Genomic DNA, 72,089 nt, shown 5'->3' with positions numbered 1-72,089 from the left:
AACCCGGGATTATTTTACAAGAACACTAGAGATGAAACTTTGGCTTCAGAGGTGTGGATTGGATACCATGCATGTCTTGAGAAGTTGGTCCCTAATTCAGCGACGATAGATCAAATAGGGGAGGAGTTTGGTAGGTACTCACAAGCAGAGGGCCTATTTGGTTTACAAGCGGTCATTAGAGCCAGAGACATAAGGTCGCCAGGTAACTAACTTTAATATAGATATCCTTATAACTTTAAATTAATTTATTTGATTTATACTTATTAACTTTTACAATATTTTTCTATAGTTGAATGGTGGAAGCAATTTGGACATCAAACTCCAAACTTGCAAAAGTTTGCCATCAAAGTACTAAGCCTAACTTGTAGTGCATCTGGATGCGAGAGAAATTGGAGCGTATTTGAGCATGTAAGAAGTAGATTTATTATATTAATATATTTTATATTGTATTATTATTAGTATCGATTAATTAATCTAAACAACTTATGCGCAGATTCACTCCAAGAAAAGGAATAGGCTTGAGCTATCGCGTCTCAATGATCTAGTGTATATTAAATACAATAGAACATTGAGGCGACGTTATGAAGCTCGCGATACCATTGATCCAATTTTGTTGGACAACATTGACGAGGCAAATGAATGGTTAACTGGAGCCCCCCAAAATCATGAAGATGAACAAGTGTATGAAGGAGATGATCTTGATTGGGGTACTGTTTCTATGGCGGTTGGAGTTGAGGAGAATATCTATGGTCTTAGAGGGAGTTCTTCAAGTTACAAGGGAAAAGGAGTAGCAAGTTCAAGCCGGTCCCTAATTGATGAAAACTCCGAGGATGAAGAAGATGATAGCCAATATAATGCTAACATTCATGAAGTTGTAGAATTTGAAAATCTTGAAGAAGAATAGACGTTGCTTGTTTTAGACTATTAGACTTTAGTTTATGAATCTACTATGAGTCTATGACTATCTATTGAGTCTTTAATTTTTGAATGATATATTTATTAATATATTATTGTTATTGAGTTTTTAGTTATATGTATATAATATTTTATGTTTTTGTATAAATTGTCGCTTCACATCAAAAAGGCGAGCGCTTCGCTGCGCGCCTCTCGCCTCAGTGAAGCGGGCCCTCGTCGCTACTTGTCGCCGCACGCTATCCAAAACACTGAGGCAATCAGTAACTTTTCCAGCTTGACGAACATTTGCATCGCAGTTAAAATGGATAATTCCAAACAAAAATAATAAGTTAAAGAATCATGACCTTAAAACCAGGGGAAAAGAAATGATCGTACCTCCAACTTCGCACTTTCAGCCTTCAGAAAGTCAATTGATTTCTGTAACTCTTTGACTTTTGCATCGGCCCTAGAAAGCAAGGCCTGCTCCCATTAATTAAAATGAGAAATCCATCATTAATGTCCAATAGTTTCTAACAAAATAACCTGCTACTGGTAATTTTCGAAAGAACCCAAGATAATCCAACCAAACAATATACCTAAGAACAATGATTTCCAGCATTACACAAGCCTTATCAAACATCTCACACTTGATATAAAAGGATAAGCAATTTGTCCTCTTTCATCACTGGTTCCTAAGCATATAATGCACCTAGATCCTAAATGTATATCAAATATACTCCTGTCAAATGGAAAACAACATTTAGGTAGTTACCTCTTCACTCACAAATAGCCGCATTGCACTGTAGTACAGAAAACGTCTTGGCCCTGGATGCAGTAAAGATCAGTCAGGCACACATAGAGATGAAGGACCACATAGTTGGCTCACACGTATGTGTCTTTACGTACAATCATGAAGGCTACATTACATTGCCCTCCCTTCTAGTTTTTCATAATAACTTTGATCTTTAACCTCCCTCTTAGTCTGCTAATAACATGTTTTTCCAGTAACTGCATTTACCTTGCCTCTGAATAGCTTCCACACAGAAGGCTAAGTATTAACAAGAAGATAGGTTGACAATATCTTGCCGATTTACCCGCACTAGAAAATGTGACAACTAAATAAAGGACAGACGACAGCAATGCAACACCATCTTTTGTCAAAGCTTTCCTTATTTTTTGACATGGTTAATGAATTTGTGACAATAAATAGCAATTATCAATAAAAGATTGGATACATCGACAACTTTGACACATCAAAGCACGAAGCTATAACAAAAGGGCAGACTTTCGTACCACAAAACCCGATGCTGCAGCATGTCATCGTAAACAGAGCAAGATGTCTCTCTAGTTTTAACAAAGTATAATGGAGGTTAATTAAATTATGCAAGTGATATGTTGTATGCCTGCCTATATTACTCAAGTAAGAAAAGTCCAATCCAAGCAAGCTGACAACAGACTACTGAAATTCTAGCTTGGCCAAAACTGTCCAATGAGCCAATTGCATTAGGAGTTGTCCAACAGTCAAATACCCTTTGAGTCCTTTATCACATGGGGCCCAAAGGCAGTAGGTATTAAACAGAGAACACTTTGACAACTCAAACTGCATATGCCCATCCCTGAAATATGATTCAGCACCTAAAGAATTGAATGGACTTACTTTTCAGACCCAGGACTCCAACACCAAGAACAGCTCCAGTAGTTGTTAGGGGGTGTGAAGCAGCAAGGAGAAGACCCTCTGCAGCATATTCTCCATTGATCAAAGCTAAGGCTATGAAGAGAAATTAAAACACAACACATCAATTGGACCAATGGTAACAACTAACCTCTGATCTTCCCAAAAACCAGGTCCTCATATACACTATATTCAGACTTTAGATCTTGCAAGGAATCCTGCAACCAAATGCCTCAAATTTAAGTTATTTTGCAATGAACAAAAGAATTACACATAACTATTACTTAAAAAGAAACCATCTTATTTGATGATAGAACAATCAAGGGGTTCTCCTAAAAGGAATAGGTCTCAGAAAAACAGAACAGGGTTGCATCATAAGCCATTTGCTCCAATTTATGTAATACAGGCCAAGCGGTGGGAAAAGATCTGAAAGAGGGGAAACAAAAGCAAAGATGATATGAATAATATAATCTTCTCATAAAGTGCAGCATCCCGTCCGACATTCAAAGCAGATGCGGCTTAATTCCTTCCAAGATCCAAAAGACCATAGAGAGCATAATAGAAGTCACAACACCTTAACAAACTCAATAATTAGTAAAAAATGCAAATATGTATTTTCAGTTTAGTTTCCTGGATAAACCCATTATTTTTCCTTAAACGAAATTTTTATTAGTAAATCCAAGTCAGTGCCAAAAGTAACTCCAAGCTGTTTATATGACTTGACCTAGTCATCCAAAATTATCTATCAAGTTGCCACTATCTACACAGTAACAAAACACATTTTTCTCTCTTTACACCTAAAATGTAAGTAAAATAAAAAGAATATTTGTAGCGATTTCTACATCACTCACACTATTTTAAACAATCTTCTATTTCTTTGATTACATATGCACCAAAGGGGACATAGTGGTGATGGTAAGATTTGCTAGTTTAATTCATCGGGTCTTAATTCATTCAACAATAGATGCACTTCTATTGCTGTCCAATATTCTTGAAATTAGATCAACGTAAGGATGTTATGTTAAGGTGTACAAATGTTTTCCTTGTGGAACATAATTTCCAGTTTTTGTTACTTTGAATTGTGAAAGAAATTTTCTCCAACAAAACATTTCCACCAAAAAGGAGCAAATGCTCACTTTTTCGGATAAGCAAATGACTTCGCACTCTTACTGACATAAGTCATTTTCCTTTACAAATATCATACATCTTATCCATATCACTTGCTTCAAATAAAACTTAGAGATTGTTGTAGTGAGAGGAGATACAGGAGATCTCAGGTTCAAATCGAAGAGGTGGCAATAAAACACTAGGTAATTTCTTCTCATTCGTTGAAGCCTTGGTGGGAGTTACCCGATACCTATATTGGTGGGAGGTAGTAGGTATCTAGTGGAATTAGTCGAGGTGCGCAAAAGTGTTTTTACAACAACAAAAAAAAAAAAAAAAAAAAAAATTAGAGATTGTTGTCAGCATCAAATACTATCCTACCTTGTACAATTATCATATATCACCAACTTTTATATTCGATCAAACCATGGAAAACTTCCCAAGGTAAAACATTTTTCACGGAAAACATCAAGCATTCAAACTGGATTATGCAGCAACGAAAGGAATTGTGCTTGTAATTGAGTCGATATGGAACTATGGGATCAAACAGCTAATTTAGAAGCAACGACACAAACAAACACTTGCATTAGGAAGTCGTGTAATTTATAATGCAACGCGGGTGAGGCATAAATCAAACATCTAGAGCGATATCAAATGGAGCTTACAAGTGTTTGATTGAAGTGTGCAGAGGAGGTAGTTAAAATACGATCGAGACGAGATTTCGTCACAACGATTGCATTCTCTAAGGTGCTTTCTACTGTCTTCTGTGCAAGCTGCGCCTGTTGCACTGCGTTGTCGATCCATGGGACGAACTCTCCCAGTCCCTGTCCCACGGTATGTGACTTTTCTTCATGCTTAACTCTATCTGCTGGTAACGACGTCGACGGCGAGTCTGCATTTGCTTCAGATGATTCGGCGATTGCCACCATTGATTTGTCGAGCGATTTAGCGTTTCGTGAAAATTGGGACTTTTGGAGCGAAGGCAAGAGACCCGAAATTTTTGCAAGGATCCAGCTTGGTTATTCCACGAGGAAAGTAAATTGCCAGATTGATCCCCCTAATTTCACTTTGGCTGAAATTTGTCCTCATTAAACCTATTGTTCTTATTCGGTCCCTAATATTTCACCCTTTTTGTCTTTTTCTGTAATGAATTTTCCATCTTTGGTTTAAGGAGTCCTCTGTTCTATTGCCTGCAAATCATAAGATGAAACTAGTGTTACATGGTTCTTACTGCCATATGTTGACAAATACATTGACTTTGCCCACCGCGCCAATAAGAATTTGTTCCGATCAAACTGCATTTACACAATTTCTAACATGATTTAATGTCCTATATTTCTTGTTGAGGAAGGCGTGAGAGGGTGAGATTCTAGTCTGCTAACTTGTTTGATATTTTCAAATAATCATTAAAAGTTTTTCTTCTTATATGCAGGATTTTGGTGCATTATGTCATATTAGATGTCAAAACAAACTTCTTATGCTTATTCTTTTTAATTCCTTAATCTTTAAAGAGGATGCCTGAGGAATGGGGGTGGAGTACGATGATCTCGTTGTATAAGAACAAATGTGATATCTAAAATTGTAACAACTATAGTGGTATCAAGTTGTTTAGTCATACTATGAGAGTTTGGGAGAGGGTGGTGAAAGCGAGGGTTAGGAGGACTGTGTCTATTTTCGAGAATCAGTCCGGTTTCATGTCGGGACGTTCGATTACGGGAGCCATCCATCTTGTTAGGAGGTTGGTGGAACAGTACAGGGATATGAAAAAAGATTTGCATGTGGTATTTATTGACCTAGAGAAAGCGTACAACAAGGTTCCTAGGGAGCTCCTTTGGAGATACTTGGAGGCCAAAGGTGTTCATGTACCGTATATTATAGTGATTAAGGACATGTATGATGGAGCTATGACTCGGGCGATGGCAGTGGGAGGAGACTCTAAACATTTTCCGGTTGGGATGTGGTTACACCAAGGATCTGCGCTCATCTCATTCTTATTTGCTTTGGCGATGGATGCACTGACGCGTCATAGTGAAGGGGATGCGCCATAGTGTATGTTATTCGCTGACGATATAGTACTGATTGATAAGATGCGAGGTAGTGTTAACGAGATGTTGGAGGTTTGGAGACAAACCTTAAAGTCTAAAAGTTTCAAGTTGATCAGGACGAAGATAGAGTACTTAGAGTGCAAGTTCAACGGCATGACGAGGGGAGAGGATATAAACGTGAGGCTTGACTCACAAGTCATTCCCAAAAGAGGGAACATGGAGATTGACGAGGATGTCACACACCTTATAGGGGGCAGGTGAATGAAATTGAGGTTAGCATCCGGCGTCATATGTGATAAGAATATGCTACCAAAACTTAAAGGTCAGTTCTACAAGGCGGTGGTTAGACCGACTATGTTGTATGGGGCAGAATGCTGACCAGTCAAGAACTCCCATATCCAGAAGATGAACGTTGTTGAGATGAAGATGTTGCGATGGATGTGCGGGCACACTAGGTTATATAGGATTAGGAATGAGGATATTCGAGAGAAGGTGGGTGTGGCCCCAGTGGATGATAAGATGCGAGAAGCGATGCTTAAATGGTTTGGGCATGTGAGAAGAAAAATCTTAGATGCCCCAGTGAGGAGGTATGAACGGTTGGCTCTCGCGGGTACGAGAAGAAGTAGAGGGCATCCTAAGAAGTATGGTGGTTGAGGATTAAGGTTGAAGGGTAATAGGTCGTAGTGTGTTTCTCTGGTCCGTTCCGGTTTATTAGGGCTAATCTACTAGTACCTTGTCATTGTTCTTAGAGTGCTAGTATTAGGGTTATTTTCGTATTATCTTTTTCGATTTTCTAGTATTTTGTCGTTGTTACTGCTTGTTATTATTGCTATTGCTTTTACGTTCTTGCATCTATTTTGTCCGGTTCATACATTGTTGGTATCATTTTTTTGCTATTTGACTACCCCGTTGACCTTCTTTTATAGATAGAATCTTCAATGAGTGGAAACAAGCAACCTTACTAAGAAATGTGCTTGTTGAGTAAGGCTGGCATTTGAGCCCAAGCCCCCTTGCGGTGGCAAAAGGATTAGACGTTCCCTAATGCTACGATTCCCTGCGGTCCAAACTCGGCTGTCTCAGTAGTGACCGACTTTATTTTATTAGCTGTATGATTAGTGGCATTTTAAATTCTCCCACGGTGATATAATATATTTTCAAAAAAATGATGCGAGAACCCGCGGTGAAAAAATAAAGAGATCCTTCTATATCGAAATCTCAGTTGAAAAAATAATAGGAAAATTCCTGGATCACTCGTGGAAAAGAACCAAAACAGAATGGTTGTTGTTGATATTTGCTTGTTTCTATCCTTCCTCTCCAGCCGAAGGTATTTCGAGAATAAAATTTCTACCTTCCTAGTGTAGGGGGTAAAATTTACGTACACATTACCCTCCCCATACCCTAGAGGATTTCATTAGGTTTGTTGTTGTTGTAATCTTTAAAGGACATAATCATGTAACTTTGAAACAGTTGATGGTTATCCATTGGCAAAAATATGTGTTAATCTAGCCCTAACTTGTCCCATAAAGTGGACCCCGTTTCAATGCTCGAGTTAATATGGTTATTTTATAAGAGTAAACGAAGTGATACAAATTGTAAGTAGTTAGGTAGAAAATAATAATAAATGAATAAGTGAGACGCGAAGTTTTGACTTAATTACATCACGAAGAAAAGTGCTTGAATTCATTGTTAAAAACACCCTAAACGACCAATTTAAGGTAACTCCTACAGTGCATGGTGAGGTAAACTCTCATGCAGACTTACAATTATAAAGAGACAAGGCCTAATAGTCTTATAGCTGCTGAGTATTTAATAACACGTAATAACTACCGGAGCCAAGACAAGTTTGGGGTAAGGTTTCACTTCCACTATGAATATGTAGTAATTTGTTATATTGTAAGTCATTACACTCATACCATAATCAAATTTGTTCGTTCATACGATATTCGTTCCAATATACGTTTTGTGTTTATCTGATTTAGTTGGATGGAAAGTCAATATTTACATGAGTTATTATGTTTAATTATGAGATAAACCAATTTTAATTTTACCTTAGCATGTTCGATTTGATATAATTGATTAAGGTCATTAATTTTGCACGTGCTTAAATGTTCGACCCGTGTGGGTTATCAGATTCATTAATATTGTAGATACCATATGATTTTTTTTTATTTTCTGTTGCCTTCAAGTTACATGCAAATATAGTATTTAACTTTTAATTTACTTATCTTTTATCCCTTGTGTTAATCCCTTATTCTAACTCACTTATATAATTACTACTAGTAAACTTACCCGCGCTTTGCGCGGGGTTTAAAAAACATTAATAAAATTAAAAAAATTATCAAGTTAACAATAAATGTAGATATTATTCCTCTTTTTATGAGAAATAAAATCGCCAATAAATAAAATATATTTAGTTTAATTCATAAATTCAGTTCAATTGTAGCAAATAATCTATGTGATGTATAGTTATTTATATATTACCAATGAAGATTATTTAAGTTTTATTTAATTAAGAAAATCCAAGACTAATAAAAATAAAAACTAAAATTAAAATAAAAGTTGCATGGATTCTTAAAACTACTAACTACAGAAATAAAATAAATTAAATTATTGTTAGTTGTATATTGAGAATCTGAAAATTTTTATGAGAAAAAATACATACTTTCGGACAAAGGATTATTAGGAAGACCCCCTCCTCTTACCTTGCAACATAAATGTTAAAACTTTTATTCTGTTAGTTAAAGCATAACTTTTATGGGATACATTTAGTTGAGTAACTGCAATATTAAATTAGAGATAATGACATACTTTAAAGAATAAAATTCACCAAGCATTCACAGGACCATTCAATTTTTTTAATAAAAAAACTTTCAATAACACTTAAGAAGATAAGAACCAAAATTAATTGTGTATAAATCCTAACATTAGAATAATGAGTATTGTTTGACAGTTAATTATGAACTTCAATAAGTTTTCAATCATCTATAGTATAACTCGAAAATCAAAAATACTTTATTCGTAAAGTTATTAACTCGTTGTTTAGTGATTTTTAAACTACTAAAAGTATAACATGTGATTTTCTTAATTAATTAGACTGTCACAACTCAATTTTACCTATAGGTCGTGATGGTGCCCAACACTACAGCTAGGCAAGCCAAGAAATAAATTAAACATATACCAATTATTTTCAGAATAATTTTCTAAGTAATTTTATTATTTTTCTAAAAATATTAAAGAAATTTGAAAAGATACTGATTAACTTAAATCCAAGAAAATAATACAAATTTTAAATTCTACCAATGTGTGTGCAAAGACCTGGTGTTACAAGTGTATGAGCATTTAGTAGATTATACAAAACTCTAAATACTGTCTGAAATAAAAATAGACAAAATAAAATGCAAGAATAGGCACTGGTAGCTGCAGAACGGCTCAGAAAGATAGCTCACCACTATGCCTCTGGATAACGTGGATGTGCGATGATAGGTCTTCTACTGGTGTCTGCCTCATATCCTGCACAAAAAGTGCAGCAAGTGTAGTATGAGTACATAAACAACGTGTACCCAGTAAGTATCAAACCTAATATCGAAGTGGTCGAGACGATATGATCGACTTTGACACTCACTAAGGGTCAACAATATTAAATAGAATAAAACAAAATTTATTTAACTCAACACGATTCACAAAGTCAACAATAATTTTATTTAATTAGCAGAAATAATTAAATTCCCTCAAATGCAATAATTCTCAATATATTAATTAAATTCCTTCAATTCTAATAAATTTTCAATTTATCAATTAGCTTTACATGCTGCAATAAACTATCCAAGTATCGTATAATTATTATTATTAGGCACGATTTCTGCCGAGGTCGTACGACCCGATCCAGAGTGTCGTGTACACTGCCGAGGGACGTGCATCGCGATCCATAGATGCATCTATCCTGCTGAGGCGTTCGGTCTGCTCCACAAGAAATGAGTACATTTTCTTATGTACCTCCGGAAGGAGAGTACATTTATTATAAGATAAATTCGCGAGGAAGAATAATTTCTCTTAACAATTAATTAATTTAAACAGAAAATCAAGCATATGAGATTTCCATCCTTTAATATTTTTATCTAACAATTCACAATATATATATATATATATCAAATAATATATCTAACAATTCATAATATATTCATATATATCAATTAATATTAATTAAACAAAGAATGCAATTTACACAAGTAATTCATGCTTTGAGTCCTAAACTACCCGGACTTTAGCATTAATAGTAGCTACGCACTGACTCTCATCACCTCGTGCGTACGTAGCCCCCATAATTAGCAATAATTATTACTTTAATTACCTATAGGATAATTTTCCTCTCACAAGATTAGACAAGAGACTTACCTCAATTTGCTCCAATTTAATCCACTAGAAAACCTTTTTCCTCGGTTAAACAACTCTCATTAGCTTGAATCTAGCCATAATAATTCGATACAATCACTAAAAATTATAGGAATCAATTCCATAAGAAAATACTACATCTTTTAATAAAAATCTAAAATTAATTAAAAAAAGTGTCTGTGGGATCCACATCTCGGAATCCGACAAAAGTTATGAAATCTGATAAATCATTCAATTACAAGTCCAACCATACCAGTTTCACTCAAACCCGACTCCGAATCGATACCGAAATCTCAAAAATTCGTTTCTATGAGATTTCTAAAAATTTCCCAAATTTCAATATCAAAACACTAATTAAATGGTGAAAACAATGATATATTCGTGTATATTGACCAAATCCGAGTTAGAATCACTTACCCCCAATGTCTTTTTCCTTGAAAATCTATCAAAAATCGCCTATGCTCAAGCTCCAATTTGTTAGAAATGGCGAATGGGACGAATGCCATCTTTTATAATTCTGCCCATGCAACTCTCGATCATGACCTCGATCCTCGGCCTCGATCGTGGTTCGATCATGGCCTCCATCGTGGTTTCGATCATGGCCTCGATCCCCGGCCTTGATCGTGGCTTCGATCATGGCCCTCGAGCCTTTGCCTTCGATCATGACCCTCGAGCCCTGCCTTCGATCATGACCCTTGATCATGGCCTCGATCTTGGGTCTCGATCCTGGGCCTCGATCTTGGGTTCGATCATAACCCAAAATTTCCAGCAGAAGAGAAAAATTGCAGCAGTTGTTTTAAGTCCAACTTTTGATCTGTTAACCATCCGAAACTCACCCGAGGCCCTCGGGCCCTCAACCAAATATACCAACAAGTCCTAAAACATCATACGAACTTATTTAAAATCTCAAATCACATAAAACGATGCTAGAACCACGAATCATGCTCCAATTTAAGCTTAATAAAACTTAAAATTTCCAACTTCTACATTCGATGTCGAAACCTATCAAATCAAGTCCGATTGACCTCAAATTTTGCACACAAGTCATAAATGACATAACGGAGCTATAAAAAAATTTAGAACTGAATTTCGACTCCGATATCAAAAAGTTAACTCCCCGATCAAACTTCCAATCTTAAATTCATATCTTAGCCATTTCAAGCCTAATTTAACTACGGGCTTTCAAATAAAATTCTGAACACGCTTCTAAGTCCAAAATTACCATACTGAACTGTTGGGATCGTCAAAATTCTATTTCGAGGTCATTTTCTCAAAATATTGACCGAAGTCAAACTTGGCCTTTTAAAGCCAACTTAAGGAACTAAGTGTTCCCATTTCAATCCAAACACTTTCAAATCACGAACCAACCATCCCCGTAAGTCATAAATTATTAAAAGCACGTATGAAAAATTTTATTTTAGGGAACGGAGTTTTAAAAGTCAAAATGATCGGTTGGGTCATTACATAGACTAACATTATATGTTAACTTAAAGTTTAGTACAAATTGTTAATGTCATATATTAATCCGTAGTGAGTTGAACGTTTGAATGTTTTTGGCACAAACTTCATAATACAAGTAAAGCTTTACGATGATGGTGGTGTAATTATCTTTGTTCCTCAAGAAATGTCACAACACCACACTTTTTTTGTGAGGCCATTCTTCTTCTGATCTCATCCTTATTTGCTTTGGTTTCTTCCTTTTTCTTTTGAACACCAAAAGTAAATAAATTTTTGAGTATTATAAAAACACAGAAAGAAACTGAGAATTTTGAAAAAGAGTATTAGAGTAAACATATTATAAATTTACGAAACCCGTTTGAAGGAAATTTAAGGAGTTATGAGTGTTAGAAGATAAACAACTCTAGACAGGGAAAAACAGTTCAAAAAAAAGTTCATTGAAGAAAAGAAATAGAGGCAAAAATAATTAAGAACATATAGAAAAATGATAAATCTATATATAAGAGAAAAAGAAAAACACATTAGAATCTCACTTCGACATAGGAGAAAATCACGACTCAAAGTTATTGTAATTGCATAGTATAAATATATACAACAAAAAAACATATATCAAAATCTCTATGTATATTTGGATAAAATCACTACTTCAACTTATACAACATAAACCTAAAGATGACAAAATCAAAGACCATTAATGAGAATTGTGAAATAGGCTTTACTTCAATCTTCGCCTCATTATTTGACACTTCCTCTGAAACATTCTTCTTAAGATTCACATCTGTATGGAATATCTCCATGCATTTACCTTAAACAAACAACAAATAATATAGTTTAAACCATACCTTAGTATATTTTTTCTTTTTCACCCTACAACATTTGACATAGAGATAGCTCAAACCATTATAAGCAGAATATAAAGTTAGTATCAATGTTCAAAACATAGAATTCCTTATATAGGTGAATATGGAGGATATATAATAAATTGTCATAAACATACGCATTAAAGATTTAGAGGTTATGAATATGAAAGGCATGTGAGTTATTCAAATTATCAAAAATATAGGTTATGAAGATAAAGAGGTGTGAGTTGTGAAGATAGAATTTTTAATATAAAAAAAATAAAAAAAATGATGAAAACCCAAAAAAAGGAGAAAAAAGATAAATATATTTCTTGGCTTAAGAGAGGTGCCACCTCACTTTTCTATCGTCCACTTATATATATATATATATATATATATATATATATATATATATATATATACGAGTGATGTTTACTCTATGATATCCTTACCGCAAAACTTCATTTGGCATATTTAAAAGTTCACTTTAACTTATAACATTTTCCTTACCACGATCCTTCGCGTGTATATTATTTGAGAATATTTAAAAATTTACTTTAATTTATAACCTACGTGTTATTAAGTGAAAAAAATTTAATTGTAAATTCTCATATGTGTTTTCCTCATTGATAACGCCCAACTCTAGTTCTAAATAGGATAAGCGGTTGCTCCAAATATAATCCGGTCTAAAAGCTCGGAGTCGAATCCCACAGAGAACTAAGGTTTAGCTATAATGTTCACTATCACCAAGAAGACAAATTTGAACAATTCCTAAATTATAAATATTAAGATTATTATATCTAATTAACTAGCAAATTAAAGTAGTAGATTAACAACTAAAGATATTAAGGGTTGGAGAAAAGATTAAGGAGGTCTAGAGTTATGATTTTCCCAATTATCATAATCCTTTCCTCTACGTCTTCTATAATTTCGCCTAAGTATTCTCTACCGATCGTAAGTACTTTGGGTGTTGTATCTCTCTCTCGAGCAACTACTACAATTTACTAGACGTATTCTCTCGAACTACGCTAGCTAATACACTAATTCACCGCTCACTACGATCGCACCAAGGTTTCGTTATCTATAATCTCGCCTCTAAACCCTCCGTATTGATCTCTCAAATACGTTAGGAGTGGTGTTGTTTAACAACTACCTGTCACGACCCAAAATCCCGCCACAGGCGTCGTGATGACACTTTGTCTCTAAGACTAGGTAAGCCGATTTTATAACAATTCAAGCCATTTTTTTTATATATAAACCAACATCGGAAATAATTATAAATATAATAACCTCCCAAGACTGGTAATACTGAGTCATGAACTCTAACTGAATACATGAAATGATCTTAAGGATCAAATACTCAATATTGTTTGATTAATAATTAATAGTACAATAAAATGAAAAGACTTCAAGGGATTGCGACGACCAAGCAGCTCTACCTTGAATCCTTGCGATCACACTTTAACTCTGTCCGAGTCCGATATCTCCAATACCTGGCTCTGCAAAAATATGTGTAGAAGTGTAATATGAGTACACCACGGTCGGTACCCAGTAAGTATCAATACTAACCTCAGTGGAGTAGTGACGAGGTACAGTCGAGACACTCACTAGTGTAATAACCTGTGCAATATAATATACAAAAATAATAAAAAATAAATAATAATGATGGCAACAATAATCAACCAGTGATATACACAACAGGGCGACAAAAACACCATAAATATTGCGCAACAAATAATGAATACAAGTACAATCAGTTAATCAAGTCCTTCCAATATAAATCTTTCGCCTATATATTTTTTAAATAGAAATCTTCATGATATAATACTTTCAAATAAATCTCTTTCAAATATAATTCCTTCAAATAAATATTTTTCAAATAAATCTCTTTTCGAATAAAAGTCACCCTCTGACACAACATTTCAAAATCATAAAATACGGATCTCGGCCCACTTTCATATTTCTACGGTACCTCATGCCAATTTCTCTATCAAAACCGCACGGATAACTCACGTGCCAAATATCATCATCATTTAACCACGGCACATCGTGCCCACATTTCATATCACAACTGCACGGACAATTGACGTGCCAATATCATCATTATTTACTCACGGCACTCCGTGCCCACATTTCATATCACAACTGCACGAACAGTTCACGTGCCAATATCATCATTATTTACTCACGGCACCCCGTGCCCACATTTCATATCACAATTGCACAGATAGCTCACGTGCCAATATCATCATCATTTACTCACGACACCTCATGCCCACATTTCATTTCATAATCTGCCTGGAAATAACCACAGGCTCCCAATTTCAACATAGATCAGACTATTATCAATTTACCGACAACAAGATAAACTACACAAGGTATAAAAATAAACACAAGGAAAATCACAACATCACATGAAAATTATCAACGCAATAACCCCACATTATCACATATCATCCCTGACAATAGCCACATTTATCTCTCTTATAGCCACCCTTATCACTCATATAATAGCCTCCCTTATCCCTCCGCCCTGACAATATCAATAGCCACATTTATCGCTATTATAGCCACCCTTATCGCTCCGCCCAAACAATATCCCAACACACGTAACAACAGTGAAATGCCACCCTTATACCCACATAATATCAACAGTGAAATGCCACTCTTATATCCTCAAAATAATAACTCAAATAACACTCAATTTATACGGAATATTATCACGACAACATAACAAAATCAATTCATATCACAATTTGCCCAATGGCCACAACCAATTTTAGAGATATAACAGAATTAATTAATTTCACAACAAATAGCCCAAGGCCCCACACAATGTGTATAACACCTTAAAATAACAACGGAGATGAAAAATACTTAGTATAGGGCAACACCTTCATTAATCCAAATTCTTGATAATTATATAACGCCTCAGTTTAAACTTATTTCATTAATTATTTGCAGATGAAAAATCCATAATATAATTATTTCCAGGAAATATCAAATCACCAAACTCACGGAATTTACATAAATATTCAAGTAAAAATCACATCAAATTGTCATATAAAAACAAATTCAACAAACAAAGATTGAGGCATGGCAAATAGATGATTTAATAAATGCCAACAATTATCCAATTTACTACACAATAATGCATAAGACTTTAACCCAATAAAATTTGCACATATAAGCCAAAGTACGTACTCGTCACCTCGCGCACACAACTTTTCACATTTCACAAATGGCACATAAGATTCGATGCCTAAGGGGTAATTCCCCCACTCAAGGTTAGGCAAGACACTTACTTTTTTGAAGTTAGGCCGATATTTCAAAATTACCATTTTGCTTGAATTGACCTCCGGACAGCTCAAATATATCCAAATTAATTTAATTCAATCAATACTAATTATAGGAATTAATTCCATATAAAAATACTAATTTTCCAAAAAAATTCAAATTTTAACTCAAAAATCGCTCATGGGGCCCATATCTCAGAATTCGACGAAACTCACAAAATTCGATAATCCATTCAATTATGAGTCCGCCCATACCAATTTTATCAAATTCCGATAACAACTCGGCCTCCAAATCTAAATTTTTCGTTTTTGAAAGATTTTGCAAAAATCCCAATTTCTTCCATTTAAATCTGAATTAAATGATGAATATAACCATGGATTTATGAAATATAATAACTTTTAGATATAGGTCACTTACCCAAGTTGAAGTCTTGAAGAAATCCTCAAAATCGCCCAAGAACCGTGCTCCAAAAATTCAAAACGAAATGAAGGAAATGATCATTTTTTATCCTTAAGTTTTTGCCCAAAAAATACTATTTTGGTTGCTAAAAGTCCAATCCCGTCACTAAAAGAGTCAAATCTGGTCGCTAAAGGTGTGCACCAGAACTATTTACACCAACAGTTTTGTTTTCACTAAAAATGCTCTAACTCCATCATACGAATTCAGAATTCGACGATTCTTATTTCTATGAGTCACAAATAATAATACAAACCTACTCGTTTAATCGAAACCCAATTCGGAGCTCATTTGCTCAATGCGATACCAATTTTGCTCGTTAAATAATTAGCTCATGTTTCGCGCTAAAACCCAACCGTGACTTGATGGAATTGGACCAAACTTTCCAGACCACTCCTATAATTTATTATCAAAATCCTGAAAGTCTCGGAATCAAATTTTGATCTCTAAAACTAAAAATGGACCTTTGGATCATTACATGTTTATGCTGAAAACATCAAACTCTTCCAAAACTCTTCCCCAACAGTCTGTAGTGTATCAACCATAATTTTTTGTACTTAACTCCAATTGCTAAACGGTTTAAATTTCTACAAACTAGATACAAAGGGCTACAGCTTTCATGTTATACTCGTTGCCCATCTCGTTATAGATTGTGAGCTATAAGCTCTCAAAATCCGCCCTGTGCAGCGAAAATTTCTGGCGATGCACACTGATGTAGCCAAAATCTGCAGTACCAGCTTTAGTCAATCAATCATAACTTATTGTATAAATGTCCGAATGATAAATGGTTTATTATTATGAAAACTAGAATTAAAGGGCTACAACTTTCATGTTTTGATAGTTTCCAGATTCCTTATAGATTTCGAGATATAAAATTCCAAAATTAGCTTTACGCATCAGAAATTTCGCACATTGCTGTAAAAATAAATCAGCAGTTAAAATTGATCCGAAATCACTCCGAAACTCACCCGATCCCCTCGGGACCTCAACCTAATACACCAACAAGTCCTAAAATATTATACAAATATAGTTAAAACCTCAAATCATATAAAACAACGCCAAAACAACGAATCATACCACAATTCAAGCTTAAGAAACTTAAGAATTTCCAACTTCTACATTCGATACCGAAACCTATCAATTCAATTTCGATTGACCTCAAATTTTGCATACAAGTCATAAATGATATAACGGATCTATAAAATTTTCAGAACTGGATTCCGAATTCGATATCCAAAAGTCAACTCCCTGGTCAAACTTCCCAAAAAATCAACTTTCGTCATTTCAAGCAAAATTCACTACGAACTTCCAAAAAAAAATTCGGACATGCTCCTAAGTCCAAAATTACCATACGGAGTTATTGGAATCATCAAAACTTTATTTCTGAGTCGTTTACACATAATTCACCATCTGGTCAATTATTTCAACTTAAGCTTCCAAAACAAGAATTGTTCTTTCAATTAAATCCCGAATCATCCGAGAACCAAACTTGACCACCCTCGCAAGTCATAATACACATTTCAAAGCTGTTCGAGACCTTAAGCCACCGAACGGAACATAAATTCTTAAAATGATAAATCGGGTCGGTACACTACCTAAATGCGTATTCTCTCTCGAGCATTATACACACTAAATAGGCACAGTTTATTGGGAGCTCTTCAATCAACAACAACGAAAATATAGTTGAATAAGTAGAGAAAAATCAAAGGCAAATCTATATTAAACGTAGTAGAAAATCTTCCTCTAATAAGTTTCATCAAACCCTAGATTGTAAAGTTTAGCTACTCATAAATATATCAACAATCGTCATGATGTTCAAAGACATTAAACTACAAAGTAAGGAGATAAACAGAGGGAAAACTCGTTTGATTCTCACTGCACAGTGCTCTGTAGCCTTTTTCTTCTTCCAAAATAGTGTCCCACCTTTTCTTAACTCGTTTGGGGAGTATTTATATGTTTTGGCCGAAATCTCTCAGTCCAAATCCGGGTTGAAGTCCTTTAACCCGCGACTTTTAATTACTGATCTATAGACCTCGCGAGGCCAGGCTTATAGCGCGGCCAGCCTAGCTACAGAGCTGGCTACGCCAGGCCTGTAGCGCGATCAAGCTGGCTATAGAGCTAGCTTTAATTGGTTTGTAGCACGGATTGGGTACTTGATGCTTTTGTGCTCTTTTCTTGTATTCTTTGTCCTCTTCTTGTGTAACTTTCATTCGACTCTTTCTTCCGATGCTCCTACACATAAAATAACACAATTTAGCTCAAATGTCACATAATTAATCACTAAACCAACAAAATATATGGCGAGTAATGTACTAAAAGTATAGCATTTTGACCGCATCACCATCCCACACTTAAACATTGCTCGTCCTCGAGTCAACCACCAATTCACATTAACCTAGAGCACTTTATTTTCTTTTAGCACATCCGAAGCACATCATACATATGACTACGGTTGATAACAACAATTAAACTTTAGCATATGCCTTTAACACACACTTCCCTTTACTTTATGTCATACTTTACAAATTTATTCAATACAAAGCAACATGTTTATAACAATCCTAGCCTCACGAGGCGACTCAGTATCACAATGTATTAATGGCTTAAACACTTAACATCATAGAGAAATCTAATAACGTCACTATCCCTCATAAAATCATGTGCCCTCGCAACAAGAACAAAAGAGTAAGTCGAATCCACACATCAAATGTTAAAATATATTTTAAGGACTCACATAAATCAAAGAAATTCCTCACTCTCACAAAGAAATCACATGCATGCACAAAGTACCACATGCTTGCCCATTATGTAAACCTTTACTAATGTGGGTTTGCTCGATCTAAAATCAATTATGACTTTTTATGATTGTAATGTGGGCTAAAGGACGGGTAGGTTAAATTTAGGAATAGTGACTAATCCTCACAAGCACTTTAACATATCACAAAATTAACTTTAAGCGCATTTTACTTCGACCCAATTGCAATTTTACAAACAAGATCACCCCCCAAAAAATCCTATCTTTCTTTAAGCACTACTTTACTTTTATACCCCGTTAGCAAGAACAAGACAATAATTTATTCATCTATATTTTTCCTTCTTTTATTCTCTTCTTTTTCTACTATTATTTTTTCCTTTTCAGTTTTCGCTAGTGGTGTATTATTTTACAAAATAAGTACACCCTTCTTTCTTTCATTGGTTCCACTCAAAAGCCATCACACACTTAGTCCTTACTTATTATAGCGCTCATTTCACAGTTAAAGTGCTTTAAGAGGTAAAATGATCAAAATAATGTCAATTAAGAACAAAAGGGTATATGCTCGTAATGTGGGTGCCAAATAAAAATCTATAGGCTCAAAAGGGTTTACTAGGGATAGATTTTATTTGTGATAAGCATTAAGCTCAAAAAGATCAAAGAATGCCTAAAATTATTTTTCAAATCAAGCAAAGCCTAGGATTTCGCTTCAACTCACATGCCGGACAAATTCTAGACTCAGTCACAATGACATGAACTACACATGAAGATCTCACAATACATGGCACATGATTAATTAAGGGCGGTTTCATTCCAACTCTCAAACAATTGCAGGTATTCACAGAGCCACTGAATATTAAGCATCAAGCACAAAGTGATACAAGTCAAGAAAATGAGTTCTAGGCGTCAATAAACATGTTATCTATTCAACAAGGTATCATAAGCATTTTCAAGCCGTAGGGAAGGTACTACGCATGCTAGAGCCTAAATATACTACTATCAAACTAGTCAAAGGCGCCTAGCAAATCTCATTTTTGCTCATCCTTTTATCCCCTAAATCTTACTCTACTCTAAAGATAAAAAAAATAAAAAATACTACCCGGTTAAACTACATCCCATAAAAAAGAATCGAGGCACAAAGAAAAATCACGAGGGATTATTACTACCTAAATAATAAAAAGACATTTTTTTTTAATTTTTCAGTTTTTCAATTTTTTTTTTTTGGTGCTTTTGGTCAGACTTTAAACCCCTCAAAAAAACTGCTTAGAAGATCCATCTGGGGAAAAGTTCAATATTTTTTATTTTTCTAAAAAAACATTATTCAGTTAAACAATTCAGTTAAACTAACACAGCTAAAATAGTATAGAAAATCACCCACACAATCCCCTCACTCCACACTTAAAATTGCCCACTGTCCCCAATGCACATCATACTAATAAGAGGGTAAAAGAAACTCTTTGGTAGACCAAAGGCCGAAGCACTAGCAGCTCATGGGGGACTCATGCCTGGTCCTTCGTGCAGCTACCCCACACTTAGTTTCAACCATCTGGTTTGATGATGCATCCTCCCAATAGCATACTCCTAGAAAATAAAAAAAGAGCGACATTGCAAAACCATTACAATTAAAATAAATAATAAATAAAAAAATTAGTAAAGTTGGGTTGCCTCGCAAACGCTTGATTTAACGTCGCGGCACGACGTGAATCACTTTCTGCCTCTACTTCGAACTTATAAATTGGACTTCGAGTTTTGATTATGCTCTATGATCATGCTCTTGGGGCGATACAAATTGTTGCAAGCCAAAAATTAAATGATTCTTTATGCACTTTTTGGCTTTCAACCAATGAGTGTCACTTTGCCTGGACGACCTTGAAATTTTCATAATATAGGTCTCATCTACCTCTTCCTTTGACTCTTGCATTGGCTCATACAAATCAATTTCCATTTCACCATCTGGACATAATGTAGAGAAGCATTTGGAATGAGGTCCAACGCGCTCAAATACATGAACTTCAAGATTTTTAACCTGCTCAACACCAATCACACTAGAGTCAACTAAATTTGTATCTTCAACGTCACTGGTTGTCTCTAGTATTACTTCTTCAACATCAGCATTCTCAAATTCTAGTTGGTTAGATTGTTGGTGTTCTACTCTGACCTCCTCCATTCGAACCTCAATTTCGGTATCTAATTCATGCTCTTCTTGGCTACTATCCACAATATTGGCTTGTTGAGCATTAAATGCTTCAACTAGTTGACTCAGTTGTGCCTCCAGTTTGCGAATAATAGCATATTGCCTTTGTATTTGCAGTTGTTTTCTCGTTATTTTATTCCACATGGGACCTTAGCATATCCTTGATTTCTTTCAGATCATCATCCCTGGGTTCTTTGTTCCTATTAACTTCACAAGAAAAAAAAAGAACCATCAAAGTAAGGGGTTTGGGGAAGATGAGAAATATAAGCACAACCATGAAAGTGACCATATTGACCGCCACACATATCACACACATTCCACACATAAGATTGAGTTGGTGCACATAACTCATTCTCGAAAATATTTTGATAATTTTGCCATGGGTGATTTCCTCCATATTAAGCATTAGGAAGATCAGTAGTAGAATTACCAACATCAAAACTCTCACAATTCCAAGATGCCATGCCTCTCAAATCAAAAATATTTTTTTTTTAAAAATCAAATACTGAAAAATAAAATAAAAGTTCAAACTTGAAACCTAGCAATATGTACACATATAACTACACCGTTAGTTTCCCGGCAACGGCACCAAAATTTGATCACGCCCAACTCTAGTCCTAAATAGGATAAGCGGTCGCTACAAATATAATCCGGTCTAAAAGTACGGAGTCGAATCCCACAGAGAGCTAAGGTTTAGCTACAACTACTCACTATCACTAAGAACACAAGTTTGAACAATTCCTAAATTATAAATATTAAGATTATTATATCTAATTAACTAACAAATTAAAGTAGTAGATTAACAACTAAAGATATTAAGGGTTGGAGAAAAGATTAAGGAAGTATATAGTTATGATTTTTTCAATTGTCAGAATCTTTCCCGCTACGTCTTATATAATTTCGCCTAAGTATTATATACCGATCGTGAGTACTTTGGGCGTTGTAGCTTTCTCTCGAGCAACTACTACAATTTACTAGACGTATTCTCTCGAACTACGCTAGCTGGCACAAATTCACCGCTCACTACGATCGCACCAAGGTATCGTTATCTCTAATCCCGCCTTTAAACCCTCCGTATCGATCTCTTAAATATGTTATGAGTGGTGTTGTTCAATAACTACCTAAATATGTACTCTCTCGAGCAATATACACAATAAATATGCACAGTTAATTGAAACTCTTCAATCAACAACAACGAAAATATAGTTGAACATGTAGAAAAAAATCAAAGGCAAATCTATATTAAACGTAGTAGAAAATCATCTTCCAATAGGTTCCATCAAACCCTAGATTATAAAGTTTAGCTGCTCATAAATATATCAACAATTATCATGATGTTCAAAGATATTAAACTACAAAGTAAGGAGATAAGCGGAGGAAAAACTCGTTTGATTCTCGCTCCATAGTGCTCCGTAGCCTTTTTCTTCTTTCAAAATAGTGTCCCGCCCTTTCTCAACTCGTTTGGGGAGTATTTATATGTTAGGTCCGAAATCCCTCAGTCCAAATCCGGGTTGGAGTCTTTTAACCCGTGACTTTTAATTATTGGGCTATAGACCTCGCGAGGCCAGGCTTGTAGCGCGGTCAAGTTGGCTATAGAGCTGGCTTTACTTGGCCTATAGCACGATTTGAGTACTTGATGCTTCTGTGCTCTTTTCTTGTATTTTTGTCCTCTTTTTGTGCAACTTTCATTTGACTCTTTTTTTCGATGCTCGTACATATTAAACAACATAATTTAGCTCAAATATTGCACAATTAATTACTAAACCAATAAAATATAGGGCGATCAATGTACTAAAAGTATATCATTTTGGCCGAACATCACTCATAAATTATGGATTGCTTTGGACTACTTAACATACGAAAATAAGCATATAAGTAGCCCAAATTCTGACATCACTTTTAAGTTTTTTTTGTTAAAGACAATTTTAACAAGAATATAAAAATTAAATATTAATATTCTCTTTCGGGTAAGCAGTAATATTTTTACTCCTTATTACAAAGTAATGCAGTTGTATAACTAACACTGTGATCACGATCCAAACAATTGCAAAATTCCCTTCTCATGGGAAAATATAGAATAACTGGGGCTGCACGCAAGAAATTTAAAGGAATATATATATTTTTTCTTTCTTCTCACTCTTTTTTAGTGAACTTGAATAGAAAAAAAGGTTGGTACATTTTTGTGACTTTCTCTTCCTCTTACATTTTCACAAATACGACAAAAATAAGGTCATAATTCCCGAAAAGATTTATACCTATTTATTTTCGCTTACCTTTTATAGAACCAAATTTACTTGTATTTCTAGTTGGAGTTAAATTTTTTCATTTTTTCGGTTTAAATGTAAGGGTTACATTATTATTATTATGAAAAAAGAAAAAGAAAATAATCAAGGGCAACTTGGGTAAAACCAGTGCAGATTACGATAACTCGCTGCTAAACGCACACTAGCCGAGCACCGAATCACTTTACCCCACATATAAAAACCCTTCCCTGATAGTCCAATTTCTCTCACCCTTCATATTTTCTCTCTCTTCGATCGTTCAATCAAATCCCTCGCTCTCTCAAACTCCCCATTTCGCTCTCTGCTCTCACTACTCGTTGAAAAACCCTAGGCATTAACTGTTGCTGATCCCTTCGCGATGATTCCTTTCACCTCCACTGCTTCTTCACAGATTCGGTTTCTGCTCAATAGCCTGAACGCTTCCAACTCTGACACTGTTTTCCATGAGCTCCGTCAGGTACTATAAACCATAGCATTCAGTGAATGTGTGGTTATTTTACTTTTTGATAAGGAGTGAATGTGTGGTTATATATGCATTTAAAGTCGATTATTGCTTGTTTCTTTCTCCGATTGGATTTTTTTGTGTAACTCATGTAGCCCCTCCCACTGTAACTTTTTAGAAATATGTTTGCATTGGTGTACTGGGGAATAATTGGTATTAATAACTGGAAACTGGAAAAGAACGATTTTCAAGGTTATGTAGTTGGGCTAAATGGCACTTCTTGAGTAACGGCTCATCTGAATACACCCAAATTGGATATTTTATTATTAGATAAATTACTTAATTGGATTATTATATGTATAATACCCGTTTGTGTGTCATTATACATGCATTTACAGTCGGATTCTTGGTTAATTATTTCGCAGATTGGATTTTTGTTTCCTCTTTGTAGCGTCTGTTGTTGCATTGTAACTTTTGTATACATATTTTGCATTGATGTAGTGGGTGAACTGTGAGCATTGAAAGGATCATCTTTGAGCTGATGTAGTTTGATTACTTATAAAAAATGGTGATGTAGTTTTGAATTTGTTCTAATAAGACTTATAGAAAGAAATATTTTTTTTTGATAAGGGAGGTGATATTGTTTTGATAAATTGCACTTCTTGAGTAGTGGGTTCTCGAATATCCAAAATCGGAATTTCCATTTGTTTTTGTAAATTCTGCAGAAAGGACCTCACTCCGTTCAAAAAGGGGAGCCACTTTGTCTTTGTTTGTTATGACTAGAAACTCGTTATGGTTATGCGTCTATATAGAAAAGATGCGGGGTGTGGGGGCTTCACGCGTTTTTTTTTATGAATATAATCGATCAAAATTCCATTGATTGTAGCTAGTGATTGCCCAGGTCAGTGTGTGATCACCGAGGGTAAGTCCAGGAGCTGGTTTGGGGAATCACGGGGCTTTATTTATTCGGGGTGGGGTGGGGGACTTGATTATGATATTGAATAATTGATAGAATTGAAATTTCATAGAAGGATGACCGAGTCCACAAAATCTTTTCATACCCGCACATGTGGCTGAATATATAAGGAAGGTCACACAACCTGAATACTTAGATTTACTTAAGTGGACAATATGTATAATCCACAATATAGAAACCCATCTGTGTGTAGTCATACATGCATTTATAGTCAATTTCACAGTTGTTTCTTTCACATATTGTTTCCTTTTTGTAACTTCTGTTGTGTACTGTTATAGATATGTTTGCACTGAGATAGTGGTCGAATAATTGGCTATTACAAACAATGGTCTTAAGGATATGTAGTTGCCTAGAATTTCAATTCTTGAGCAATGGGTTTTGCTTTAAATATCCAAAATTGGAATTTTCATCTGTGAATACTGTTAGTAAATACTTAATTGGACTATATGTATTTTTATATATCAGGTGCAAGAGAACCATAGAAAACACTATCTCTAGCTGCACTAAATTGTCACTCTTGAGCAATGTGGTTTTGCTTTTAATACCCAAATTTGGATTTTTCAGTTGTGAAAATTGTTACTAAAATTTATGTAATTGGACTATATAGCGTAGCCGGTTTGTCCCTTTTTGTAAGTTGGGTTAGAGAGAACTGTCAGTGATTTCCATTCTGTGGTTGCGCTAAACTGCCCTTCTTGAGTAATGTATGTTTGACCAAATATTCAAAATTTGACATTTTTTATTGTACTATATGTATTTACTTTATCAAAATATTCGTACTATAAGTACCTCTATATAGAGATTTCATATATTTTTATGCATCTGGTGCCAGAGAATCGTGGTGATCAGAAAGCATGAACTTTGGTCATTGGGTAAAAGGATTTCTAAGTTTTGGGTATTTTAGCGTAGTTTCCATGCGGAAGCAGATGCATTTGAGCACCATGAGTTTTTCCCTGTTTAAACCTTGAATCAATGGGGATAATATGTGTCTGTGACATCATTTTGGTTTGGGTAATTAGAATGAGGATTTGTATTATAAGAGAAAAGGAAATAAGGATTCGAAATGCCTTGCCTATCATAAAAGGGGATTCAAACTTTTTCTAGCATAACTAATTTTTGGATTTCTTTTCCTTTATTAAGTGATATTATTCATGAGGATATTGGCTTTTATGAATACAAGATTCGATTTCCTATTTTGCTTTTACCATTTCATCTTTTTGATTGGTGAAGTAGGAGATTAATTTGTTTCCTGTTCTTATATATGGCATATCTGCACTGTGCTTCTTCCCTTTTGGGTAATAAGAGTGGGATAAGAAGTATAAGCTAACTATTAAATTAGGACAGTTGGCTGTGAATGCCTTCTATTACCTTTTTTTGGTAAAAGATAAGGGTGCTAAGAGTGGAATATGCTCAGGTTTATGTTTCCCCTTTTTATAAGATACTTAAATGTTCCGTTGTGCAATTTCCAATCATCAATGTGCTAGATATTTGAACATCCATCTCCTTTTAGAGCTCGAATATTTTTGTTGGTTTTTCGTTCTCTATGTTCTTAACTTATCCTGCCATATTTGGGTAACAGGAATTTTTTTTTTTTTGGGGGGGGGGGGGGTTGCAACATAGGCAATCATATAATAATCGGTAAAGGGAAATTAACTATTAAATGGGAAAGGGCCTTGGTGGCAAAATTGTCTTTTGTGGATGTACCGATGACAAATTGCCGTTTTTGGACGTACGAATCAAAAAAATTGTCTTTCCTGGATGAGGTTTCATTGTTTCACTAGCTATATACCATGCATCAAGTTATAGTATCATTGTTGCGTAAATTGTGAGAGTCAGTTCTTTGTTCTCAAAGTAAGCTTGAGGCATACTTATGCTCTGAAGTTAGATGTAATACAGGCTAGGTGTTTCATCCGTTTAAGTGACATTTTGAATCAGGAACCAAGATTCAGAGGTGCACACTTGCATTTTTTTCCAATTGGAAGGAGGGTATTTTTTCTCCCAGTAAACTCTTCTTTTGCTATTAAATCACTTACATATCTTCAAAAAAAGCTACATCTATTCGAACACTTTTTTTGCACAATACATTTAAAAACTTCTTTCCCGAAGTGGTTCAAAGAACTCATAGAGTAACTGTGTATTGCTTTCTTTCCAGAATGTCCATTAAGTGCATGCATGGCTGCTTTGGTTTTTCTGGATTACATTGCGCCAATAGTAGCACTAGTGTTGGTAAAAGCGAAAAGTGCAAAAAAGGGATAATGTTCGTGGATCTTGAAGTGGAAAGCATGAGTGAAGCGCACAATTTTGTGAAAAATTTATACTTCTTAAAAAACAATTTATGAATTTTTTTGAATACTAAACTTATATAGTGCTGTAGTTATATTCAAATTGCAATTTAAACGACATCGAACATACAATAATGCCGATATTAATTCAACTTCTCGAAGTTGAGATTTAATGAACTACTGCTTCTCATTGGAATCTCTTTGCGCTTTATTATTTGAAGCTCACGCTTCTCTAAAGTGTTAAAGCGAAGAAGCAGTAAGTTTTAATAACATTGAGTACATCGTAGTAATTAATTGAATAAGACATAATCCAAACATTTAGGAGCTGCTGCATAATACGGAACTGGCAATTGACACACACCTCTCGTTTTCTAAGGTAACAGCAATTTGCCAACTCTTTTACCTGTTATTTTATACTAGTTAGCTTCCCAAGTGCACCATAATTTCCACATACATAGGTGCAATTGTTTTTCAATTGCGTCACTGGTAAAATGCAAGTTCTCCTGAAATATGCCGTCAATATTTCTGTATGAATTCTCTTTTTTTTTTTGATAATATAAACTTGAACATGAAGGTGTCTTCTTTTCTCGTCAGAACAATTAATATTGCTTTAAATAGCTTTACCTTTTTGTTCTTTCCTTTTAAAGATAAGAATAACCACCTTTTTTTTTTGAAATCTACGTACTGCTTGATATAGTTAGAAGCAGAGTTGCTTTTCAAAAAGAACTATTTCTACTTTGGCACTGGATGTCTTCTCACTATTTTTGAAGATTATGTGATTTCTTTCACATAATCTCTTAAGGAATTAGACTGTGCCATTTATCTTTCATTCCCAATTTCTTTGAGATGCAAATTTTCATCTTCGGTGTCACTCTTTTTAATTAATGCTTTTTACTCAGAAGTTCTTCATCTCTCTTCTTGATGCTGTTGTAGTCAATAAGCAGTTGAGGTCATCTGAAGTTAGTAATCTAGCAACCGAGATTCCATCTTGGGTTCTCCTCACCTTATATGGCATGCTACTAAGACTACCTAGGTTCCGTATGTTACTCTAGAGCATAGAAGGTTGGGCAGGAGAAGTAGATTTGCTTGAGAGAACAAGATTTCCAAGTATATATGATCTTTTATTGTATGTTTCCCAATTATCATTGAACTTGTGCGCCTAGACGTAAGCTCTAAATGATGTTTAAATATACATGCCGAATTTCTGTTGGCCCAATTTTTGTTGTTACTTTGGAGTGTTTGTTTCGGTATTCTACTATTTATAATAGTGGAAGTGCTGTCCTTTTCTTCTCCATGTTCCTTCGTCTTTGTTGGGGAAGTATGTTCTCGACCTTTAACTGGTATCTTCTTTTCGTTAATCATATGAAAAGCATGATAATTTTGACTGGTATTGCAATTTCATCTCAAAATGATGCTTTATAGTTAACTTATAAATCTGGAATACATAATTGGGAAGCCAACATGCATTAGGCTCCTACTTGTGTTTTTAAATTTGTAGGAGTCAAATTCTTATTGTCACCATTTTAAAAAATGGCTTAAGTTCATCTTCTGTAATTTTGTTTAATCTATTTAACCCCCTCAATTGCCCATAGAGTGCTGTTTTAGAAGTCATTGCTTTCCAATTTAGGGATGTTATTATTTCATTTTTACTGTGAGAGGATAGTTTTTGGTGTACATATTACAACTGGTGCAATCAAGCTTTGAGTCTTATTTTATCCAAGGGTGGCACAAATGAGGGCTGGTCAAACATAAAGCAGCACTTTGGTCCTCTATACTGGCAGCAATTTGGTGGGTCATATGGAGGGAAAGGAACCTGAGAATTTTTGATGACAAGGAGTACATAGTTAGCCTTAAGCAGAAATGTCTCTCTGTGCTCCTTTTTTGGTGTAACATGGCTAGAATCAATGTTAATGACGTAGACGCCATGATAGATTTTATTAGTAATCTGCATAGTTTGTAATTGGGTTGTTCTTACCAACCAACACTCTCTTTATCTGTTTTTTCTGATAATACTATTCTCCCATTACTTATAAAAAATGTTTGAGCCTTAGTTATCAAGTCCTATTAGACCTCCACATGTCCTGACCTTTGGTGTGACGATGATGATTGAATGTACTAATGTGGACAAGATATCCTTAAAATCATATGGAAGAAAGTTATATAAAGAACCTATAATCTCACTGAATCAATGTGGACTTAGCTAAGAACAGAATACAATGGAGGCAAAGGATCCATATAGGAGATACTAATTCATTGAACTAAGGTTTAGTTATTGTCGTTAGGCTTACATTACGCTTGGTGTTTGTCAAAGGCTCGATTAGGCGTGAAGCTAGGTGCAGAACTGGTTGAGTGATTTGTCTCGTTTAAGCAGGCAGGCACCAAGGCGCTAAAGTGTGCACCTAATTGCCATGGATTATTTACTAAGATAATAGAATCACCCAGTGTTTTTTGCCTCCGGTGGTAGCGAGGGACGACTTACCCTCGATCTTGTTATTATTGTTAACTTGTCTTTTGAGCCCCTCCCAATTGTTAAGACGATTCTGCACGCTTTTAATGCTTCTAAAACTCCTTGCTAAAACTTGAATTTACTGCTCAGAATTGCAAAAACTCTGCTAGATTTGAGTTGAATAAAAAGCAATAAGTATCTTTAGGATATAAGTAGGCATCAATATTGCAACCAGATACTGTTCTGATATTTTGCAACATGATGGTTATCAACATTTGTCCCAGGTGAAGATTTTAAAATAACGCTGCTATCCTTTTTCTTTTTTGACATTTGTCCGAGCAGTATCTGGCATATGGAGTTGAAGGGAGCATATTGCTGCTTCAGACGTGCGTTGATCATCTGAATGTTTATGGAAAAGATTTGAAGAACACACAGCTGGATCCTGTATTTGCTTCCATTTTCAGATGCATCTTGGACAAGCCAAGTTTCAGCACTGCATTTTCTGAATCCCTAAAGGATACTGCAATTAGTGAGGAGTTTTTGGTGAATCTCTCTAATGCTTTACAGTTGACAATATCTGAAAAAATTGGAGTTGGCCTTGCATTGTCAGACTCGGAAAATGTTGATGTCAGGAATTGTGGTAAGCCCATCTTCCTCCTATGAATGCCATTAATAGTACTTGGGTCCTTCTGATTTAATCTTTCATATGGTGGAAAGAAAGGGGGTAAAAAAATACGTGTTAACTTGCTCTATTTCCTTTATCCCAAGATGTGTTTTTGTTGCTTGTATTTTGCAGGAACCAACTATTGCATGGGTCAGATTGCAGAATTATGTTCCACCAATTCTTCTGTAGATGATGTCATGCCAATTCAGAGTGTTCTTTTGTATCTGGATCAATCTGAAGGCCTCTCTAAGCATGTAGACTTGTTTATGCATATGCTATCGCTCATCCAGTCAAAAGAAGAAGTCCAGTTCATTTTAACTCCTTTGCTTTCTGATGAACTTCGTGAAGCTAATTTTTTGAGGTATTATTATTTAAATTTGGTTGTGATTGTTTTATCTCTTTTGTCTAGAAACTTGTGCATTGACATAAGCATGATGTGACCCTGTCTTTTCTTGTGGCAGGAACTTAGATTTCTTAAATGATGGTGGTGAAGATGATTTTGATGCTCTTGTGGCAGAAATGGAGAAGGAAATGAGCATAGCGGACATAATGAAGGAATTGGGTTATGGATGCACTGTTAATGTCTTGCAATGCAAAGAAATGTTATCTTTATTTTTGCCGTTGACTGAAGTGACCGTTGCTAGGATACTTGGTATGATTGTACGTACCCACTCAGGCATCGAGGATAACCAGAATGTGTTCTCAACGTTCCGTGCTGCTCTTGGTAGCAGCACTGTATCTGATCCATCTCCATTGAATTCTTGGAATGCTGACGTCCTTATTGATGCAATAAAGCAACTTGTGAGTTCCATCACCTTAAATATTTATCAGTTAGTATTTTTGATGGTGCATTTATAGCTTGATGATAAGTAACCGTTTTACCACTTCTTTGCGTGCAGGCTCCTGGACTTAACTGGGTAACTGTAATGGAAAACCTAGATCATGAGGGTTTCTATGTTCCCGATGGAACAGCCTTTTCCTTTTTGATGTCCATTTACAAACATGCCTGTCAGGTACCTCTCCTTTTCCCTCTATACAATATGCATCTACGAGGCTACCCACTTTTCCCTTTTCTTTTGATGTCTTGAAACAAAGGGAAATGGAAGAAGGAAAAGATTTGGAGGAAACATTTTTTGTCTTGAAACAGAGGGATTTGTGCATGTGTGGTAAAATGGGAGGTGCAATTTAATTTAGTTACTTATCCACTTCTCCGTTTATAAGTAGGATCATTTGTTGGCAGTTCCTTTTGAATTACTGTTTATTTCATTCCCTCTAGTTCTTGTATAGTATGCTTCTTTCAGTGGGACCAATTTATAATGGTATCATCATCCACAAAAATTTGAAATTTACTCCTCCACATATTTTTTCTGTATTTCTGCCGGAACTGTAGGATCCTTTTCCTCTTGGAGCTGTTTGCGGTTCTATCTGGAAGAATGCTGAGGGTCAGCTTTCCTTACTCAAGTATGCTGTCTCGGTGCCTCCTGAAGTATTTACCTTCGCGCATTGTGGGAGGCAACTGGTAGGATGCTTTTAACATTTAGCTTATCTACATCCTCATATCGTGTATGATTGGTCTGAACAGCCACTGTGTTGGTGCAGACTTATGTTGATGCGGTGAATGACCATAAGATCCAAATTGGACATGCAAATCATGCGTGGTTGTGTCTTGACCTTCTCGAAGTTCTTTGCCAGCTGGCTGAGAGAGGTTATGCAAGCTCTGTTCGATCCATTCTGGAGCACCCTTTGAAGCACTGTCCAGAAGTCTTGCTTCTTGGGATGGCCCATATCAATGTACTGGGCATGGACACTGATTGTGAATCTTTCCTTTTTCATATTTTTATTCATCTTTATTAATCAGTGCCTTTGGATAATTGGCAGACTCTGTATAATCTCCTCCAGCATGAAGTTTCCGCCGCTGTTTTCCCTGTTATGCTAAAAAATACTGCTGCTAGTGGTATGATTCTTCATTTGTGGCATGTTAATCCTAGCATCTTGTTGCGAGGTCTTGTTGATGCATTGAATGTTGACCTGGAGAACACCTACAAAGTCTTGGATACATGTCAAGAGCAAAAGGTTGGATTATTGATTATTTTCCAAATTTAAGTATTTAACTGTTACGCACATATTTGATACCATTAGTATGTTATTGGAAATGATCCATTGTTGTATTCAGTCTTGAACATCATCAGAGTTTGTAACCAGTCATCGTTGGATAGGAAAGACTTCTAATATGTTAATGTTCGGGTGTTATATGCATCATTGGTATAGCTAGCTTGCTTAATATGGTAAAAATGATTTTCTTGCATAGTTATTTGTTGCAGTCAGACTCAGTGTTAATTGCTTAAGAGATGAAGCAATGCGAAGCATGTTGTTATCGGTTAGTGGATGAAGCCATGCACTTCACAGACCATAGACACAAATTGATTCCAATGAGAAGCGGTCAATTCCTTTGAATCTCAATTTAAAAGATGATAAAGTAAAAGAAAAAAAGAAGGGGAAAATGACTTTGGGCTATTTAAATATTAACTCTATCTGCACCTATGCTTCAATGTTCTCTTTGTTGTCCGTATCTTTGTCTTCTAGATTTTGTAATGCGTATCTTTGTCTTCTAGATTTTGTGTCTTCTAGATTTTGTAATGCCTTTTCTAGAACCACCTGTATATTTTTTACTTTTGATTTACTCTTTTTTTTCCTTTTCAAAGAAATGACTTTCTTTTTCTTCCATTATGCATGTTCTCTTATTCCTGCTACTCCTAATTTCGTTTTTATCTCTTCTACTCTATTAGTACACTTACTAAAATAATTTAATCTGAAATCTGCTGCAAATGATCCCTTTTTATGGTTGTTAAATTGAAAATGAAAAATTTGTTTTATGTTTGAAGTTTTCATTTGATGGTCTTGTTAAAATTATATTCTAATGGTTTTACTATAAGGAGTTGGATTAATGATGTCATTGTTGTATATTCATTTCCAACCAAGAGGTTGTGAGTTCGAGTCACCCCAAGAGCAAGGTGGGGAGTTCTTGGAGGGAAGGATGCCGGGGGTCTATTGGAAACAGCCTCTCTAGCTCATGGTAGGGGTAAGGTCTGCGTACACACTACCCTCCCAGACCCCACTAGTGGGATTATACTGGGTTGTTGTTGTTGTTGTGCGCTTCATTTTGACAAAGCGTCGCTCTTCACTTTAAGCCCATGGGCGCTTTTTTGCACTTTTCGCTTTAAAAAACCCTGCTTGCAGTTTAATTCTTCTAGATGATTCTAGTATGCTAGGCCCTTAACACACACACACACACACACACACCCCAAAAAAAAAGAACTTATATGGCTGGCGTAATGGTTGAATGATATTTGTAGGTTCATTGTTCAAAGAAATTGAAGTATGTTTTTGTTTCATGGTTGATTCTTCTAGTTCTGTTCTGGATTAGCTTGTTTCTGGAATGGGCATCATTAAGATCTTCTGTTCTTTTACATATTCAAGGCCTTTCTTTGACTATACCCGGTCATTGATTGAAGTATAAATTGATTTCCTCATGTACAATTTCCCATTGTTGCATATCACGCCCTTCCTCATTCTTCCAGTATGTGGACTCATGATTTTTTGTGTGTTGCAGATTCTATCATCAGTACTGGATATGATTCCTTATGCTTTCGGCATCAGACTTGCTGCCCTTGCTTCCCGCAAAGAACTCATGGATTTGGAGAAATGGTTGAGCAATAACTTAAGCACATTTAAAGATATCTTCTATGAGGTGTGTTTTATCCATAATCTATAAATTTGAAAGGTTGTTCTACATTTTCCGTTCTTAACATCCCTCTGCCTTGTCTGTCTTTATGTTGGAGAAAATTTCACTCTGCCGTGTCATTTGTTAAAAGCATTATGCTTAGCTCTATATGCTATTTTCAGGAATGCCTTAAGTTCTTGAGGGAGGTACATCTCGCTGCTCAAGATGTTGCTTCCAACCGCTTTGATCCTCCCAATGCCCTTTGGACTATTTATTCAGAAACTTCTTCAACCTTTTTAAAGGTCCACTTTTAAGATTGATTAGTTTTAGATGACATGCACTTTAAATTTCATTTTTGCTCATCTAGGATCTTTATTTTCAGGTACTTAAGTCTCATTCTGGCCTAGTTTCTTCACGCCACTTATCGGAGGAGCTGGACAAGTTGCACATAACATACATGGATGCTAATTCAAGGCTTAAGAGTGTTGGTGGTGCTGATTCATCCACTTCTGATGGTTCTGATGATATTGAAGCGGAAGCAAACATATACTTCCATCAAATGTTCTCTGGTCAGCTGACTAATGATGCAACAGTTCAAATGCTTGCTCGTTTCAAAGAATCGACTGAAAAGAGGTCAATTTTACAAGAATCCATTTAAATGATTTGTTTAAATGCCATGCACAAGGAAAGCAAGTCATTTTTGCTTTTCTTTTTCACTTCTTTGGTTCTTACAAAATTATGGTTGCTTCTCCTTTGGCATTGCTCTCTTTATGCTCTTAAAAGCCATGTAGCTGTTACTTAATATTCGTTGTTCTTCTCATTTTGTGTGGTTTTCTTCTTTTCTATTTCTGTAATGCGTTGGTCTGAGGGGTGAGGTCGTGCCAAACATGTGGTAATTATTTAAGAATTCGGATTAAACAGAGTAACTTAATGTATAATGAAAGCTCATTGCATGTGATCGTTGTCGGGTGAAGTGGGAAGTCCTATATTTCTTCCACTTTTCTTTATAGGCTTGGTTTGATATGCTCAAAATACCTGGGGGTTTCCGTCCTAAATGCAAATTCTTATCTTAAACATAGATATTTGCAGAAGAGAAGTTTGATTGGTTATATCAATTAGTTGCGAATTTTCTTTAGTTAGTCCCACTGCAGTGTTCTAGCCTATATTCATGTTTCGTTAGTATTTTGCCATGTTATTAGATGTTGAAGTGATATTTGAAATTTGCAGGGAGCAAGCAATTTTCGAGTGCATGATTGCTAATCTGTTTGAAGAATACAAATTTTTCTCCAAGTACCCAGAAAGGCAGCTCAAAATAGCTGCTGTTCTATTTGGTGAGTTTCTCAGAGATTAATCTTTCAACTGCTTATCTTCTCCAATTTTCAGTTACATTTTCATAAATTTTGCTCGACTTTGAGGTGTTTTTCTCTAATTCTAAGTGTGCTGGTCACATAGATAGAATTTGCATTTTTCTGACAAATCTTTTTCAGTTATTTAATTAAATCTGGACAGTTAACATTCCTCTACAACTTCTTAAACATGTTAGTTTCCCTTATGTCCTTTGAGGGGCTATCTTTGCATTCTAGATTGCACCGAGTGTCCTTATCCTTCACTTTTCAAGTATTTGACATATGAAGGTGTTAGGCATTTGTAGCCAATGGTTTTTTTGCAGCTAATAGCAATAAGATGATATTTTAATAGCATATGCAGGAGAAGGAATTAAAAAAATTGGACTATTTAACTGTAGGAATTTGATCGCCATAGTCAATTTCTCATATTAACTAACTTGGTCATAGTCAAAGGTTGAGTGGACCTGGGAATTGTTTATCAATAGAGGTAAACATATGTCAGTGTCTGGTTTCATGCTCATCAGAGTGCAGAACTGTTGGGTTTGACTTGGTTCTCTATAAATTATTATACACAAGAGAATAGGAGCACTGGTTAAGGTCACCTTAAATCTATAGCAATTCTTTTTTGGTAACTTAATTAGACTGTACTCTTTTAAGTCATAAGATGACCGGACATCATATATTGAAACAAAGAGCTGATAGTATCCCAAATGAAACATTGCAAACATATATTAAAATGGAGGCAATTATCATGTTAACTTGATAGAGTAGCTTTAACTTTGACTTCACAATGTGGTTTCTCTGATATCAAAGAAATTCTCATTCTAGATTATTTATAAATGAGCAAAATTATTGAATCATTTTAACTTAACACAGTAACTTTGACATTGAATAAAAACATGATTTATTGGCAATCAAGCCAAGGGTCCTTGTAATAATTTCTCTATAAAAGAACTGCATGATTTTGTTCTTTTTTATCTGCCATTGAAAAATTATGATTTTAGATGGTGGCCTCAATCAAACTGCTTTTTAGTATTGGATTGATGAATAAATGGAATTAGTATTACAAGGTGGCCCGAGCAACAGCTTCAGAAATTTAGTTTAACATTCACAAAGGATGAGATACATATTACTGGTAAACACGTTTGGTAATGGTGGGACTGTTCGCTAGTTTAGCTGTACTACTAATAAGCTGGCCCAATTTCTTTCAGCTAACTACCTTCATTATAGGTCTCTCCATAATGTCTGAAGTCCCAAATTTTCCCTGAATTTCCCACTTTTAATTTCAATGAACATGGCTTAAATTGTCTTTTCTATACTGTCCTACTCTAGTGCTTACTTTCCTTATTTCTTTTAATTGTGTGCAAAAATAATTTTAAAACATTAATTAACTTTAAAGTTCAATAAGTTTATATCTGAAACCTCTTGTTTAAATTTTCTTTCCCCTTTTCCAATATTTGCTTCTTAGTTGAGTTATAATTCTTGCTGCGGTGTGAATTTGCTTTTGCAGGGTCACTTATTAAGAATCAGCTGGTAACTCATCTTGCACTTGGTATTGCCTTGCGAGCTGTCTTGGATGCGTTGCGCAAGCCTGCTGATTCAAAGGTTTATTTTCAGTGATTACACTTTTCTTAAATGTTATATCTGGTTTCATATTTACTAAAAAGCTTCTCTTCATGCAGATGTTTGTTTTTGGGATTATGGCACTTGAACAGTTTGTTGACCGTCTGATTGAATGGCCACAATACTGCAACCATATCTTGCAAATTTCTCATCTGCGGGCAACTCATTCGGAGCTTGTTGCGTTCATTGAACGGGCGCTTGCTAGGATATCACTGGCACATTCTGAATCAGAGGTAGGCCACAGTCCCGCTGCTGATCAATTCCATGGTCCTATCACATCTTCCCCAATGAATGCTGAGGTAAGTTATTCTTCTGGTCTGATTATTATTCTTCATTTAAAAAAGTTTTTATAAAGGATATTTTGCTGAATATTTCTTTGGGATTCCCGCTTGAGTATTTAATGTGGCGTCTATAAAGAATATCTCGTGCTTGGATAAGTTTTTGTTGCTTTGGTTTTATGGGAGTTGTTTCACACAGAGTACTTTTATGACCTTTGGTTAATCAAATAATTGATGACGTGCAACTTTTTTTTTTCCTTCAGGGTTCAGCATTTCCGGTGGTTGGACAGGGTAGCTTGCAGCAAAGTATGCAGGGATCCTCTTCAAACCAGCTTCCTCAGAGGCAGCAAAGTTCCTTAGATGAGAGGAAACCCTCTGCTGTTCTCTCCAGCTACTTGAAGCCGGCTTTATCATCTGCAGTGCAACCTGCCGCTGTTCCTTCAAGTGATACGGCTGGCATTCAGAAGGTATACAATGAGCTTGTGTCTGGCGTCTTTGGCCATATTATGATCAGGTTATGAGTGTCTTTTTTCTTGCTGAATTGTAGCCACAGGGTTCAGTCGGTGCTTCAGCAGTACTCACTTCTTCTCCTGGCTTTCTTCGTCCATCTCGGGCCATTACCTCAGCAAGTAATAAACTGTCTAATCCTTGATTCATTTTTGAGCTTTCTTCCCTGCTAATGTTGTAGACAGAGGTGCTGATGGATGTGACATGGATTTGTTACAGGATTTGGTTCTGCGTTGAATATTGAAACGCTTGTTGCTGCTGCAGAGAGAAGAGAAACACCCATAGAGGTACTCTTGTTTGTCATCTGTTTGGTGACACTGCATGTTAGTGTCAATTCCTTCATCAACATGTTTTAGATAGGTTAATGTGCATGTTATTGCGTCTAAATATATGTTGCTCTATTGTGAGCATATCCCTATTAAATGGCTGTCAGTTGTCTATCTGTTTTACTGATATCATTTTCCTTAGTTTGCTTTTCCTCTCTACTTTCACTTAGTCTTCTTGGCTATGGTCTTTTTGTTTTCTACTTTGCTCAAGACGCACAAAATCCTGATGTATTTTTCTCCTTGGTAATTTCAACGGAATTAATGAGTTTTTCCTTGCAACACATCATGATGTTTGGTAGTAGTGTCTAGATATTGGCGAACCTTTTGGATGACAGATGGCATGGTTAAGTTGGTGAAGGGACTAATAAGTCCTTTTAATATCATCCGTCAATTTTTAAGGGAGGTCTCATTATTTTCGCAGGCTCCTCCATCAGAAATTCAGGATAAGATATCATTTATAATTAATAACTTATCTGCGGCAAATATTGAAGCTAAAGCGAAAGAGTTTACTGGAATTTTGGAAGAGCAGTACTACCCGTGGTTTGCTCAGTATATGGTGATGAAAAGGTGAGTTTACGCTATAATTCTTGTGTTTAGTGTACCGTGGTTTTCTCTGTTATGGTGATGAAAAGGTTAGTGTACGATATATTTCTTCTGTTTAATGTATTTATTTTATGGTAAAAAAAGATCATTATAGTGGGCTGATTTTATTTGTAACTTCGAATTTGCACATTCTTTTTCCCTTCCGCCCTAACTTTGGTGCTTCTTTTATGCTATTGCTGATTCACTGACAGAGCAAGCATTGAGCCAAATTTTCATGACTTGTACCTGAAGTTCCTAGATAAAGTAACTTCAAAAGCTTTGTACAAGGAGATTGTGCAAGCAACCTACGAGAATTGCAAGGTTCATATAACTACAGCTCATTACTCGAGACAGTGCTGGTAAAGTATTATTCATTTGCTTCATATCTGGTTTGGTTTTCTTTCAGGTTCTTTTAGGGTCAGAATTGATAAAATCGAGTTCAGAAGAGCGTTCGTTGCTGAAAAACCTTGGAAGCTGGCTAGGGAAAATTACAATTGGAAGGAATCAAGTCTTGAGGGCGCGGGAGATCGATCCAAAGTCTTTGATTATAGAGGTTGTTGCTTCTTAGTGAATATCGTTCTCTTCCAGGTGTTCAGGTTGTTGAATTGGTGTATCTTAATCTCATGATTATTTGTTTATTTATTTTCTCTCTTGCGCAGGCGTATGAAAAAGGTTTGATGATTGCAGTTATTCCTTTTACTTCGAAGGTTGGTCCTACTTAACTTTTTTTTTCTTCTCTCCCCACCTCGCTTTCCCTTTTTTTTTTTTTTGGTTTTTGATGACATTCAATTTGTGTTGTGAGCTGCAGGTTCTGGAACCATGCCAAAGCAGTCTAGCATACCAACCGCCTAACCCTTGGACCATGGGTATTCTTGGGTTACTTGCTGAGATTTACGCAATGCCAAATCTTAAAATGAATCTCAAATTTGACATTGAGGTTTGTGTTTACAATTAATGTTTTAGTTGTGGTTTGTGATCTTTCTTAACTGTTTCTTAACCTATTTATTCTTCTTTTAGGTCCTGTTCAAAAATCTTGGTGTGGATCTAAAAGAGGTAGTTCCAACTTCTCTTCTCAAGGACAGGGTGAGAGAAGTGGAAGGAAATCCTGACTTCTCAAACAAGGATGTTGGATCTTCCCAACCACCTATCGTGGGTGATGTCAAATCTGGCATTATATCTTCACTAAACCAGGTTGAACTACCACTTGAGGTTCCCAGTCCTTCTCATCCTAGTGGCCCTTCGCGTATTTTAACTCAGGTTTGGGTTTTTTCTGGTTTTGTTGTGTCAATGGCTTTTATGTATGTTACTTTAATGAACTAATAACGGGGTGGATTCAGTATGCTGCTCCTCTTCATATTCCATCTGCTCCAATGACGGAGGATGAGAAGCTAGCAGCGCTTGGGCTGTCTGATCAACTTCCTTCTGCTCAAGGTCTTTTACAAGGGCAATCACCTTTTTCTGTTGGTCAGGTTTGTTGGCAGTGATAGTGTTACGATTTGACAAGTTTTTTTTTGGTAATGGTTCTTGGATAACTTTTTCTAACTTATAATTGTTCTCTTGTAGCTTCCTGCGCCTGCATCTAATATTGAGCAGCAATTTGTTGTCAATCCTAAGCTTCATGCTCTGGGCCTGCAGTTGCATTTTCAGAGGTTCGAAGCCCTAAATAGCAGTTGTTGGCTTGTTGCCCTCCAAAGGGTTTGGGTTCATTATTTGCCCATTGTATTGTAACCCTCTATAATGTGATTCCTTTCTGCAGCGTACTTCCCATTGCTATGGATAGAGCTATCAAAGAGATTGTGTCCAGCATTGTGCAGCGCAGTGTTTCTATAGCAACTCAGACAACAAAGGAACTTGTTTTAAAGGTTTTTCTTCTGACGCATCCCCTGCATAATTTTGACACCCCCTTGAAAAAAGAAAGAAATGAAAAGAAAAGGTAAATTGTTTTCGCACCTGATTAAGAACACATATGGCAGGACTATGCCATGGAATCGGATGAGACCCGCATATGTAATGCTGCACATTTGATGGTTGCCAGTTTGTCAGGAAGTCTCGCTCATGTGACATGCAAGGTAGAGGAATACATTTTTACCATTCGTAGTGTGATTAAGACATCTGATCTTTCTGACGTTATCTTGATGCTCTGGAATTTCCTAATCTTTTCTGACTTTGTTATTGGGTGAATTCTTTTGGTTTCAGGAACCTTTACGTGGTTCAATATCGGGCCAGCTTCGTACTTTACTTCAGGGATTGGGTATTGCAAGTGAGCTCCTTGAACAAGCTGTTCAGCTTGTTACTAATGACAATCTCGATCTTGGCTGTGCAATGATCGAACAAGCAGCAACGGATAAGGTATATTTCTGAATCCGACTTGTGTTCTAGGAGTTTGATTCATGATGTCATGCAGGACTCTGCATTCCATGTGTTGTTATAAGCCTAGAGGTAGGTAATCTTTGTTGTGTCATTTCTAACATTCAAAAAGTTCGTATCCTTTTGCAATTTGGTTCATGTCATTGGACTTCAGTTGCTTTTGTGGATCCAGTGTCTCACACATTGGGCTAGTAGAAGATGTCAGTTACTGATTGTTCCTTTCATTTGCAAAACATGGGGTATAGCCGATATAGGTTGGAGATGTTTTAAATCATCTGGTGTTTTGGCCTTAATTGCAAGATTACTCAAGATGCTGAATGTTTACGTTCAAATAATAGGAAGTGCTTTCAAATTAATTTGTTTTACACTGGCCCTTCCACGGTGTGGGATAATACTGGGTATGTTGTTGTTGTTGTTGTTCTACACTGGCTCTTAACATGCCACAACCCTCCTCTTTATCTGGACTTGAGACTGACAATGTGCACAAGCTCACGCAGGTGGAGCTGTCATAGTTGTTTCATAGTTGTCATAGTTGTCATATAAAAATACTGTGAAGAGCAGATTTAAATGCTTGGCAGTAGTCTCTGAACTTTAATCCAACATAATGCTAGTACATTCAAATTTATTAGCTTTGCATACACTTGAGAATTATATACATTCTCAAACATGTGTCCAAAATATTACATGCTAAACTGGTTGATCTCTGGTTTGCTTTGCCACTTGCTTTTCACTTGTTTTCAAGCAGTTCGAGATATAATTGTAATCATTCTGATGCTTTTGATTTAATATGTTATTCACTCACGTGTTCAATGTTTTGATGTTTTGGTTGTTAATATTGACACCATTGATAAACGTAAAGTATCAACACCATGTGATATATGATTTTGATTGAAAGCTAGCATTTTTCTGTGTCATGGGAACTTAATGCAACTTGCTATTGTCTATCGTATTCTTCTAAACATTCGAAAAGGTCCTTTTTTGATATTAACTGTAATGCTAATCTTGATTACGAATCTAGATTTGACTGGACTTCTGGTTATAAGCTCATGCAAGTAGCTATGCAGTTTTTGAAAAACTGCTGCCAGTCTAATCTGTACTACCCATGTATTTACGTTGCTAGTAGTGTACTGGTGGATATAGTATGAAAATCTGATTGTGCTTTTGCTGGGTCTAAGTTGATTAATCCACTCTTAACCATTTTCCATGTCTTGTTTCTGTCTGGGACAATGCATTCGCAGGCTGTACAGACTATTGATGGAGAAATAGCTCAACAGCTGGCCATAAGAAGGAAGCACAGAGACGGTGTTGGTCCCACATTTTTTGATGCAAGCCTTTATACACAAGGACATATGGGTGGTTTACCAGAAGCTCTTCGCCCTAAACCTGGCCGCTTATCCCATTCTCAGCAACGGGTTTATGAGGTACTTGCTTTCTGTTTCTTCCTCTGTAAGAGTTGACTGATTAACGTGGAAGCACAAATTTTGAATCACTTTCGACTTTGTCGCTCACAGGATTTTGTCCGCTTACCTTTGCAAAATCAATCAAGCCAAAGCCCAAGCGCCGTTCCTGCTGGTCCTTCAACTTCTTCTGGTAGCGGTGGCGTCTCCAGGGCGTATATGGCTGGAACTGGACAAATGAACCCCAACCTTTACTCGTCTGGCCTTGTAAATGCAGGAGTTAGTGCTGTTCCGCAGCCATTGGAAATATCAGATGAGATAGATACTTCATCTCAGCTTAATAGGTTTTCCCCCTTTGCACATTAATGGGCTCTAACTACTTGTCTTTTAGGTATTCTTCCACAACTGATAGTGATTTGGATTTCTTGTTTCTTTCCTCCTGTCATATTTCAGTGCATCTTCTCCCCATCTTGGGATGGGTGATAGTGCGGCTTCTAACAATTTTGAAACCGAGGCTATTGCTGAACCATTCACATCGGTGTCAGCTCCTGAATTGCATCCACTGGAACCTTCAAACATTGCAAAGGTTGGTTAAAAGAAGTGAATTTTTCAAAAACATGATGAGAAAAATTGGACTTTTCCTTTGTACGCCATGGGCCGTTCTTTTTCTTGCGTATTGGAATGAAAAGCGTCGAAAGTGAGTGGAATGGCTATTGAGGAGATTCATATAGCCGACCCCATTAGATTGGGACTAGTGGTTGTTTTGTATAGGCATTTTGGCCGTGAAACAACTTATGTGATCAACAATTTTAATCATCTCTTACAGGAGCCGGGAGCTTCTTTACAGCCATCGAATGCAACAGCTGCCTCTGAACGTGTTGGAAATAGTATCTCGGAACCGTTGCTGACAACTGGTGATGCTTTGGATAAGTACCAGATTATTTCTGAAAAGGTTTGAGTATTCTTCCTTCTTTCTGCTAATCTGTTTCATGAATATAGAGTTTAAACACGCTGCTTTGATGCCTGAGGTGTGTTTGTTTCCCTACAAATTCCTGAAAACTATCATCGGGATATATGTATTGTCTTTGGATTTATGCAGATAGCTTGGTTGTGCATAATGCTATTTATGTATTTTTCTATTAATCCTTGTAAACCTGCCTAGAGATACCGAAGTTCAATAGTTTAGTGACTTTACTCCATCTCGATTTTGTCAAGATGAACCGACATCTTACATGACTCCAGTGGACAATAGGAGCTCCTTACGGATACTTGCTGTCGATAACGCACGTGTATCTGACTTTCACACTATGCCAGCTAACATAGTTTGAAAGTAAACCATATTTACATGCAAGCGTTTTCTGTCCAAGCGTCATGCTGTTCAGAGTCATGATTGTGGATACATATGAAAGAAAATAGTTTGCGTATCTGTGCTTTCTGGTAGCTCGTTAGGGATTGAGGAATTAGGGTTTGCATGAATCTAAGTGGCATTTTGTGCATGTACCAAGATGGGAAATGGCTCCTGTGACTGACGGCAAGTTGTGTTTGAAGATTGTGATTACTTCTCAAAGATGGATAATTAATGTTTCTCGACAAGGATCTATACCTGTAAAGCTGCTCGTCTCTCTCTTTGGGAATTAGGAAGAAGAAAGAGGCAGTGGGAGCCAACATAACAGTAAATTTCAGATGGATAAAATTTTTCATACGTTTTATGACAGTTGTAGTACATATGTATTACCGTGAAGCTGGTACTAGGAGGGTTCTGGTTTATACAAAAATATGTATAAAACAGGGTAAGCCTGAAGAGAGTACTTTATCAAAAGTGTCTACTTCATACCAGAGTTTCTTTGTCATGGTTTATAGTTGCTCTCTTATATTCTCTCTTGTCACTTTAGGTTCATTCAGTACTTGATGTCATTCCATCTGATTTGTTTGTTTGCAGATATCTTCTCCCTTTTTATTTCTTGCTAGTGTACTGTAGCTAATATTATCGCATTTGGTACTTGTGCAGCTGGAAAGCCTGGTGAGTGAAGAAGCTAAGGAGGCAGAAATTCAGGTATCCCTCTCAGGCATTGTTTTGTGAAGAAAACTAGAATGCTGTTACATTGGTGATTTTGGCACTTATTATCTTTCCGTGTGGTCTGTTTGTTAGAAGTATTATCGGCAAAAACTTGTTTCAATAGATCTGTGTGGGAAAATTCCCTTATGTTTACTTGTTTCTTTGCAGGCGCTTATTGCTGAAGTTCCGGTAATCATCCTCAAATGTATTAGTAGAGATGAGGCTGCCTTGGCAGTGGCCCAGAAGGTAAATCTTCAGAATTGTATGGAAAGAATTTCTGGATCTTGAAGATTTCATATCTAAAGTTCAAAACATTCTTTTCTGCAGGCTTTCAAGGGATTGTATGAAAATGCATCAAATAGTGCACATATTGGTGCTCATCTTGCAATTCTGGCTTCAATCCGTGATGTTAGCAAGCTTTTTGTTAAGGAGCTAACTAGCTGGGTACAGAATAGATCCAACCTTCTTTATTATATTTATTTATTTATTTATTGTAGTCTCCTCGGTATGTTTGGTCTGTTAACTGGTACTAGAACGCATTTACTCCTGTTTGTATGCAACTTGAATATTTGCACTCTTTTGCTATCTTGTTTCTCCATCTGCTGTGCTGTGTTTTCTCAATATAACAATGCCATCTAATAGCCTGTTTGGCCAAGCTTTTTTTTGGGCCAAAAGCACTTTTGGCCAAAAATTAAGGTGTTTGGCCAAGCTTTTAGAAGGAAAAAAGTGTTTTTGAGGAGAAGCAGAAGCAGTTTTTGAGAAGCAGAAAAATGAAGCTTCTCTCCAAAAGCACTTTTGAGAAAAATACACTTAGAAGCAGTTTTCAAAAGCTTGGCTAAACACTAATTATTGCTCAAAAGTGTTTTTCAAATTTATTAGCCAAACACAAACCGATTCTCACCAAAAGTACTTTTTTGAAAAGCACTTTTGAAAAAAGTACTTCTCAAAATAAGCAGATTTTAGAAGCTTGGCCGAACAAGCTATAATATTGGTGTCCGAATCTACTGGTAGTTTAAAACTGTAGTTGTTTTAGGATATGCTTTTTATTCCTTTTAGAAGTTGTAATATGAAGATTCCAAGAAGAATTCTTGCATTTATGTGTGTATTTTTACATCACCTGCGAATAGGTATCTTATACGGTGAGTCCTCCTAAGACTAAATAAGGAAAGACAATCAATTATAATGAAGGAAAGTATCCTAGAATCAATCTACTCCTACAACTAAGCTAGGAAATCTCTAATCAATCAACACTCCCCCTCAAGTTGGTGCAAAAATGTCGCATATGCCCGGTTGTTGAGACCTTTCGTAAACACATCAGCTTGCTGCTTTTTCGATGACACATGGAACAAACTTAAGACGTCACTTGTAACTTCTTCTTTGATGAAGTGTCAATCAATCTCTACGTGCTTTGTTCGGTTATGCTGGGCTGGATTATGAGCTATACGGATTCCAGCCTTGTTATCACAAAACAAGGAAAGTTTCCAGACAATCTCAGTTCCTCTAGTAGCTTTTGTAACCACAAAAGTTCACAAACACCCTACACCATAACTCTATATTCTCCTCCGTACGTGATCTAGCAACTACAATTTGGTTCTTGCTTCTACAAGTAACCAAGTTTCCTCATAGGATTGTACAATAATCGGAGGTAGATCTTCTGTCATCTAGAGATCCAGCCTTATTCGTGTCTGATAAGTCTTCTATTTGGAGGTGACCGTGTTTTCAGGTACCGTAAAATGTGAAAGACAACCTGCATATGAGGACTAGTGTCAGAGGGATAAATGAGTCCTCCAACCAAACTCTGAACGCTCCAACTCCGCTTTGTAACTTGTGATTGCTTTCAATGGGCGATTCTGCTGGCCTGCAACCTGTTATACCAACTTCTTTCAATAGATCCAAAAAATACTTCCTTTGAGAAATAGAGACTTCTACTTTTGATCTAACAACCTCAATTCCCAAGAAGTACTACAATTTTCCTAGATCCTTGATCTCAAATTCCTCTGCCAACAACTTCTTCTATCGAGCCATCTCCTTTTTATCATCTCCTGTCATTACTATGTCATCAACATAAACTATAAGAAGAGTGAGTTTACCGGTTTGATGTCTTATGAAGAGGGTGTGATCAACATTGCTTTGTTGATAACTGAAGGAGATTATTACTTTGCAGTATCTGTTAGACCAAGCTCGGGGGGATTTCTTCCGTCCGTACAAGGCTTTCTTTCGTCTGTATACCTTTCCTTGACTTTGTGCAGTATCAGATCTGAGAGTAATCTCCATAAACACCTCTTCTTCCAAGTCTCTAGGAAGAAATGCATTCTTCACATCAAACCGTTGTAAGTCTCAATCAAGACTAGCTGCACAAGACAAAAGAATTCTAGTAGTGTTATTCTTAGCAACTGGGCGAATGTATTTTGATAATCCACTCCATAAGTCTGATTGAATCCTTTAGCCACCAATGTTGCTTTGAATCTTTCAATCGAGCCATCAACTTTGTGCTTCACAGTGAAGACCCATTTGCAGCCAACCAACTTTTTGTAGGGTGCTGAAGTGACAAGTTACCAAGTTTTATGTTTTGACAAGGCCTTCGTTTCTTCAATCATAACTTGTTTCCATTTAGCATCTGCAAAAGCTTCCTTCCAATTCTGGGGAATAGACAGAGAAAAAATAGACCAGACAAAAGCTCCATAGGAGGGAGACAAAGAATCATATGAGACAAAATTAGATAAAGGGTGTTTGATGGTGCAAGATTTGACTCCTTTTCTGTGAGCAATAGGTAAATCTAACTCATTAGGAAATGTAGATAACTCGCTAGTAGAAGAAGGTTCAGCTTCAGTGGATTGCATGATGGCTTCTTTATTTCTTGTTGAGTAAGTTTTCAAATCAGGCCTATCCAAACGCCCAATAGTCTCACCCTGAATTCTTTCTCCTGGATGATAGCATTTGTACCTTTTTTTGTTGGAGAATACCCAATAAAGACACATTTTAGAGCTCTAGGATCAAGTTTCCCGGAGTTTTTAGCGTGAAGGGTTTTTGGTGAAGATATGACACTGGACCTAACTCAACCCAATAGCTAGCTCATGGAGGGAAGATTGTCCAAGTCCATATAGGGAGACCACCGGCCTATTCCCCAACCAATGTGGGACTCTAACACCCCATCGCACGCCCAGACCACCAACTGGAGCATGGACAATATAACACGGGGGCCCAAACGAGAACGGAGCGGGAGGAAAATATTCTAGAATCAGTCTACTCCTACAATTAAGCTTGAAAATCTCTAATCAATCAACATAATATAGTAGAATGGGTTCACCGTAAAAAGAAAAGTATGTTAGAATGGGTTTTGGATAATGATCCATTTTAACCATGCAATTTTTTTTTGGGGGGCCAGCAAGAGTAGGGGGTTTTTTAACTCTAATTGTGGTATTTTTGTGGGGTGGAAGTAGGAAGTGTCAAGTCTAATTGTTTTTTGTGTGGCTTATTGCTACAAAAAGCAATTAGTCTAATTGTTTTTTTTAATTGTTTTTTTGTGGCTTATTGCTCTGGTGCCAATTTTTTTTATTTTTTTTATTTTTTGTGTGTGGGGCTTATTGCTGCTGCTATGGGCTGTGGACAAAGAAGTTTGGCCCTTTTAGTTTATCATGCTCTATTACATGTCTGAAAGTGCAATACAAATATATGATAAAATATGAAGGTATGCATGGCACATCAAAATATCTAATTCTTACCCTATGAAATTGTTAGAAATTGGAGTGCCATGGACAGTGTGATGTCAACAATGGCTAGGCAGGTTAATTTAATTTCTAGAAAGTAAGAGGTCTCTAAAGTATATCGAATGTTGGACGCAGCTCTTTAAAAGTGAATTTTAATTAATACATCATATGTGAACACTTTTCTTCGAAATGGACTATAAATTTATGAGATCAATGCTTACTAAAATATCATGTTCCACAGTTCGAAGAATCAGTATGGGTCTTCTTCCTCAACTGGTCATGTCATAGTGTTAATGTTGGCGAGGGTGTTATCTTTTAGTTTAAACTCATGCAGGTTGCTGGCCCTTTCATTAATGGAACGGGCAGTGAAAATTAGTTGATTGGAAACTGACTTTTGTTGATCATCAGTGACTCCAAATTTATCTTTTGGCAGGTTATTTACTCTGACGAGGAGCGGAAGTTCAACAAAGACATTACGGTTGGTTTGATACGGAGTGAACTGCTAAACCTTGCCGAGTATAATGTGCACATGGCTAAATTACTTGATGCTGGCAGAAACAGTATGTACCTCCTCTTTCAACTGATGTATAATTGAGTGTATACAACATTAATGTTTTTGTTTGACATGCAGAATCTGCTACTGAATTTGCTATTTCTCTAATTCAAACGCTGGTGATAAGTGATTCTAGAGTAATATCAGAGCTACAAAACCTTGTTGAAGCGCTGGCTAAGGTACAGTTCCTTTATCTTTTCCTTTCCTCTTATCTTTTTTAGACTCCCTTTTTTTTTTTCCTGCTCTGACAGAATCAGGTCACTTGCCTTTACTTTATCATGGTGCAGATTGCAGCAAGACCAGGGTCTCCTGAGTCTCTACAACAACTAGTGGAGATCGCTAAGAACCCTGCTGCTGCTAATGCTGCTGCGCTGTCTAGTGTTACTTTTGGGAAGGAGGATAGCAACAAACAATCTAGAGACAAAAAGGTTTCTCAAAATTTCCCTTTTTACAATATTGAGTTGTGTGTACTGTGTACCACTTCATCATGTCTTTAATACATTCCCGGATGTGCGAGTCAAGATTCTTTTTCGTTCACCAAGTCCACGAAGTTTTTGATGGATGGTAGTGAGACTCAAAGCAACAACCTGTGCATGCACATAAAGTTTTTCATGATGGTTAGCCATTATCCACCTAGTTTCGAAATGTGCACCAGTTGGCTCTCGGAGATTTCTCGGTTATCCAAGAAATAAAATGATAGATAGTAACGAAACCCAAACCAACATGTGCATGCCATGTGCTATATGTTGAATTGTGTGTACCATTTCGTTTAAAGAACACTTATTTACATAATTATGTCTTTAACTTGTAAAATTGCTTCTGTCTATCTAGTTTGAGATCTTACTAAACTTTAATCTGCAAATAAAAAGTAGCTGTCCAGAAGAGATTTGTAAACAACCCCATCAATAAAACGGTATTTTGGGTTACCTTTACCTGCAGAACACATTCTCATGGTGTTTAAGGCTTTTTATCTTCTTCAATCTTGAGAAATGTTTGTATAAAGTACTAGTATGTACTACCCCTTATCCCCGTCATACTTTCCTTTTTTGTCTGTCTCATAAAGAATGTCATACTTCCTTATTTAGAAACAATTTAACCTTTATGAGATGATTTATAGAGACACAAATTCAAAAGTCTTACTTTCTTTCTTAAATTTTGTGCCTAGTCAAACACCACCACATTAATTGGGCTGGAGGGAATTGTTTTAAATAGATTATAGGGGTAGTAAATATTAGGACTTAGCATAGCAGAACTGTTGAATGTGGTTAGGTAAATGATTATAGAAAATGTGCAACCAACAGTTGAACTCAATATTAGATCTGGATGATTTGTGTTTTGTAGACTATAACTGAAAAATAAAACAGGCATGTCCTTCTCTGCCTCCCATACGTTTTGATTTCACGTCAATACTTGAACAGATTGCTGGGCCTGCTACTGGTACCAGAGAAGATTATGGTGTTTCTGAATCTGTTGAACCAGATCCTGCAGGCTTTCGAGAGCAGGTATTTCCTTCTATGTAATGTGTTTGCAGCTTTATCCAATTGGTTAAGAATGATGTATAGTTTTAATTGGAATGAAGAAATTGTTAGTAGGTCCCAGCCACCTTAATTTCTTGTTCGATGCTGTTTTTATTTATTAATAGCTATCCCTATTTTTGGAGATGAAATGTTGCTTTAATGGTATCTTTTGCAATATGCTTCTTTTGTGCAAGTACAACTATTGTAAAGGATTAGCTGGAGTTGGTGCTTGATTTCACTTGTCTTGCAACAACAACAACAACCCAATATAATCCCACTAGTGGGATCTGGGGAGGGTAGTGTGTACGCAGACCTTACCCCTACCCTGGGGTAGAGAGGCTGTTTCCAATAGACCCTCGGCTCCCTCCCTCCAAGAACTCCCCATCTTGCTCTTGGGGTGACTCGAACTCACAACCTCTTGGTTGGAAGTGGAGGGTGCTTACCACTAGAGCAACCCACTCTTGTCTTGCCTGCTTCATATTTACCTATACTACTTGCTCCTTCTCAAAGTTATGGTTGTAGTTTGATTCTTCAGAGAGTTCAAGAGTTGATCTGGTAGTATTAGTTTGACCAGGCAGAGAAGTCAATATGAGAATTGTTTTATAACTTTAGAACGTCCTAAAGTTGCAGTACGGCATTAAGTTTAGGTTGGAGTATTACTTAATAGAATGATGTGACAGGAGAAGGATTGCCTTAGAGGGGTTCTTTTTATGTGTGGATGAAAGTGGAGGCCCCTAGGACTTTTAGTCGTGTACTATCACTAAAATAATGAATATTCATGAAAGAGATTTCCTTTTAGAGAGATTACCATCATTTTTGGGAAGGTTGGTGCCTTAGTTTAGTGGAGGGATCCCAGGAACATAGTTTCAACAAAGAAAGAAGAGGAAAGCCGAAGGCAACATATCGTAATTGATAAGATGTTGAATAATTACAACATTTTATCTAGTTCTGTTTATGAGAAATCTAATCCTAAACAAATGCTGGTACACTTCTAGTTTTATGCTGTTCTCTACTCTCTGTGACATGAACAGAAACATCAAGGAGCACAGTCTGTCTGTAGGAGCATAATGACCTGCTTGGTTTTGCAACATATAGCAAATCTTTTATATCTTGTGTCTTGTGCGAGCCCCCCCAACCCCCCTCCCCCCGGGGGGGGGGGGAGCATGTACAATATCATGACAAAGAGCTAGTTTTTATCTTGGCATTTTATCATCTCTTCCTGCCTGGCTCTTTCTTAAGTTGCTGTCGGTGTTATTGACATTTGTAGGTCTCTATGCTGTTTGCTGAATGGTACCGTATTTGTGAAATTCCGGGAGCGAATGATGCAACTCATGCTCATTATATCCTGCAATTGCACCAGAGTGGCCTATTAAAAGGCGATGAAACTTCAGATCGTTTTTTCCGCAGACTCACGGTGATTTTTACCTATTCCATTAGTCAAGCACTATTGTTTAAGTGTTTAAGCTTTTATTGCAAGCTAATTACATGATTATCCAGGAACTTTCCGTTTCGCATTGCCTTTCGTCTGAGGTTATTAGTTCCACCCCTCAATCTCACCAAGCACAACCTCTATCGTTCCTTGCAATTGATATCTATGCCAAATTAGTGTTCTCAATTTTGAAGGTTGGTATTTTTACCCGTAGAACTTTCTTATGTCATCCAGTAGATTAGGACAGGAGTTGTTTCCTGACTGCTATCTGTCTCTTTTCTAGTTTTATCCTGTGGATCAGGGATCTAGTAAATTATTGCTGCTGCCAAAGGTATGGAAATTATCTAAAATTTCCTCTAGGTTACTGTTGCTTCTTGGTTTCTCGACTTACATCACTTTGCTTTATTTGACAGGTTCTTGCTGTCACTGTCAAATTCATCCAGAAAGACTCTGAGGAAAAAAAGATGACATTTAATGCTAGACCATATTTTAGGCTTTTCATCAATTGGCTATTGGATCTCTGTTCCCTGGACCCTGTTTTTGACGGTGCAAACTTTCAGGTAAATTCCTATTTTCCTTGTATATATTCATGCCTAGATCTTCAGTTACAGAACTGATTTCCACTGGGTCCTTTCAGGTTTTAACAGCTTTGGCCAATGCCTTCCATGCTCTTCAGCCCCTCAAAGTTCCAGGATTCAGGTAACGATACCTCCTGTGTGGTAGAGTAACTTTCCTACTCAAAAGTAGATTATTCTTGAAGGAAAAGCTATGGATTCTGTAAAAGAAGGTTTTGGTTGTCTGCTGCTTTTTCCTGATGAACTTATCTTCCTTGCTGGATTTTATTGTTGCATACTCAAGATAGATAAGTGTATTATACTGTATTAAACATCTTCTCCAGAGGATAGGTATCTAATTTCGTTTGAGTGGATATTTTTCAAATGTTAGGGTTGATTTTTTTCAGACATAAATTGTTGCATTAAGGAAAATACAGTGTGTGTTCTAGAAGGATTAATTGATCTTCTGATGTGCTGTTTACTAGAAGGTACGATAGTGTGCTTGTATGGGTGACTAACTTAATCAGTTGCTTTCAGCTTTGCATGGCTTGAACTTGTAAGTCACCGAAGTTTTATGCCGAAACTTCTTGCTGGAAATGCTCAGAAGGGGTGGCCTTATTTTCAGCGGTTGTTGGTGGACCTCTTCCAGTTTATGGAGCCCTTTCTTAGGAATGCTGAGCTAGGAGAACCGGTTGGTTTGAAAAAATCTTATGTTATGCTTTTTAATCTTTTCTGTTGCGCGTTGTTGTTTAAACCCCAGATATCAATTCATGTTCTTGTTTTCATGTGTTAGGTCCAGTTTCTGTATAAAGGGACTCTCAGGGTTTTGTTGGTTCTCCTTCATGATTTTCCAGAGTTTCTGTGTGACTACCATTTCAGCTTCTGTGATGTTATCCCTCCAAGCTGCATACAAATGCGAAATATAATTTTAAGTGCATTTCCTCGCAACATGAGGCTTCCTGATCCATCAACTCCCAACTTAAAGGTCATTAGTCTTGTGAATCTTATTCAAAATTTATTTTACCGGATTCAATTTTGTAATGAACTCTTTTTTGGTTGTCTAGATTGATCTACTTGCAGAGATTAGTCAATCCCCTCGCATTCTTTCTGAAGTTGATGCAGCTCTTAAAGCAAAGCAGATCAAGGGTGATGTAGATGAATATCTGAAGGTAATCCTAACATAGTCAAATAATTGTTCTTCATCGTACATGGCATTTGTGACATATGGGTGAGAGGAGTAGGAGAATGAATGATATTATTATACATATTGCTTTCCTGTCTGCTCATCTTATATTATACTGTCCTGATTGATTGCAGACAAGGCAACAAGGATCTCCATTCGTGAGTGAATTGAAGCAGAAGTTGCTGCTCTCTCCAAGTGAAGCCGCCAAGGCTGGGACACGCTACAATGTACCCCTTATCAACTCCCTTGTACTCTATGTTGGAATGCAGGTAAAGTCATGATTCAATTGCTTTCTTGCCTTGTCCTTACCCTTTATGGTACTCAATAAATATTCTCCCCTGGAGGAATTTGTGTGCTAGAGAAGTCAAACTGGGTGCTGTCTCATTACATTTAATGCAGGCTTCTGTGATTTGCCTACCAACTTTTTGTTAAGCTTTTCTTCTTTTGTAGCAGCATGGCATGTTTTGCTTTTGTGCATTTCCATTACCCTATACTTATTACCTTTGGTGTGTCGCTGTAGGCTATCCAGCAGCTGCAGGCAAAAACTCCTCATGCACAGTCGATGCCCAGTAGTGTTCCATTTGCAGTATTCTTGGTTGGTGCTGCTCTGGATATTTTCCAGACTTTAATAATGGACTTGGACACGGAGGGGCGTTACTTGTTTTTGAATGCAGTCGCTAATCAATTGCGCTACCCAAACAATCACACGCATTATTTCTCCTTTATTCTGCTCTACCTATTTGCGGAATCAAATCAGGTGCTCTAGTACTTGTCATTTACTGTTCCAATTTATATTTGTGGTTTTCACTTGTTGATCTTTTTTGCTTTATGATGATGTGCATCGTTATTAGGTGGTGGTCTGTATTTATTTATACACGTGCACAAAATACAAACACGCACTCCCCCACCCCCACCCCCACACAATATTTACAGGGCAAGGTTTGGAGTTAGAGGTATTTATGCATGCTAATTTACATGTTTGAGAACTGCATAAAAACTAACATAAGCCACAATAGTTATTTAATCAAAATATTGAAAATATTGTTTGAAAAATCGTGGTCAAAGAAAAACCTATTTGATTCCCCAAATGGTAAAAATGTCACAAAATGTGACAGAGATAGCGTATGTGTGCATTATATTTATGCGTGTACTTACGTGCGCGCGCGCGCACACACACAATGTATATAGCTGCAAGAGCAAAACCGGCGCAAAAAGCTGAAAGCCTCCGTTGTTTAAGTTCTCCCAGATCCCCAAACATTAAAGAGATCCCTCCCCCTTTTCCAAAAAAGGACGAAAGCTTTGTTATTCTGTTTATGCTTTTCTTCACTGGCTGCATTATTGCACTCCAGGAGAATGTGTCTCATGGGTGTTTGATTTGGTTGTATTCCTTGTCTATGGACCTCGTCCATATTTTTTGTAACTGAGTAATTAATTTTTTGCAATGCTAAATGAGTATAACTATAATAGTATTTTCTTAAAACGCGGAAAATATTACCATAATAATTTTGTTTCTCCTATCGGAATGTTTTTTAAATTCACAGGCCAATGATGGCCTGATGAGGATATTAAATTCAACTGTTGGTCCAATTTGTAGATTCTTCATTTTTGGTTCGAGGTCTTGATCTGTTAAAATTTCCTTACTAGGTTAGTATATTGGAAATTAGGTTATAGTGTATATTGGAAACGGAGAAGATGTTTGTTTTCTAAGAGTTTATGATATGGCCTGGCTATTAGCAGATTGAGACTGCTATATGCACAGTGTAAAGACTGCTTAGAAATTTGATATGTTTAGTTATATTTTGGATCGTTCTTAGTCATGAATTTACTGAAAATGGAGCAGGAGATGATCCAAGAGCAGATAACCAGAGTCCTATTAGAACGCCTGATTGTGAATCGACCTCATCCGTGGGGTCTCCTGATCACGTTCATTGAGCTTATAAAGGTAATTTGTGTTTTATTTATGCTCTTGCAACCTTCATTCCTTTTAGTGTCTTCTCAACACAGTATTTCTTCTTGTTCAACAGAATCCTAGGTACAACTTTTGGAGTCGACCATTTACAAGATGTGCTCCAGAGATAGAGAAACTGTTTGAGTCTGTCTCAAGATCATGTGGTGGCCCTAAACCTGTGGATGAGAGCGTGGTGTCAGGTGGAATACCTGATATCCATTAGATGAATTTTTCTTGTCTATGTATCCTGGGAGTATTATCCATTTGTAATTTGCTGCATCTCTTCTCTTGACCTGAGTGTCGGCGTAAATAATTTTAGTGCTATTGTAGCGAATTAACTTGATGCTACTGTTAGTTATAATGGCTGCTTAAACTAAAGTACTCATCTTCTTTAGATTCTGCTTTTTTCTTTATCAGCTGCATGCTTGTCAGAATGTTTTTGGCTAAGCCGTTGCTTTGTGCTAAAAAATTTATTTCGGGTGAGTCACAACCAACATTACTTGTGTGAGAAACCCTCAGCTTTTGACAAGTGGTTTTGGGCCCTCGCTTGTCAGGACACTCTCTTTAACCTTCATTCCCAAAACTCCCCTCCGTTCTACAATCATCTTTGTTCATTCTTTTCTTTCTTGTCTCGAACGCCCGTTCTCTTCTCTATTTTATCTTCCCTTCTCTTTTTATAATCCTGTTTCTCATTTGTTAAAATTCAAAAATCGATTAATACTAACTTACACTTTATCTCTTTTTCCTCGGTGTTTCCTGAATTTATGTTCCCAATATACCTTAAATATTGGGCCGTATAAAGGTTCCAGTCTTGGTCATGGATAAGCTTGGGATATTTTGGTGGAGCTTTTGTAAGGCTAGATTAAGAACTCATCGAACAATTTAAGTGCCCACTTATCTTTCTTCTTTTTCATTGCTTTGGCGTCTATCCAGTGATTACTGCTAATTGATATTGTGTGAGTTTCTTGTTTAAGATTCATTTTTTTAGGATTCCCTTAGGGCCTGGTTTATTGAGATCTGAACTGAAAATTTTCAAAGGTCCCAACTTTTTCTTTTACGGGGTAAGTCAACCAAGTGGATTTGTGAAAGCACAAGGGACTATGAAGAGAGAAGAGTAGAGGAATAGAAAATGATGGTATTATTGTACCTTTTTTACAATGGTATATGGGAAAATTAGAAGGATCTTTAGAAATGTAGGAGAGAAGAGAGAGAGGTATGCTGACAAGGGGGACCCACAAAAGCACTTGTCAAAAGTAAAGGATGTAGTCGCTTAAGGAAGCCAGTATGTGGTGGATTCCATTTAATATAGTATATAGTAGTATTTTTCGTTGATGATATGGCTTACTCGCAGTGGGCTTTTATTGTTTTTAAAAACTTACTTTTGTGTGGAGCCAAGTATGCTAGAGAAGAAAGGGTATGGCATCAGACCAACTTATTGAACTTTGCTTTGGATATACATTGAGCCTTAATCCAGTTATGCCTGTGTATTCATTTGATGAATAATGGGGATAGTTGTAGTTTGATCCCATAATGATTTTGAATGAGGGCATCTAAATAGCATGTGTTTCATGTCTTCATCTTCAGACCTGCAAAAAGTACAACTAAATAGCTACGTAGGCTAGAAGTACAAATAGACAATATTTGAGCAGTTGGAAGTCTATTATATATGCACAACTATTGTTACTTGTGTCTCACCCAAAATAAAAACTTCCGTCAATAAAATAAAATTTAGAAGCTAATCTATTTTATTAGGGCACGGGGTAAGAAGGTAATTCTTTGACAGTTATTACGTTGCTATAGGAATGCGTTGTAAAGTAAGACATACAATTATTCTACGAAACATCTGAATTTTCACAAAGGGCCTCTTGTAATATTGTGGCGATGATACTTATATTCGATACTGCAATATTTTAAAGCATAACAAATAGGAAATTAAATACGTACATATTTATAGATATTACATGAATGGGGAGAGTCAGACTACTAATATTTAGTAATAAAGCAACTTTTTGCTCGTTGTCAATGAGGATTTTCTGGTCGTGATTACCACCTATTTTTATATTGCTTGAATGATCAAATACAATTAATTCAAGATTAGTAAGTTAAAGTTGTGTCGAGTCAAAATGTCAAATTTCATCCACTCTCTCTCTCTCTCTCTCTCTCTCTCTCTCTCTCTCTCTCTCTCTCTCTCTCTCTATATATATATATATATATATATATATATATATATATATATATATATATATATATATTGTCACGACCCAAAATTTCCACATTATTTTCCCTCTTCACAAAATTAAGTAATTCATAGCGTTACAACCTTTCAACCTTTTGTTCTGATTCCATATGAACAGTCACTCCTTTTGGTTCAAAAGGTCATATTGAACGAGTTTATGACTTATGAGGCCTTTTTACCTCCATTTTGAGTATTTATTTGCCCATTGAACTCTCATTATTCAGCTTTCCGTTGTTGATTTCCCGTTCATCTTTCTGCCAATCATCTGGTTCGCTGTGTAGTTTCATTTTTCTCCCCTCACTCTTTTCATTCAATTCATGCTAAAAAGCCAAAAGGACACTCCCTTAAAGAAAATTAACGTTTCGTGTACTACTATTAGAGGGATCTAAACGTCATCATAATTCATTAATTTGTATGAATAAATTAGTGTTTCATGTAAAACTCCTATCAGACAACCAAAAATCTCTATCATCATTTCCTTGTTATAAAAAAGGGTCAAAAGAAGAACTTGCATCAAAATTGAAGGAGACAGGAAAAAAAAGGATACTACAAGCTGGAGGTGAGGGGAGAATGCGAATGGTACTAAAAAGTGTGTTATGCGGATGAGAAGGACGATAGCAACTATGTTATAATCTTTTTTCCCTTTGATTTTTACTACATTAGCTTCTTAGATTGGTTCCTTAACATATATTTTATCACAAAATTTCAAAAAACAAATAGCAATGTTAATCAAGAATAAATGTTTATTTTCCCGTAGCCTTCCTGTGGGCCGGGGAAATAAAGGGGTTGGCCCGCGCTTAATCTTTATGTTTATGTATTTTCCCGTAAATGGTGACAATCTCTTTTTACATAATCAACGAATTGAAAGTATTTTTATATTTTTCTTTGTGTATTTGACGGTGAAATTCTCTACTGTGGTATTCTTTTTTATTTGAAATTTCAACGGAGGAATTTTTCGTATTCCTCTCTCCTCCCCCTTTTAAATTAAATTTCACTTTGTAATTGATGGTGTATTCTAATGCATAATGTGAATTAATATTTGGTATGTTATCATTTGTCTATCACAAAAAAAATATGGTCTTACAATAACTTATTTCGATTAGTGTTCAAAACATATACTGATACTAATAGAATTCTCATTTCTGCCACTTCAGTTTTTAGCAGTACAAATTTATTTTGATTAGTGTTCAAAACGTATACTGATACTAATAGAATTCTCATTTCTGCCACTTCAGTTTTTAGCAGTACAAATTTATTTTGATTAGTGTTCAAAACGTATACTGATACTAATAGAATTCTCATTTCTGCCACTTCAGTTTTTAGCAGTACAAATTTATTTTGATTAGTGTTCAAAACGTATACTGATACTAATAGAATTCTCATTTCTGCCACTTCAGTTTTTAGCAGTACAAATTTATTTTGATTAGTGTTCAAAACGTATACTGATACTAATAGAATTCTCATTTTTGCCACTTCAGTTTTTAGCAGTACACTTTATAATATATTTTCAGGGACTTCTTAATATGGTCTCTTAAACTTTTTGTTAAGGCTATGGGATTCATATCGAAGTCCTTTTATGCTCACACTTACTTGTCTTTTAAGCACAAAGAAAAATTCTTTTATGTTCACACTTATGTGTCTTTTAAGCACATAGACAACCAAATCCTATCTTGAAATGAAGAAGCCAGAGGATCAATAAGAACATAAAAGGAGATGAGAGACTCATTTTTGCAGCCATGACTAGCTATGCCGCAATGCTTTTGCCACATAATTCTTTGTCTGTGCTGCTTTGTTTGTCTTCTTTAATTTTTTCTAACTAAATTTTGAATATGTGATGCATAAATTTTTAATGCATCAGATTTTTCATTAATTCATAACTGTTTAAGTGCACCTTTAGTTTTACCTAGAATCTAGGAAAAAATTATGAGATCATTAAGAGATGGGATATATTATAGGGCACTTTGATCTTTCTATTCCATTCCACTCTATCTAATTTAGAGCCGGACAAAGTTGGGTCGCCCAAAAAATTTCCATTCCACTCTATCTAATTTAGAGCCGGACAAAGTTGGGTCGCCCAAAAAATAATAACAGGCAAATATATATATTTTGTATATTAAGCATAAATATATAAATATAATATACATAATAATATATACATAATTAGTGTATATGTTTTGATATTTGGACTACCCCTGTAATTATTTTCGACTGCCGGACTAAAAATAAAAAAAAATCCATTTTAAAATTAAGCATGCCCACAAGTTGGTTTCCAAAATCAATCCAAGTTATAATAGATTAGTAAGTCACTGTTCTCATTCTATATAATTTTAGTTTGTTGTCTCTGGTTACATAATTGAGGCTAAACTTGGTCTTGTGATTTCTTAAGTACTTGATTACCTAACATTAATTTGAACTCATATTTCTAAAACTCTAATTCTAAGGAAAATGTTTACATTTGTAACTTAATTTATTTATAGAATCAGCTTTTTATGTATATACATACATGAAAATTTTGATCTCCTCCTACCTAAACTAAAGTTACAATTTTTTTTATTTTTTTTTAAGTTTACTTAGGACAATTCTTTACCGCGGACAGATTTACTAGTATGTTATAAAATATGTTCGCATAAGTCGTCCTCTTTTACAATCTGTGGATGATGGGTCTTTGACTTTATTGTAAAATCTAAAATAAAAGAAAAAAAAACTTTTTGAACTGTCGGGCCTAGAGCATTGGAGAGTGTTGAAAACGGTGGGAGACATTGGCATTGAGCTTCAAAATTTGTGAAATTCATAGCCAGGACACAAAACACTTTCTTAAATACCTCATGGATAGAACTTTAAATAGAGTACCACTACACTGTCAGAGTAGCGGGGATAGCTCAGTTGGGAGAGCGTCAGACTGAAGATCTGAAGGTCGCGTGTTCGATCCACGCTCACCGCATTTTTCCAAATCTTTTATCAAAACCTGAGTTTAATTAGTCATTCAGTTTATTATATGGCCATTTCACCTTAGTAAAACTAGTACATCATATTTATTATAAATAAAAATTATTTTAAAATATTATTATTTATAACTATCTTTTATATTTTATAGACAAAATAGGTATTTATGGTATACACTACCGTTAAAGCATATTTGTGTTTTTTTCTCTCTTTCTTTCGGTTAACACACATCTCTCTCAAATCACATCAAGATTTTTCTGCTTCCTCTCTCTCTCAGCAAGATTGTAGGAGCAAATTTCTCAGAATTGATTCTCAACGTTTTTGCTCCAAAAATTTGTGATAATTGGTAAATCTTTTGGCCGGTTCACGCCTTACTACTCTGTCATTATTCTTTTTCTCTTCACTCTTTTTTTTTAAATTTTCGTCATTATTTGGTTTTGAGGAAGAAACTCCAAATTTCGTCTTTAATGGCTAATTCAACAACTCCGAAGAGGGTTACACTCTATTTTGCTTGGCCGAAAAATATCATTTCCGGCGGACTTTCTTCTCTTCTTTGCTATTTTAGTCACATACAATGATACAAATACATTGTATTATATACAAACACACTCAAATATGTTATATTTTTGTATAAATACATTATTTTTTCGCTTGTATTTATGTATTCTGAAGGTCTGTATTGGAATACAACAAAATATCACTGTGTTTTGTGATTATTTATTGTTTGAATACAGTCGAATTGAATACAATATATAATAGTGAATAATGAATATCTGTGAATTGAATACAATGTATACAATCGAATTGAATAGAACGGTATACACCATATTTCTTGATTATCTCACTGTATTTATAAATACAGTTGTGCGATACATGGAATACAACATGGTAGTTGCGAAATTTATGTAAAATTAATTTTGTTGAGTTAAATTAAGAGTGATACATGCTAATTGATCCTCTTTCCGTTATTAGACAACTGGACTCCCCTATTCTTTTAGGCGAATTTCGTTATTGTATTCATGAATACATTAGTGTGAATACAACAAATATAGTCGAACAACTGGACTTCCCTATTTTTTAGATGAATTCTACTACTGTATTCATGAATACAGTAGTGCGAATACATCGAATACAGTCGCGTAACAAGTAAATAGTAGCTATAGGAAGTAATTATGTATATAATAGCTATATGAAATTAATAGCCACTAAACAGTAGTGATTTCTGAAAATTCCTCAATTTAGTTCAAGCTCAATATTGTAGGCCCAAACTTAGGTTATAGTTAATGGTTTGGTAAGCGAGATAAATATTTAACATCTTTATCAACTGGTTAATTTTATACGCTTGAACTTTGTACTACACAAGAGAGATGTTATAACCTTGTAATATAACAATAATTTCTCAATCGAATAGAGATACTTTTTTCTTGGCAGGGCAATTGTATTGGGTAAATATGCGATGACACGTGGCCGTCCAAAAAAGGGACACGTGGAACCCAAGACATGGAATGGCCAAAGACTCAAGGCAACTGTTTCATTTGTCACCGGAAAGAATAACGCTCACAAAGACATAATAAATGTTCTTCGCCCGATAGCATTTAATAGAGAATATTTCATGGCATTAAAAGCGAATACCCGTTAAAGAGAATTTGGCATTTATGTTCACCGTTACATCTTCATCAATGACCCTCATAATTGACATTAAAGAAGGGCACGATCCTAGGACCTACTTCCCTAGACATAACTATAAATAATGAGCTAAGTTATCATTATAAGGGAACACGAATTTTCTTGCAAACTTACGCTACATTCTATACAAAGCTTAATACAATCTTATCTTCTTACCTTTTAATTTCGTTGTTGTTGTGCCCTGAAACTCTGTTCCCGGAACTGTGACTTCTCCTGTTTCGTCTACATCCTAAGGCTAAGTATTGAATAATTCATCGATTATTTTATTATTTCAGGATCAAATTAATTCACTTGTCTAAAACCTACGTATAAATTTAACTGTACCATTTTACGGGTAAATAATTTGACGCCTACCGTGGGGCCTAGACAACCGTGTAATTAAATTGATCCTTGCCTTTTTTACTAACGTGTTTTGATTATTTTGTCTTAGAAAAAATCATAAGAAATGGCAGTTAACACTGGAAACAACACGCACAACCCCGAGATTCGAGGGGATCAGCCTTATTTCGAGGACTCAATCAGTGATACCCACAATGAAGGGAATAACGTCATGCCGGTGCATGACAGACAATATCCTCGATATGTTCGGGAGACAACTCCCGATGATTCTGATGAGGAACATGTCGTTGACGTGGTAAGGGTCTTGCAAGAGTAACATGCGATCATTCTAGGCCACCTCACGCGACAGGATAAGGTTATGATGGAGTTGAAGCAGGCGCTGTCGGGATCTTCGATTAATGCAAACAGACAAAATCTGATTCCTCCCGGGGCTCTCGTGAATCAAACAACACAGAGGGTCGATAACAACACTCCCATGGGTGAAATTGGCTCCGATGGGGCATGGGGGAGCGGATACGGTATCAATGAGAATGATCCTTTCAAGAATGAACTTTTATGGTTTATGAGGGGAGTGAACGCCCGCATGAACCAGATCCCGGGCGCGCCACCAGTGCTGAAAGGTCTGGACTCGAAAAAGTATACTCAATTTCCATACAAGCCAAGTGCGGCACCAAAGTTAATCCCGAAGCGGTTCAAATGCCTGAAGTGCCGAAGTATAACGGAACTTCAGACCCCCAGGAGCATATTACAACCTACAAAACGGCGGTGAAGGAAAATGATTTAGCCCCTCACGAATTGAATATGTGTTGCTAAAGAAACTTGGAGAAACCTTCACGAGGGGAGCCTTGACGTGGTATTTGCTGTTACCCGAGCATTCCATTGAGTCCTTTGAAATGCTCGCGGACTCTTTCATCAAGGCTCATGCCGGGGCCAAAAACGTACAGGCCTGAAAGGCCGACAAATTCATGATTGCGCAAGAAAATTTTGAGCTGCTACGAGAGTTCGTTACCCAATTCCAGAAGGAGGGAATATTGCTCCCGACTGTCCCGGATGAATGGGCGCCTGGAGAATTCACCAAGGGATTGAATCCGAGGAGTTCAGACGCTTCTCGGAAATTGAAGGAAAGCCTGCTCGAGTTTCAAGCAACGACCTGGGCAGATGTCCACAACCGGTACAAATTTTGGTATATATTGCTACATTGTGATGCCCTTCGGGTTGAAAAATGCCGGAGCCACTTATTAACAGCTCGTGAACAGGATGTTAGAAAATAAAATAGGAAAAACTATGGAAATTTATATAGACGATATGCTCGTTAAGTCTTTAAATGCAAGTGATTATCTTAAACATCTACAAGAAACTTTTGACATCCTAAGGAAGCAAAATATGAAACTTAATTCCGAGAAATACGCGTTCAGGGTCAGCTCTGGTAGGTTTCTGGTATTTTTTATCGCAAAGGGTAATTGAGGTAAACCCCGATAAGATCAAGGCCATAGAAGATATCCTGGACCAACTATCAAACGTGAAGGAAGTCCAAAGGCTTACAGGGAGATAGACAACTTTGAGCAAGTTCATTTTCCGATCCTCAGAAAAACGTCATCGTTTCTTCACACTGATCAAAAAGAAAAATAATTTCGAATGGACCCCAGAGTGCCAACAAGCTTTGAGGGATTTAAAGAAGTACTTGTCAAGCCCTCCATTGCTTTCAAAACCAAAAGAAGGTGAAGCGTTGCTAGTTTATCTGGCAGTCTCAAAAGTTGTGGTAAGTGCGGTTTTAGTCCGAGAGGGCGAAGGTACGCAATCTCCCATTTATTATGTTAGTAAAATTTTAACGGGAGCAGAAACTCGTTATTCACATTTGGATAAACTGGCCTTAGCTCTCGTAGTCACCGCTCGGAAGCTGAGGCCCTACTTCCAATGCTACCCGATAGCCGTGGTGACTACTTTTCCTTTGCGGAACATCCTCCATAAACCCGAGCTCTCGGGTAGATTGGCCAAATGGGCCGTCGAAATGAGTGAATTCGATATAGAATATAAACCAAGAACTGTAATTAAGTCGCAAGTCTTGGCTGACTTTGTGGCCGATTTCAGTCCAGGATTATTGCCTCTGGCAACCAAGGAGGCAGTAATGGTGTCAGAATCGATATCGGGGGTTTGGACCTTATTTACGGACGAAGCTTCCAACGTAAAAGGGCCCGGACTCGGTATAGTCTTAATCACGCCTTCGGGGGAAACCGTAAGGCAAGTCATCAGAACGGTCCCTTTAACTAACAATGAAGCAGAGTATGAAGCTTTGATTGCAAGGCTCGAGTTGGCCCGGGGACTTGATTCTGAGGTCATCGAAATCAAATGTGACTTACAACTGGTGGTAAATCAAGTCTACGGGATCTTCGAGACTAAAGATGAGCGCATGCAACAATACGTGGTAAAGGTTCAGGCTCTGTTGACGCGATTCCGGGAGTGGTCAATTACTCATATCCCAAGGAAGGATAACATAGAAGCAGACGCATTGGAAAACCTAGGATCATCGACGGAAATAAAGGGATCGGTGTCCGGGACGGTAGTACAACTGATGAACTCAGTCCTGGATACAGATGGTTATTATAAGGTAAATTCGAATAATTTGTTCTGGGAATGGAGAAATGAAATCATTGATTATCTCGAGCACGAGAAGCTACCCGAAGACCCCAAAACATCTTTAGCGTTGTGCGCCAAAGCAGAGCGATATAACTTCAAGAGAGGCCAATTGTATAGAAAATATTTTCAAGGCTCGTTGGCCCGATGCTTAAGGGCATCCGAATCTAACTATGTCATGAGAGAGGTTCACGAAGGAATATGCGGAAACCACTCGGGCGCAGATTCCTTAGTACTAAAGTTGGTAAGGGCAGGATATTATTGGCTCCGTATGGAACAAGGCGCCAAAGATTTCGTACGAAAATGTAATAAGTGTCAACGCTACGCACCACTGGTGCATCAACCGGCAGAACCCTTACATTCGGTTCTGTTCCCGTGGTCGTTCATGAAATGAGGGATGGACATCGTCGGACCACTGCCACCAGCTGCCGGAAAGGTAAGATTTCTTTTAATTTTGACTGACTATTTTTTTAAGTGGGTGGAAGAAGGTCCTTGTGAGAAGATCGTAGAATGCAAAGTGGTGGATTTCTTGTGGGAAAATATAATTTGCAGGTTCGGAATACAAAAAGAGATAACATGCGACAATGGGCCACAGTTTATCGGCGCAAAAGTTACAAAGTTCCTCGAAGATTTAAAAATAAAGAGCATAACATATTCACCCTATCATCCGATCGCAAACGGTCAAGCGGAGTCAACGAACAAAGTGATTATTCAAAACCTCAAGAAAAGGTTGGAAGCAGCTAAGGGTAATTGGCCCGAGGAATTACCCAAAGTTCTATGGGCATACCGAACTACGACCAAGTCGAGCATAGGGGAAACCCTTTTTCCCCTCGTGTACAGTGCATAAGCTTTAATCCCGGTGGAAGTAGGGGAACCCACCTTGAGATATTTCCAGACAGATGAAGAATCGAACAACGAAGCAATGTTAGTCAACTTGGAGCTGCTCGATGAACGTAGGGACTTGGCGCATGTAAGAATGGCCGCTCAAAAGTAGAGAATGGAGCGGTATTATAATCGAAGAGCCAACCTTCGTTATTTCAATGTAGGAGAATTGGTCCTAAGGAAAGTAACTCAAAACACTCAGGAGCGCGGGGAAGCTAGGTCCAATGTGGGAAGGCCCCTATCGGGTTTCTACTATCATCGGGAAAGGTTAATACGAGTTGAAAAACCAAAATAGAGGAAAGTTTCCTAGCAATTGGACTATGGTGCACCTCAAAAGATATTATTGCTGATGAACATTATCCGGTCAGAAAGTATGTGCTGCACTCTTTTTCCCTTCGTTTAGTTTTTTTCCCAATTGGATTTTTTCTTGCAAGGTTTTTAACGAGGTAACAACATAAAGCATGCTACAAGGACAACATCAATAAAACCTTTAATAGCAAGGCACACAAGCAAAGATCCACTCGGGGGCGATTAGATAATCTTTTGTTCTATAGCAAATTCCCACTGGGAAGTTAAGTTTGCTATCGAGCAAAGGTTACCCGACCGTTCACGAGCACAAACCACTAGAGGGTTGTTAGATAGTCTTTCGCTCGATAGCACAAATTCCTTAGGGGAAGTAAAGTGTTTTACCAAGTTAAGGATTATCTAGCAATTCATTAGTGGAATCTTCGAAGATACAAGACTTCTAGTGTTCCAATTCGCACACTTCGCATTCGAACACTAGGGGGGATTATATGAGGATACAACAACAATGACTGCCACGTTGATCAGGAAACAAACAATCAGAAACATAATTGCATCATTGGGACCGAGGACTGTGCGACCATCCCCGTAGAAACAAGTTGTACAAGTTAGCCACAAATAATGGCAATTTCTTTTCAGCATAGTAAATGCTTATGTACTTTTTGAAAATATAAGGAATAAAATGAAATAAAATCCTTTTGTTTTTATCTTGTTTCTTGTCTGAACGATGAATTAACTTTGTCATTTGAAAGTTAAACAAGTACTTCAAATGCTAGTATCGTAATGAATATGATGCGTCCTCTTCAAGAGCACCGTAAACATAAGAGGACCCCTCTTTTATAAAAACCCTCACGTTAAAGGGTTGGTTTCAAAAGAATTTATGCCCGAAATCAAACTGCCTTCGGGGAAAGATACCCGAAGCCGTATACGAAAGGACGCAAAAGGTAAACTTGCATAAATACTTATCAAAGCCCTCACAAAAAAGAGATGATGCCCAGAGCCAAAAATGCTTTCGGGGAGAATACACCCAAGGCTTCACATAATAAGACGCAAATCATCAAAGCTTCGCAAAATTCTTAAGCAAAAGGAAGAAAATGCAAAAATTAAAGACTTGCATGAATATTCAAACGAAAGGAAGACTCAAACAATACTTGAGCAAAACATATTTTTATTCATAAAAACATGCCAAAACGGCACAGGTACAAGAATTGGAAAAAGAAAAGAAAAGCTAAACTGCAGTATTTCAGGAATCAGGATGAAGAGGAATGTCCGCGCCCCCGGGAGAAGTAGATGGATCCACTGATGGCTCAACATTTTCACCAATTTTTCCTTCAGCATCATCATCCTCCGATTCTTCTTCAGTTCCCGAGAACTCGGAACCGGAACCAGAACGACCAGGTGCATCAGACCTCGCTGGGAGTCCATTTTTAGCAGGTAACTCAAGCTCACGGGCCTTAGCAATTTCGACATCAAAATCAATGACACCAGCTTTGGCCTCTTCCAAGGTTTTTATCCTCACACTGTACATAGCGTAAGTTTTCTCAACTATTAGGGAAGCCGCTCGACGCTTAAGTTCTTCTTTGAGTTTGGTTACCTCGGCAAAAAGGTTTTCCCGGGGGGACCTAACAGATTTGAGGCTAACATCAAGGTCATGGACAGTTGAACTAAAGAGCTTATTGTGCTAGATAGTTTTCCAGTACCTCTCTTCCAGCTGGGCATGTTTCGCCCCCGCAGCAGCAAGCTCTTCAATTTTGGAGTTCAAGGCTGCCTCTAAGTTGGTCACTCTTTAAGCGAAAGCAGCCTCGCGTTCGGTTGCAGCAAGAACGACGTTATGAACTTCAGCCCATTTGGCCCTGGCTTCGTCAAATCTAATCCTCAGCGGACCAATTTCTTGGCTAAGGGTTATCACTTTTTTCTCGCTTTGCTGCAAACGAGCCTCCAATACAACAACCTCAATAGCTTTGGCTTCCAGTTTCGAAAGGCAAGTGATATTTTGCTCCTGCTCTGCCAAAAGCTGATCCCGTGCAGATGTAATCTCTTCCTTTTCACGAATCAACCTTTGAAGGCCCTCGGAAGCAAGAACGTTGGCCTACAAAGCAAGAAGGGTAAAATTCAGGATATATTCTTACCAAAAATAAAAGAAGTAATAAAGGAAGAAAGGAACGTACCACTGCAGCGTTGTGCATAGCGTTGTTCAACAAACACTCTCCCGAGAGTGCTTGAATCTTTTCCCAATCTTTCTTTAAAGCCAAAGGCTTTAGATAATTATCAAGCTCCACCGACCGGGATAGCAAGTTGCATCCGGTAGAGATCGAAAGAGTAACATTCCTCCTCATTTGTGGATCTTCAGAAGGGGCAACATAATTTTGTCCCAAATTCCCATGAACTGAAGTCTAAGGAAGAGGAACACCTTCTTCGTGGTCAGGTGAGGCCGGTGGAAATGATGTAGCAGTTGCTGGTGCAAGAGTGGATGGAGATGAAAGTGATGTAGCAGTTGTTGGTGTAGGTGAAGATAGAGATGAAGCTAATGAAGTTGAAGAGTGAGAAGCAGCTGCATCAAATGCAGTGCCGGTTGTTGGATGCTCGCCAACCAAAGACGGTAGAGACCCGGTAATCAGCCCCGAAGTACCGGCCACAATAATTGGGGCCCAAAAATGGGAGTTGACATTATCTACCAAATCAAACTCTCCCCAAAGTGCCGATGCATCGTCCTCGGTTGGTGTAACTATCTCAACAAGTCGAGCATCATGTTGAGATGATGAGGATCATCGTCTTCTATGTAGAGAAGCTCCCTCATCACTAGCTTCTTCATCATCGTCGATCGTTATTGTGTCTATGACCGACTCAGAAGGAGGTCCAGTCACCATCGCTACCAAAGATGACTCGGGGGCATTGGTCCTCGCCCTCTTATTCTTTTGCCCGGCCACGGATGAACGTCTTCTCTTTGGTTATTTGTCCTCCGATCGGGGACTCCGTAAAGATACATTTGCGCCCAAAGCAGGCCCGGAGACATCTGTTCGTGTAAGTGCCTCCTAAAGCAGCCTCGCTGCATCAACAGGATCAGCCAAGACGTCCTCCTCGGGAACAACAACATAGCCCACAGGTAGACCTAATTTCATAGACAAGTTATAAGGGATCAATTAAGTTCTTCACATGAAATATTGAAACAAGGTGAGTTTGAATTACCATAATTCTTGGCCTTCCACCCGTATTTAGGGGTCAGTTCTTTCCACAAGCGAGTTTCGGGCGTCGTAACATCCAAAGAAAATATTATAAGAATATTTAGTTGCTGAAACCTTCAACCACCGGTGGGATCCATCGAGTTGCTGAAACAGGCGAAGGATGGAGGATCAATACGATTATATAAGAATATTTAGTAAAAGGAAATATTAAACAAAGAGCTTACGAGTGCGGTTCCAAGCGACCGGAAAGGATGAAGTTGTTGCCGGAATGATGTCGTTGGTGGCAGCAATAACAAACCATTCCATCCACCCACGGTTTATTGTCATCATCCATGCTAGACAACAGAGCATGGTGGACACGCTTGCAGAGGTTTATCATTCCTCCGCGAAAGATCTTAGGAGAATAGAGATTCATCATATGAGCTAAGGTTAGCTCTTCTCTAGTCTCCTGGCACAAACGCCGAAGGCAAGCAACTGTCCTCCACACAAAAGGACTTACTTGTGCCAAACACTTGGTAGCGGAGGCAAAACTCCGCAATCACGGAGTCAAGCTCTCCGCTCAAAGAGAACGCACCCAAAGTAAAGGGATGCGTGTAAAAATATGTAAAACCCTCCTTGGGTAGGGTCACTCGCTTTGATAGATCAGGAGCAATAATATCCAAGTTATGGCAGCGGCAGTCTTCCTTCAAAGTAGGAATGCTAAAAGGACGGATGGAAAAAGGATACCTACCGACGGCCCATGTACGAGAGTTAGTAGCAGGGAATTTCTCTTCAAAGTTTTTTGTGGTAATACGACTTCTAGGGATGATGGAGCCCACTGTTAGAGGAGCAGAGTCCTCGGCCTTGTTCTTGTTCTTTGAAAAACCGGTATGCTTTGAGGAAGAAGACATTGTATGGAAGAAGGAGAAGGTTTTTGTTTGAAGAGAATTAGAGAAAAAATGAAGAGCAAGATGCAAGTCAGATAAGGGAAGCTTGAAAAATTATAGAGTATAAGGAAAAAGGTTGATGCGTATAAGTAAAAGTTTTGGCGGCTAAATTCATGGCCATGATTATCTCAATAATCGGCAAAAGCTGTGCTGAATCGTGGGATGACACGTGTTCGGGACATTAAATGCGGAGAGACGTGCGTCTAATCAACCGTCAGAAGCCATCAGAGGGAATTATAGTAATTCCCGCCAAAAAAGTATTTCTACCAACTTCTCGGTAATACAAAGTTATGTCACCGGGAAGCAGAGATGCTATTTGTATAGGGTAAAATATGCTATGACACGTGACATCCAAAAAAAGCGACACGTGAAACCCAAGACGGGGGATGGCCAAAGACCGAAGGTAACTGTTTCGTTTGTCACCGGAAAGAATAACGCTCACAAAGATGTAATAAATGCTCTTCGTCCGGTAGCATTTAATAGAGAATATTCCCTGGCATTAAAAGCGAATACCCGTTAAAGAGAATTTGGCATTTATGTTCACCGTTACATCTTCATCAATGACCCTCATAATTGATATTAAAGAAGGGCACGATCCTAGGACCTACTTCCCTAGACATAACTATAAATAGTGAGCTCAGTTATCATTGTAAGGGAACATGAATTTTCTGGCAAACTTACGTTACATTCTATACAAAGCTTAATACAATCTTATCTTCTTACCTTTTGATTTCGTTGTTGTTGTGCCCGAAAACCCTGTTCCCGGAACTGTAGCTTCTGCTGTTTCGTCTACACCCTAAGACTAAGTATTGCATAATTCTTCGATTATTTTATTATTTCAGGATCAAATTAATTCACTTGTCTAGAAACCACATATAAATTCAACTGTACCATTTTACGGGGAAACATCAATATATTTTACATTTTAGGGATAAGAGAAGAGAAATTCACCATAGTTTATAAACAATTTAACATATACATTATCTTTAAAAATTTCAGGAGTTAAAATTATAAAATTAAATAGGATGGAGGAAAATGTGTTGATTAGTTTTGGCTACTTTATAAAGGAAAAGAAAAACAAAAAGTACTATCAAAGTCAAAATGTTCCCATTTCTTTTTGGTTAAAAAGCAAAAGATAATTGTTGAAGTGGGACTTTGAGCCCGTTTGGATTTGCCTAAAAAAAGTGGCTTTTAAGTTAAGTGCTTAAAAGCATTTTATAAGTGCTGGAACTTATTTTATAAATAAGCAGTTACGTGTTTGGATAAAAGTACTAAAACTGAAAACAAGCTGATGAAGTGTTTGATAAACAAGTGCTGGTAAGCACTTTTTCTTGTTAAAATGACTGAAATATCCTTAAAGTTGTTAACATTATAAAGATGATGATGAAAGATTTGATTTTAGAATATAGTTACACCAATTTTTTTTTTAAAAAGGAAGGATTCAACGGCCAAAAAAATAAAATGTTATGGAACCAAAAAAAGAAGTTAAAAGAACAATATTTATAAAATATTGGAATGTATCAAACATTATTTAAAAAACTATTATTTGCTTCACGTTAAGAACTTCAAGAAATTGACAAATATTGGAGAATGACAGTAGCAAAGGCAAGATGAAGAACGAAGATTAGAAGTTTAGAACTGACATAATGAATGTGACGGTGGAGGGAGCAGCACTGGG

The 72,089-nt window shown here is 36.8% G+C and overlaps 3 protein-coding genes and 1 non-coding gene across 4 annotated transcripts in view; 3 read left to right on the top strand and 1 right to left on the bottom strand.

Annotated features, from left to right (window-relative positions):
* LOC107797625 (uncharacterized) overlaps nucleotides 1–980 on the top strand; it is a 2,608-nt gene extending 1,628 nt beyond the window's left edge. Inside the window, exons 2-4 of the mRNA XM_075238565.1 lie at nucleotides 1–202; nucleotides 290–408; nucleotides 494–980. The exon at nucleotides 1–202 is cut by the window's left edge and continues 503 nt beyond it. Coding sequence (XP_075094666.1) covers nucleotides 1–202; nucleotides 290–408; nucleotides 494–904 — 732 coding nt within the window. The 3' untranslated portion in view covers nucleotides 905–980. The remainder of the gene's footprint in view (nucleotides 203–289; nucleotides 409–493) is intronic.
* LOC107802596 (RGS1-HXK1-interacting protein 1) overlaps nucleotides 1–4,717 on the bottom strand; it is an 11,356-nt gene extending 6,639 nt beyond the window's left edge. Inside the window, exons 1-5 of the mRNA XM_075238771.1 lie at nucleotides 4,336–4,717; nucleotides 2,718–2,784; nucleotides 2,552–2,629; nucleotides 1,667–1,719; nucleotides 1,291–1,374 (exon numbers count right to left, since the gene is read on the bottom strand). Of these exons, the coding sequence (XP_075094872.1) occupies nucleotides 1,291–1,374; nucleotides 1,667–1,719; nucleotides 2,552–2,629; nucleotides 2,718–2,784; nucleotides 4,336–4,599 (546 nt within the window). The 5' untranslated portion in view covers nucleotides 4,600–4,717. The remainder of the gene's footprint in view (nucleotides 1–1,290; nucleotides 1,375–1,666; nucleotides 1,720–2,551; nucleotides 2,630–2,717; nucleotides 2,785–4,335) is intronic.
* An 18,890-nt stretch (nucleotides 4,718–23,607) lies between these two features.
* LOC107802598 (uncharacterized) lies at nucleotides 23,608–55,661 on the top strand. The gene is made up of 51 exons (XM_016626129.2): nucleotides 23,608–23,839; nucleotides 29,868–30,165; nucleotides 30,322–30,550; nucleotides 30,651–30,990; nucleotides 31,089–31,202; nucleotides 31,580–31,708; nucleotides 31,789–31,980; nucleotides 32,068–32,262; nucleotides 33,800–33,937; nucleotides 34,093–34,212; nucleotides 34,293–34,543; nucleotides 35,138–35,241; nucleotides 36,767–36,861; nucleotides 36,939–37,178; nucleotides 37,421–37,624; nucleotides 37,705–37,786; nucleotides 37,884–37,951; nucleotides 38,412–38,557; nucleotides 38,785–38,893; nucleotides 38,979–39,125; nucleotides 39,232–39,279; nucleotides 39,381–39,509; nucleotides 39,590–39,829; nucleotides 39,910–40,041; nucleotides 40,136–40,221; nucleotides 40,329–40,434; nucleotides 40,546–40,641; nucleotides 40,769–40,921; nucleotides 42,178–42,360; nucleotides 42,451–42,680; nucleotides 42,790–42,922; nucleotides 43,163–43,288; nucleotides 44,345–44,389; nucleotides 44,561–44,638; nucleotides 44,720–44,836; nucleotides 48,533–48,659; nucleotides 48,731–48,831; nucleotides 48,940–49,080; nucleotides 50,071–50,154; nucleotides 51,437–51,583; nucleotides 51,667–51,792; nucleotides 51,882–51,929; nucleotides 52,012–52,158; nucleotides 52,236–52,297; nucleotides 52,690–52,843; nucleotides 52,946–53,137; nucleotides 53,217–53,321; nucleotides 53,470–53,604; nucleotides 53,856–54,092; nucleotides 55,176–55,277; nucleotides 55,360–55,661. The coding sequence occupies exons 1-51, from the start codon at nucleotides 23,741–23,743 to the stop codon at nucleotides 55,504–55,506; spliced, it is 7,257 nt and encodes a 2,418-aa protein (XP_016481615.1). The 5' UTR covers nucleotides 23,608–23,740; the 3' UTR covers nucleotides 55,507–55,661.
* Nucleotides 55,662–60,387: 4,726 nt separating this feature from the next.
* Nucleotides 60,388–60,460, top strand: TRNAF-GAA (transfer RNA phenylalanine (anticodon GAA)). Its single transcript has one exon. It is a non-coding gene; the product is annotated as a tRNA-Phe (tRNA).
* Nucleotides 60,461–72,089: the final 11,629 nt, after the last annotated feature.

Source organism: Nicotiana tabacum, chromosome 19 (genome assembly GCF_000715075.1).
Source record: "Nicotiana tabacum cultivar K326 chromosome 19, ASM71507v2, whole genome shotgun sequence".
In the NCBI taxonomy this organism is placed as follows: Eukaryota; Viridiplantae; Streptophyta; class Magnoliopsida; order Solanales; family Solanaceae; genus Nicotiana; species Nicotiana tabacum.
Note: the sequence above shows the minus strand (reverse complement) of the source record. Positions and strands in the feature narration are given on the sequence as shown.

Bases quoted from the DNA above. Each gene is read 5' to 3' on its own strand.
- LOC107802598 (XM_016626129.2), top strand. From the start codon at position 23,741: ATGATTCCTTTCACCTCCACTGCTTCTTCACAGATTCGGTTTCTGCTC. The intron at 34,544-35,137 runs GTCAATTTTACA...TGAAATTTGCAG, and splicing joins AAAGAATCGACTGAAAAGAG to GGAGCAAGCAATTTTCGAGT. The intron at 36,862-36,938 runs GTTTATTTTCAG...CTCTTCATGCAG, and splicing joins GCAAGCCTGCTGATTCAAAG to ATGTTTGTTTTTGGGATTAT.